At 46.2% G+C, this 72,089-nt stretch overlaps 1 pseudogene; it reads right to left on the bottom strand.

The window, feature by feature from the left end:
* Window positions 1-44,833: 44,833 nt before the first annotated feature.
* On the bottom strand, window positions 44,834-57,238 carry LOC138853422 (S-adenosylmethionine synthase-like; annotated as a pseudogene).
* Between the last annotated feature and the right edge of the window lie 14,851 nt (window positions 57,239-72,089).

The following is a 72,089-nucleotide window of genomic DNA, read 5'->3' as shown; positions in this document are numbered from 1 at the left end:
CTATCCACCCTGTCATATGAGTTTTCCAAATCTATAAATCCATGTATATATATATATATATATATAATATATATATATATATATATATATATATATATATATATATATATATATATATATATATATATATATATATATATATATATATATATATATACATACATGGATTTATGGATTTGGAAAAGGCATATGACTGGGTGGATAGGGGGGGCAATGTGGCAAATGCTGCAGGTGTATGGTATAAGAGGAAGGTTACTGAAAGCAGTGAAGAGTTTTTACAAGGATAGTGAGGCTCAGGTTAGAGTATGTAGGAGAGAAGGAGATTAGTTCCCAGTAAAAGTAAACCTTAGACAAGGATGTGCGATGTCACCGTGGTTGTTCAATATATTTATAGATGGGGTTGTAAGAGAAGTGAATGCGAGGGTTTTGACAAGAGGTGTGGAGATAAAAGATAAAGAATCAAACACAAAGTGGGAGTTGTCACAGTTGCTCTTTGCTGATGACACCGTGCTCTTGGGAGATTCAGAAGAGAATGTGTAGAGGTGGATGAATTTGGTAGTGCATGTAAAAGAAGAAAATTAAAAGTGAATATAGAAAAGAGTAAGGTGATGAGGATAACAAAAAGATAAGGTGACGATGTGATGTAGTTAAACTGGGCTTGTGAGGTCTCTGGGAAGACCTAATTTAACCAATTATATGGTCACCTTGCCTTGGCAAATAGCTGTCAGAGCCATGCCTTTTCGGTTTAAGTCTCGGCTCCTTTGTTCGTCACTGGCGTCAGATCGGTGTCATGTAACACGTGGTGCACACCCCATTGTGGAGGGTGCTTGGACCACCATATGAGCCCAAGGAACAGCATGATCGAGAGACTTCGAGCGGAGCTGCTGCTGTGTGCAGAGCTCTGAGCAGGAGATTCGAAAGAAGCTGCTGCTGTGGTGCAGGGCTCTGGAGAAGGTGCTGAAATCTCTGGAGGAGACTGTTGGAGACATTGGGCAAAGTACTGGCTTGGAGAAGTACTCGTGCTGTGTAGGTCTTGGGACCTGTGGCTTAGTTCCTGTGGTGAACTGTTCTCTGTAAGTTACATTCATTTTTGTCAAGATGATTGTGTTCCCTGTCTCACTGTTTATATGTACCACCCAATTTATCTAAACCCCAATAATGTACTCCTGTTTCCAAATATATTATTGTACAAGGACTTAATAATAAACTGTGTTTGAGTAGAATAGTAATATTCACTGTCCCCGTTATTGTATTTCTATTTCTTATATTTTCTTATGTTTATATGTGAGTGAAGAGTGGGCGAGTCATATGGTAGTGAGCAGTGTAGAGTTAATGAGAGTATCGTGGTGGTCACCACTGACCTGTCATACCTACCTACCTGAGTGTCGTGGTGGTCACCACTGACCTGTCATACCTACCTACCTGCCTCCTTCCTGCTCACTTCCGTCTCCCTCCTACCTACTCCCTCCAGATTACTCCCCTTTACTCACATTTTATCCTTTACGTTCCAAAAACCCCCAACATGACAACGAAAGGCTGGGTATCAGATTGAAGGGAGAGACTGTGGAGGAGGTGAATGTATTAAAATATTTAGGAGTGGACGTGTCAGCGGATGGGTCTATGAAGGATGAGGTGAATCATAGAACTGATGAGGGGAAAAGGGTAAGTGGTGTACTTAGGAGTCTGTGGAGACAAAGAACTTTGTCCATGGAAGCAAAGAGTGGAATTTATGAGAGTATAGTTGTACCAACACTCTTGTATGGGTGTGAAGCATGGGTGATGAATGTTGCAACTAGGAGAAGGCTGGAGGCAGTGGAGATGTCATGTCTGAGAACAATGTGTGGTGTAAATATAATGCAGAGAATTCGTAGTTTGGAAATTAGGAGAAGGTGTGGGATTACTAGAACTATTATCCAGAGGGCTGAGGAGGGGTCGTTGGGGTGGTTCGGACATGTGGAGAGAATGGAACAAAAGAGAATGACTTCGAGAGTTTATAAATCTGTAGTGGAGGAAAGGCGGGGTAGGGGTCGGCCTAGCAAAGCGTTGGAAGGAGGTAAAGGAGGTTTTGTGTGCGAGGGGCTTGGACTTCCAGCAAGCGTGCGTGAGCGTATGTGATAGGAGTGAATGGAGACAAATGGTTTTTAATACTTGACGTGCTGTTGGAGTGTGAGCAAAGTAACATTCATGAAGGGAAACTGGCAGGACAGACTTGAGTCTTGGAGATGGGTAGTACAGTGTCTGCACTGTGAAGGAAGAGTGTTATTGTTGCAGTTCTATAACTGTAGTGTAAGCATGCCTCTGGCAAGACAGTGATGGAGTGAATGATGATAAAGTTTTTCTTTTTCGGGCCACCCTGCCTTGGTGGGAGACGGCCGATGTGTTAAATATAATAATAATAATAATAATAATAATAATAATAATAATAATAGTAATAATAATAATAATAATAATAATAATAATAATAATAATAATAATAATAATAATAATAACAATAATAATAATAATAATAATAATAATAATAATAATAATAATAATAATAATAATAATAATAATAATAATAATAATAATAATAATAATAAATAAATAAATAAATATATGTATGTATATATATATATATATATATATATATATATATATATATATATATATATATATATATATATATGTATATATATATATATATATATATATATATATATATATATATATATATATATATATATATATATATATATATATATATATATATATATATGCGCGCTCCAGCGTGTGTGTGTGTGTGTGTTTATTGGTAGTCATGTATATGTATTGTATATATGCGTACATAAATGTCTACGTGTATGTACATGTGTTCGTATGTGTGTGTGAAAAAATGTACACACGTGTTAAGTTGTTACAGTCATTGTCTCTCACCACTTCTTTGTTAATATTAACAATGTGACTCTTATGTCCCCTACATATGCCTGATATATATACATTAACAACCTGCTCCCGTATACCACTCCACATGTGCAGGCAACACTGAGTACAGTGTGGGTATGTAACACTCACATACAACTGGGCAGCAACCCTCTGATGCCCAGTTGTATGTGAGTGCCCATTTTATACACAGAATAATCACGACACAAGATGCAAAAGAACCACAGGAGGAGTTGAATGATAGCATTAACAGGAGCTTGCAATGTTGCAGAAATGAGCAGGATGTCCAAGCATATTCGTTTTTGCTCATTCGAGCGAAAACGTTTCCCTGAACGAGTATGTAGTATTGTAAAACCCTGATGATGTGTTGATTTCAACACGAAAGTTCTAGAGCTCATTCACCACATTCAGTATAACAATCTAGTCACAAACCTAGAGCCATTCTTGGGCATTTAATGACTGCATTCTTATTAACTAATGCATATACACAGTTACGTATACTATTTCAATCAAGTTTCTATCTCACCCTCTATATCATAATCTACACCTGGAAAATCGTAGAAGGAATGGTCCCGAATCTGCACACAGAAATCACTCCCAACGAAAGTAAAAGACTGGGCAGGCGGTGCAAAATACCTTTAATGAAAGTAGGAGCGCCATTGGCACACTAAGAGAGAACACCATAAGTATCCGGGGCGTCTAAGACTGTTCAAGAGCCTCCCATCAAGCATAAATAGAATTGCCAATAGGCCGCCCCTGACTGTCTTCAAGAGGGAGCTGGACAGATATTTCAAGTTGGTGCCGGATCAGCCGGGCTGTGGTTCGTAGGTTGGATTACGTGCGGCCAGCAGTAACAGCCTGGATGATCAGGCCCTGATCCACCGGAAGGCCTGGTCGTGGACCGGGCCGCGGGGGCGATGTCCCCCGAAATACCCTCCAGGTAGACTCCAGGTAGATCCTCTCTCTGTTTATCTGTAGTTACATATATATTAACTCCAACATTTCTCTATCCCTCTCTTACCTATGTCTCATATAATTTCTCACGTCCCAGCTCTGGGATGATGGAGATATCTTCATAAAAGTTCCAATTCTCCTGTGTATGGGATTGATTATTCTGAGAAATGATAATTTCAAAGTGGCAGTAACTCCAGCTGTGCTGCAACGACACCTTCAAAGCTGCCGTAGCTGATGCAACTGTAATGAAACACTCGACGCCATCCTCATTAAGTTTCCCTGCTCGACAGGCTGACAGAATTCAACACTATGTATAACAGAGAAACATGGCAAGCCTTTGTTTCCACTGTGTAACTATAGTAACAGCACACTGTTGATGTATCCATTTTTTTACTAAATTAAATCAAATAAGCCGCCTCAAAACACACCACCCTACCTCTCGGCTTCCCACCACGATGTGTAGTCGCTAAATATTGAATCACAAATCACTGATCCCGTGTTAGCACACTTATTCTCCCTCTAATGTTATTAACTGCGGGTTTAGTCATTAATTATCCTGCGACCCAATTACATGGTCTCATTCTCGCAGGTGAACCGCAGTAACACCACCAAGAACAATGTAGTGTAGGTAGCAACGAGGAGATCACCGCAGTAACACCACCAAGAACAATGTAGTGTAGGTAGCAACGAGGAGATCACCGCAGTAACACCACCAAGAACAATGTAGTGTAGGTAGCAACAAGGAGATCACCGCAGTAACACCACCAAGAACAATGTAGTGTAGGTAGCAACAAGGAGATCACCGCAGTAACACCACCAAGAACAATGTAGTGTAGGTAGCAACGAGGAGATCACCGCAGTAACACAACCAAGAACAATGTAGTGTAGGTAGCAACAAGGAGATCACCGCAGTAACACCACCAAGAACAATGTGATGTAGGTAGCAACAAGGAGATCACCGCAGTAACACCACCAAGAACAATGTAGTGTAGGTAGCAACAAGGAGATCACCGCAGTAACACCACCAAGAACAATGTAGTGTAGGTAGCAACGAGGAGATCACCGCAGTAACACCACCAAGAACAATGTAGTGTAGGTAGCAACGAGGAGATCACCGCAGTAACACCACCAAGAACAATGTAGTGTAGGTAGCAACAAGGAGATCACCGCAGTAACACCACCAAGAACAATGTAGTGTAGGTAGCAACGAGGAGATCACCGCAGTAACACCACCAAGAACAATGTAGTGTAGGTAGCAACAAGATCACCGCAGTAACACCACCAAGAACAATGTAGTGTAGGTAGCAACGAGGAGATCACCGCAGTAACACCACCAAGAACAATGTAATGTAGGTAGCAACAAGGAGATCACCGCAGTAACACCACCAAGAACAATGTAGTGTAGGTAGCAACGAGGAGATCACCGCAGTAGCACCACCAAGAACAATGTAGTGTAGGTAGCAACGAGGAGATCACCGCAGTAACACCACCAAGAACAATGTAGTGTAGGTAGCAACAAGGAGATCACCGCAGTAACACCACCAAGAACAATGTAGTGTAGGTAGCAACGAGGAGATCACCGCAGTAACACCACCAAGAACAATGTAGTGTAGGTAGCAACGAGGAGATCACCGCAGTAACACAACCAAGAACAATGTAGTGTAGGTAGCAACAAGGAGATCACCGCAGTAACACCACCAAGAACAATGTGATGTAGGTAGCAACAAGGAGATCACCGCAGTAACACCACCAAGAACAATGTAGTGTAGGTAGCAACAAGGAGATCACCGCAGTAACACCACCAAGAACAATGTAGTGTAGGTAGCAACGAGGAGATCACCGCAGTAACACCACCAAGAACAATGTAGTGTAGGTAGCAACGAGGAGATCACCGCAGTAACACCACCAAGAACAATGTAGTGTAGGTAGCAACAAGGAGATCACCGCAGTAACACCACCAAGAACAATGTAGTGTAGGTAGCAACGAGGAGATCACCGCAGTAACACCACCAAGAACAATGTAGTGTAGGTAGCAACAAGATCACCGCAGTAACACCACCAAGAACAATGTAGTGTAGGTAGCAACGATTAGATCACCGCAGTAACACCACCAAGAACAATGTAGTGTAGGTAGCAACAAGGAGATCACCGCAGTAACACCACCAAGAACAATGTAGTGTAGGTAGCAACAAGGAGATCACCGCAGTAACACCACCAAGAACAATGTAGTGTAGGTAGCAACAAGGAGATCACCGCAGTAACACCACCAAGAACAATGTAGTGTAGGTAGCAACAAGGAGATCACCGCAGTAACACCACCAAGAACAATGTAGTGTAGGTAGCAACAAGGAGATCACCGCAGTAACACCACCAAGAACAATGTAGTGTAGGTAGCAACGAGATCACCGCAGTAACACCACCAAGAACAATGTAGTGTAGGTAGCAACAAGATCACCGCAGTAACACCACCAAGAACAATGTAGTGTAGGTAGCAACGAGGAGATCACCGCAGTAACACCACCAAGAACAATGTAGTGTAGGTAGCAACAAGGAGATCACCGCAGTAACACCACCAAGAACAATGTAGCGTAGGTAGCAACAAGGAGATCACCGCAGTAACACCACCAAGAACAATGTAGTGTAGGTAGCAACAAGGAGATCACCGCAGTAACACCACCAAGAACAATGTAGTGTAGGTAGCAACAAGGAGATCACCGCAGTAACACCACCAAGAACAATGTAGTGTAGGTAGCAACAAGGAGATCACCGCAGTAACACCACCAAGAACAATGTAGTGTAGGTAGCAACAAGGAGATCACCGCAGTAACACCACCAAGAACAATGTAGTGTAGGTAGCAACAAGGAGATCACCGCAGTAACACCACCAAGAACAATGTAGTGTAGGTAGCAACGAGGAGATCACCGCAGTAACACCACCAAGAACAATGTAGTGTAGGTAGCAACGAGGAGATCACCGCAGTAACACCACCAAGAACAATGTAGTGTAGGTAGCAACAAGGAGATCACCGCAGTAACACCACCAAGAACAATGTAGTGTAGGTAGCATCGAGGAGATCACCGCAGTAACACCACCAAGAACAATGTAGCGTAGGTAGCAACGAGGAGATCACCGCAGTAACACCACCAAGAACAATGTAGTGTAGGTAGCAACAAGGAGATCACCGCAGTAACACCACCAAGAACAATGTAGTGTAGGTAGCAACAAGGAGATCACCGCAGTAACACCACCAAGAACAATGTAGTGTAGGTAGCAACGAGGAGATCACCGCAGTAACACCACCAAGAACAATGTAGTGTAGGTAGCAACAAGGAGATCACCGCAGTAACACCACCAAGAACAATGTAGTGTAGGTAGCAACAAGGAGATCACCGCAGTAACACCACCAAGAACAATGTAGTGTAGGTAGCAACAAGGAGATCACCGCAGTAACACCACCAAGAACAATGTAGTGTAGGTAGCAACAAGGAGATCACCGCAGTAACACCACCAAGAACAATGTAGCGTAGGTAGCAACAAGGAGATCACCGCAGTAACACCACCAAGAACAATGTAGCGTAGGTAGCAACAAGGAGATCACCGCAGTAACACCACCAAGAACAATGTAGTGTAGGTAGCAACAAGGAGATCACCGCAGTAACACCACCAAGAACAATGTAGTGTAGGTAGCAACAAGGAGATCACCGCAGTAACACCACCAAGAACAATGTAGCGTAGGTAGCAACAAGGAGATCACCGCAGTAACACCACCAAGAACAATGTAGTGTAGGTAGCAACAAGGAGATCACCGCAGTAACACCACCAAGAACAATGTAGTGTAGGTAGCAACAAGGACATCACAGCAGTGGCGGAGAATTTATGTTAATGATGGAAAAAACCTCATGACCTGGACGTGTGATGTCAGTTGCTTTAGTCAGAGGGAGGAAGGGAGGGGGGAAAGAGGGATAGAGATAAAGAGAGAGAGAGAGAGAGAGAGAGAGAGAGAGAGAGAGATGGCGGGATGGTGTACTTACTAATACTATGAGTAGTCAGTGGAATAATCAGAGTATCGCTTACTATGAAAAAAATGATGGTGGAAAAAGGAAGGTTGGAAGAGGGATATGCGGTGATAAAACCGGAACCGAGGGAGAGAGATTACCAGTGTCAGCGATTTACTGTCTCTCTCTCTCTCTCTCTCTCTCTCTCTCTCTCTCTCTCTCTCTCTCTCTCTCTCTCCCTTTTACTTCTTCAGGGTGTTAGTCCGCCAGTCAGTAAGCCAGGTTCTCTGAAATGATTGGTTGTGAGGAAAGTAAACTAAAGGTACTGGAACTAGTGGAGACGGTGACGATTGGTCGAATTCAGACTCTCTTCATCTCCATCAATCAGCTAATGACTTCCGAAATGTAACTTTGCAAGACTTCTTAGGAACGTACATGACGCGAAAGTGTATCTAGGTACACAAGCACACACAAACACACACTCATGATACATGGTACACACATACACTTAGTTCACATACGTACTGTTGATACACACAAAGATTGGGGAAAGTCAAAGAAGACCACAGACGGAGTACAGGTTAGGGGGTCAGAGGCTGCAAACCTCACTCAAGAAAGAGGATCCTGGAGTGAGTATAATACCGAGCACATATGAGAAGCACATCAGACAAATACCTGCTGCAACATATGGGCGCCTGGCAAACATTTTGACACCTAAGTTAGGCACATATTAGAGTACGCAGCACCAGTATGGAACGTCAAGAAATTAGAGAAAGTGCAAAGGTTTGTCCTACCAGGAGACGTCAAAGGGAATCAACCTGACTACACTGGAGGACAGGAGGGATAGGGAAACATAATAACGACATATAAAATACTGCTAGGAATTGACAAGATGCACAGAGACAGGATGTTCCAATGATGAAACACAGCAACAAGGGGTCACAACTGAAAGTTCAAAAACTCACATGAGTCACGGGGATGTTAGGAAGTACTTCTTCTGGAGAGTGATGTAGCGGAGGCAGGATCCATATATAGCTTCAAAAATGTTACTATAAAACTTTTGGAATAAGAAGAGAGTGGACCTAATAGCGACCAGCAAAGAGGTGGAGCCAGGAGCTGTGACTCGAACCCTGCAACCACACACACACACACACACACACACACACACACACACACACACACACACACACACACACACACACACACACACCAAACTGCTTGAAACTGCTGTAGTTTATAATACAAACTTCCTCTATAAATACATTTCATATACATAAAAATACATCATTTCGGTAATATCAAATATATTTTAATACATTGTCATAAAATGAAAAATCGTAAATATTTCGACATTTGCGAATACTACGTCAACGAATTTTTACTTTGATTTCTTCACTTCATTTTTTATCAACGTGACTGGAATGTGAAGGGAAGGAGGGAGGAGAAGGAAGGAGGGAGAGAGAGAGTGAGAGAAAGTGAGGAAATGTAAAGGGAATGGAGGGTGGAAGAGACGGTAGGAAGCGAGAGAGTGAATGTAAGAGGGAGGAATACTTCTAATATATTTGTGAGCGGTTTTTAGAGTTGCTTTTTTTTTCGTCCTACAGTTCAGCCCTGAGCCAAGATTGTCTGGTGTTTGTCTGGTCAACCAGGGTGTTGCTCTGATAGCTGCCCACTGGTCTACATATACATCACAGCCTGGTAGATCTGGCACTTTAAGACTCCTACACGTGTAGAATTGTAGTAGTAGTAGTGATCAGAATGATCATCATCGGAGCTGTCACCTTTTAGCATGATATTTCCCTCTGACGCCTTACCCCAGGTGTGTCTGAGATCCACCAACAACACGCCACTCTCCTCCCCGCCTTACCCCGGGTGTGTCTGAGATCCACCAACAACACGCCACTCTCCTCCCCGCCTTACCCCGGGTGTGTCTGAGATCCACCAACAACACGCCACTCTCCCCCCCTGGGTTTCAGTGTCTCTCAGCGAGGCTGCGACTCTCACCATCACGTTCAACACACACCCTAATTATTTCTTTAATTTTATATTCCATTTTTATGTGTTTCTTTATTATTTTACTTAAGATTCATTCACTTGTTTTCTTACGATCATATTATAGCCAATTTTCCCATAGACTTGTGGGTGATAATTTTAATTAATGATCTGCATGACTTATTTATCTGTTTTCAGCAAATTTAATCATGTGTTGTATTGCAATTTTTATTGATATTAATGATGCTTTTTTAACCCATATTATTTCACAAACTCATTTTAAAAGTCACTGTTACCATTATCTTGTTTATCTTAGTAGATAGATATTGCTTATACTGTAGGATATTCTTTATATAATAGGATATTCTTTATACAGTGTGATATTCTTTATACAGTGTGATATTCTTTATACAGTGTGATACTCTTTATACAGTGTGATATTCTTTATACAGTGTGATATTCTTTATACAGTGTGATATTCTTTATACAGTAGGATATTTTTTATACAGTGTGATATTCTTTATACAGTGTGATATTCTTTATACAGTGTGATATTCTTTATACAGTGAGATATTCTTTATACAGTAGGATATTCTTTATACAGTAGGATATTCTTTATACAGTGTGATATTCTTTATACAGTGTGATATTCTTTATACAGTGAGATATTCTTTATACAGTAGGATATTCTTTATACAGTGAGATATTCTTTATGCAGTAGGATATTCTCTATACAGTGAGATATTCTTTATACAGTAGGATATTCTTTATACAGTGGGATATTCTTTATACAGTAGGATATTCTTTATACAGTGTGATATTCTTTATACAGTGAGATATTCTTTATACAGTAGGATATTCTTTATACAGTAGGATATTCTTTACAGTGTGATATTCTTTATACAGTAGGATATTCTTTATACAGTAGGATATTCTTTATACAGTGTGATATTCTTTATACAGTGTGATATTCTTTATACAGTGTGATATTCTTTATACAGTAAGATATTCTTTATACAGTAGGATATTCTTTATACAGTAAGATATTCATTACATTGTGTGATACTCTTTATACAGTGTGATATTCTTTATACAGTGATATTCTTTATACAGTGTGATATTCTTTATACAGTGTGATATTCTTTATATAGTGTGATATTCTTTATACAGTTTGATATTCTTTATATAGTGTGATATTCTTTATATAGTGTGATATTCTTTATACAGTGTGATATTCCCAATACCGTGTGATATTCTTTATATAGTGGGATATTCATCATACAGTAGGATATTCTTTATACAGTGTGATATTCTTTATACAGTGTGATATTCTTTATACAGTGAGATATTCTTTATACAGTGGGATAATCTATATACAGTGGGCTATGCTAAAATAATCTGTTTATATAACGAATATTTATATAACGATCAGTTTCCCCTATAAAACTGAAAATATTAAAAAGTAAAAAAGATCCTTCCTAGTCACCACAGAGAACTAGGAAGCGTAACTACACTCCCTCCAGCTCTTCTATCCTTCCATCCTTCCTAGTCACCACACAGACAACTAGGAAGGATGGCTCCACTCCTTCCAGCTCTTCTCAGTATTTCTATCCTCTGAGAGCTGCAGAACCAACAACACTACGCTAGGTGCATCTTCAACAACACTACGCTAGGTGCAACTTCAACAACACTATGCTAGGTGCATCATCAACAACACTACGATAGGAGCATCTTCAACAACACTACGCTATGTGCATCTTCAACAACACTACGCAAGGTGGATCTTCAAAAACACTACGCTAAGTGCAGCCTCAACAACACTGCAATAGGTGCATCTTCAACAACACTACGCTAGGTGCAGCCTCAATAACACTACGCTAGGTGTATCCTCAACAACACTACGCTAGGTTCAGCATCAACAACACTACGCTAGGTTCAGCATCAACAACACTACGCTAGGTGCAGCATCAACAACACTACGCTAAGTGCAGCGTCAACAACACTACGCTAGGTGCATCTTCAGCAACACTACGCTAGGTGAAGCCTCAACAACACTACACTACGTGCAGCCTCAACAACACTACGCTAGGTGCAGCATCAACAACACTACGCTAGGTGAATCCTCAACAACACTACGCTAGGTGCATCCTCAACAACACTACGCTAGGTGCATCCTCAACAACACTACGCTAGGTGAATCCTCAACAACACTACGCTAGGTGAATCCTCAACAACACTACGCTAGGTGCAGCCTCAACAACACTACGCTAGGTGCAGCATCAACAACACTACGCTAGGTGCAGCATCAACAACACTACGCTAGATGCAGCATCAACAACACTACGCTAGGTGCAGCATCAACAACACTACGCTAGGTGCAGCATCAACAACACTACGCTAGGTGCATCCTCAACAACACTACGCTAGGTGCATCCTCAACAACACTACCCTAGGTGCAGCATCAACAACACTACGCTAGGTGAATCCTCAACAACACTACGCTAGGTGCATCCTCAACAACACTACGCTAGGTGCATCCTCAACAACACTACGCTAGGTGAATCCTCAACAACACTACGCTAGGTGCAGCCTCAACAACACTACGCTAGGTGCAGCATCAAATACACTACGCTAGGTGCAGCATCAACAACTCTACGCTAGATGCAGCATCAACAACACTACGCTAGGTGCAGCATCAACAACACTACGCTAGGTGCAGCATCAACAACACTATGCTAGGTGCATCCTCAACAACACTACGCTAGGTGCATCCTCAACAACACTACGCTAGGTGCAGCATCAACAACACTACGCTAGGTGCATCCTCAACAACACTACGCTAGGTGCAGCATCAACAACACTACGCTAGACGCAGCATCAACAACACTACGCTAGGTGCATCCTCAACAACACAACGCTAGGTGCATCCTCAACAACACTACGCTAGGTGCAGCCTCAACAACACTATGCTAGGTGCATCCTCAACAAAACTACGCTAGGTGCAGCATCAACAACACTACGCTAGATGCAGCATCAACAACACTACGCTAGGTGCAGCATCAACAACACTACGCTAGGTGCAGCATCAACAACTCTACGCTAGGTGCAGCATCAACAACACTATGCTAGGTGCAGCATCAACAACACTACGCTAGATGCAGCAACAACAACACTACGCTAGGTGCAGCATCAACAACACTACGCTAGGTGCAGCATCAACAACACTACGCTAGGTGCAGCATCAACAACACTACGCTAGGTGCAGCAACAACAACACTACGCTAGGTGCAGCATCAACAACACTACGCTAGGTGCAGCATCAACAACACTACGCTAGGCGCATCCTCAACAACACTACGCTAGGTGCATCCTCAACAACACTACGCTAGGTGCATCCTCAACAACACTACGCTAGGTGAATCCTCAACAACACTATGCTAGGTGCAGCCTCAACAACACTACGTTAGGTGCATCCTCAACAACACTACGCTAGGTGAATCCTCAACAACACTATGCTAGGTGCAGCCTCAACAACACTACGCTAGGTGCACCCTCAACAACACTACGCTAGGTGAATCCTCAACAACACTATGCTAGGTGCAGCCTCAACAACACTACGCTAGGTGCATCCTCAACAACACTACGGTAGATACATCCTCAACAACACTACGCCAGGTGCATCCTCAACAACACTACGCTAGGTGCAGAATCAACAACACTACGCTAGGTGCATCCTCAACAACACTACGCTAGGTGCATCCTCAACAACACTACGCTAGGTGAATCCTCAACAACACTATGCTAGGTGCATCCTCAACAACACTACGTTAGGGTAGCCTCAACAACACTACACTAGGTGCATCCTCAACAACACTACGCTAGATACATCCTCAACAACACTACGCTAGATACATCCTCAACAACACTACGCAAGGTGCATCCTCAACAACACTACGCTAGGTGCATCCTCAACAACACTACGCTAGATACATCCTTAACGACACTACGCTATGTGCATCCTCAACAACACTACGCTAGATACATCTTCAACAACATTACGCTAGGTGCAGCATCAACAACACAACGCTAGGTGCAGCATCAACAACACTACCCTAGGTGCAGCATCAACAACACTACCCTAGGTGCAGCATCAACAACACTACCCTAGGTGCAGCATAAACAACACAACGCTAGGTGCAGCCTCAACAACACTACGCTAGGTGCAGCATCAACAACACTACGCTAGGTGAATCCTCAACAACACTATGCTAGGTGCAGCCTCAACAACACTACGTTAGGGTAGCCTCAACAACACTACGCTAGGTGCATCCTCAACAACACTACGCTAGATACATCCTCTACAACACTACGCTAGATACATCCTCAACAACACTACGCTAGATACATCCTCAACAACACTACGCTAGGTGCATCCTCAACAACACTACGCTAGATACATCCTCAACAACACTACGCTAGATACATCCTCAACAACACTACGCTAGATACATCCTCAACAACACTACGCTAGGTGCATCCTCAACAACACTACGCTAGGTGCAGAATCAACAACACTACGCTAGGTGCATCCTCAAAAACACTACGCTAGGTGCAACCTCAACAACGCTACGCTAGGTGAATCCTCAACAACACTACGCTAGGTGCATCCGCAACAACACTACGCTAGGTGCATCTTCAACAACACTACGCTAGGCGCATCTTCAACTACACTACGCAAAGTGCATCTTCAACAACACTATGCTAGGTGCAGCCTCAACAACACTACGCTAGGTGCATCTTCAAAAACACTACGCTAGGAGCATCTTCAACAACACTACGCTAGGCGCATCTTCAACTACACTACGCAAAGTGCATCTTCAACAACACTATGCTAGGTGCAGCCTCAACAACACTACGCTAGGTGCATCTTCAAAAACACTATGCTAGATACATCTTCAACAACACTACGCTAGGTGCATCTTCAACGACACTATGCTAGATACATCTTCAACAACACTACGCTAGGTGCATCTTCAACGACACTATGCTAGATACATCTTCAACAACACTACGCTAGGTGCAGCATCAACAACACAACGCTAGGTGCAGCATCATCAACACTATCCTAGGTGCAGCATCAACAACACAACGCTAGGTGCAGCCTCAACAACACTATGCTTGGTGTAGCATCAACAACACTACCCTAGGTGCAGCGTCAACAACACTACGCTAGGTGCACCCTCAACAACACTATGCTAGGTGCAGCCTCAACAACACTACGCTAGGTGCATCCTCAACAACACTATGCTAGGTGCATCCTCAACAACACTACGTTAGGTGCATCCTCAACAACACTACGCTAGGTGCATCCTCAGCAACACTGCGCTAGGTGCATCTTCAACAACACTACACTAGGTGCAGCATCAACAACACTACGCCATGTGCTGCATCAACAACAATACGCTAGGTGCAGCATCAACAACACTACGCTAGGTGCAGCCTCAACAACACTACGCTAGGTGCAGCATCAACAACACTACGCTAGATGCAGCATCAACAACACTACGCTAGGTGAAGCATCAACAACTCTACGCTAGATACAGCATCAACAACACTACGCTAGATACAGCATCAACAACACTACGCTAGGTGAATCATCAACAACACTACGCTGGGTGCAGCATCAACAACACTATTCTGGGTGCATCCTCAACAACACTACGCTAGATGCAGCATAATAACACTACGCTAGGTGAAGCATCAACCACACTACACTAGGAGCAGCATCAACAACACTACGCTAGATGCAGCATCAACAACACTACGCGAGGTGAATCATCAACAACACTACGCTAGGTGCAGCATCAACCACACTACGCTAGATGCAGCATCAACAATATTACGCTAGGTGAATCATCAACAGCACTACGCTAAGTGCAGCATCAACAACACTAAGCTAGGTGCAACATCAACAACACTACGCTAGATGCAGCATCAACAACACTACGGTAGGTGCGGCATCAACAACACTACGCTAGATGCAGCATCAACAACACTACGCTAGGTGCAGCATCAACAACACTACGCTAGATGCAGCATCAACAATACTACGGTAGGTGCAGCATCAAAAACACTTCGCTAGGTGCAGCATCAACAACACTACGCTAGGTGCAGCATCAACAATATTACGCTAGGTGCAGCATCAACAACACTACGCTAGGTGCAGCATCAACAACACTACGCTAGGTGCAGCATCAACAACACTACGCTAGATGCTGCATCAACAACACTACACTAGGTGCAGCATCAACAACACTACGCTAGATGCAGCATCAACAACACTACGCTAGGTGCAGGATCAACAACACTACGCTAGGTGCAGGATCAACAACACTACGCTAGGTGCAGCATCAACAACACTACGCTAGGTGCAGCATCAACAACACTACGCTAGGTGAAGCATCAACAACACTACGCTAGGTGAAGCATCAACAACACTACGCTAGGTGAATCTAGGTGAAGCATCAACAACACTACGCTAGGTGAAGCATCAACAACACTACGCTAGGTGCTAAGCATCAACAACACTACGCTAGGTGCAAGCATCAACAACACTACGCTAGATGAAGCATAAACAACACTACGCTAGGTGAAGCATCAACAACACTACGCTAGGTGAAGCATCAACAACACTACGCTAGGTGAAGCATCAACAACACTACGCTAGGTGAAGCATCAACAACACTACGCTAGGTGAAGCATCAACAACACTACGCTAGGTGAAGCATCAACAACACTACGCTAGGTGAAGCATCAACAACACTACGCTAGGTGAAGCATCAACAACACTACGCTAGGTGAAACATCAACAACACTACGCTAGATGCAGCATCACCAACACTACGCTAGATGCAGCATCAACAACACTACGCTAGGTGAAGCATCAACAACACTACGCTAGGTGCAGCATCAACAACACTACGCTAGGTGAAGCATCAACAACACTACGCTAGGTGTAGCATCAACAACACTACGCTAGGTGAAGCATCAACAACACTACGCTAGGTGCAGCATCAACAACACTACGCTAGGTGAAGCATCAACAACACTACACTAGGTGAAGCATCAACAACACTACGCTAGGTGAAGCATCAACAACACTACGCTAGGTGAAGCATCAACAACACTACGCTAGGTGCAGCATCAACAACACTACGCTAGGTGAAGCATCAACAACACTACGCTAGGTGAAGCATCAACAACACTACGCTAGGTGCAGCATCAACAACACTACGCTAGGTGCAGCATCAACAACACTACGCTAGGTGAAGCATCAACAACACTACGCTAGGTGAAGCATCAACAACACTACGCTAGGTGAAGCATCAACAACACTACGCTAGGTGAAGCATCAACAACACTACGCTAGGTGAAGCATCAACAACACTACGCTAGGTGAAGCATCAACAACACTATGCTAGGTGAAGCATCAACAACACTATGCTAGATGCAGCATCAACAACACTACGCTAGGTGAAGCATCAACAACACTATGCTAGATGCTGCATCAACAAGGCTACGCTAGGTGAAGCATCAACAACACTACGCTAGGTGAATCATCAACAACACTACGCTAGGTGAAGCATCAACAACACTACGCTCGGTGCATCCTCAACAACACTACGATAGATGCAGCATCAAATACACTACACTAGGTGCAGCATCAACAACACTACGCTAGATGCTGCATCAACAACACTACACTAGGTGCAGCATCAACAACACTACGCTAGATGCAGCATCAAATACACTACGCTAGATGCAGCATCAACAACACTATGCTATATGCAGCATCAACAATACTACGCTAGATGCAGCATCAACAACACTACGCTAGTTGCAGCATAAACAACACTACGCTAGGTGCAGCATCAACAACACTACGCTAGATGCAGCATCAACAACACTACGCTAGTTGCAGCATAAACAACACTACGCTAGATGCAGCATCAACAACACTACGCTAGGTGCAGCATCAACAACACTACGCTAGATGCAGCATCAACAATACTACGGTAGGTGCAGCATCAAAAACACTTCGCTTGGTGCAGCATCAACAACACTACGCTAGGTGCAGCATCAACAATATTACGCTAGGTGCAGCATCAACAACACTACGCTAGGTGCAGCATCAACAACACTACGCTAGGTGCAGCATCAACAACACTATGCTAGATGCTGCATCAACAACACTACACTAGGTGCAGCATCAACAACACTACGCTAGATGCAGCATCAACAACACTACGCTAGGTGCAGGATCAACAACACTACGCTAGGTGCAGGATCAACAACACTACGCTAGGTGCAGCATCAACAACACTACGCTAGATGCAGCATCAACAACACTACCCTAGGCGCAGCATCAACAAGGCTACGCTAGGTGAATCATCAACAACACTACGCTAGGTGAAGCATCAACAACACTACGCTAGGTGAAGCATCAACAACACTACGCTAGGTGCAGCATCACCAACACTACGCTCGGTGCATCCTCAACAACACTACGCTAGATGCAGCATCAAATACACTACGCTAGATGCAGCATCAACAACACTATGCTATATGCAGCATCAACAATACTACGCTAGATGCAGCATCAACAACACTACGCTAGTTGCAGCATAAACAACACTATGCTAGGTGCAGCATCAACAACACGACGCTAGGTGCAGCATCAACAACACTACGCTAGGTGCAGCATCAACATCACTACGCTAGGTGCAGCATCAACAACACTACGCTAGGTGAATCATCAATAACACTACGCTAGGTGAATCATCAACAACACTACGCTAGGTGCAGCATCAACAACACTACGCTAGGTGAATCATCAACAACACTACGCTAGGTGAATCATCAACAGCACTACGCTAGGTGCAGCATCAACAACACTACGCTAGGTGAATCATCAACAACACTACGCTAGGTGCAGCATCAACAACACTACGCTAGGTGAATCATCAACAACACTACGCTAGGTGAATCATCAACAGCACTATGCTAGGTGCAGCATCAACAACACTACGCTAGGTGAATCATCAACAGCACTACGCTAGTTACAGCATCAACAACACTACGCTAGATGCAGCATCAACAACACTACGCTAGGTGCAGCATCAACAACACTACGCTAGTTGAATCATCAACAACACTACGCTAGGTGAATCATCAACAACACTACGCTAGGTGCAGCATCAACAACACTACGCTAGGTGAATCATCAACAACACTACGCTAGGTGCAGCATCAACAACACTACGCTAGGTGTAACATCAACAACACTACGCTAGGTGCAACATCAACAACACTACGCTAGATGCAGCATCAACAACACTACGGTTGGTGCAGCATCAACAACACTACGGTAGGTGCAGCATCAACATCACTACACTAGATGCAGCAGAGAAATAGCAAGCATCGAACTTAAGCTAAAAGAATCCTTTAGGAGTCAGGAATCGCGGGAAGAACTAAAAGCCATAAATGAAATCGAAAGAAACCCAAAGTATTTCTTCTCCTATGCCAAATCAAAATCGAGAACAACGTCCAGTATTGGGCCTCTACTTAAACAAGATAGGTCCTACACAGATGACAGCAAGGAAATGAGTGAGCTACTCAAGTCCAAATATGACTCAGTTTTTAGCAAGCCGCTAACCAGACTGAGAGTCGAAGATCAAAATTAATTTTTTATGAGAGAGCCACAAAATTTGATTAACACAAGCCAATCCGATGTTATCCTGACGCCAAATGACTTCGAACAGGCGATAAATGACATGCCCATGCACTCTGCCCCAGGGCCAGACTCATGGAACTCTGTGTTCATCAAGAACTGCAAGAAGCCCCTATCACGAGCCTTTTCCATCCTATGGAGAGGGAGCATGGACACGGGGGTCGTCCCACAGTTACTAAAAACAACAGACATAGCCCCACTCCACAAATGGGGCAGTAAAGCAACAGCAAAGAACTACAGACCAATAGCACTAACATCCCATATCATAAAAATCTTTGAAAGGGTCCTAAGAAGCAAGATCACCACCCATCTAGAAACCCATCAGTTACACAACCCAGGGCAACATGGGTTTAGAACAGGTCGCTCCTGTCTGTCTCAACTATTGGATCACTACGACAAGGTCCTAAATGCACTAGAAGACAAAAAGAATGCAGATGTAATATATACAGACTTTGCAAAAGCCTTCGACAAGTGTGACCATGGCGTAATAGCGCACAAAATGCGTGCTAAAGGAATAACAGGAAAAGTCGGTCGATGGATCTATAATTTCCTCACGAACAGAACACAGAGAGTAGTCGTCAACAGAGTAAAGTCCGAGGCAGCTACGGTGAAAAGCTCTGTTCCACAAGGCACAGTACTCGCTCCCATCTTGTTCCTCATCCTCATATCCGACATAGACAAGGATGTCAGCCACAGCACCGTGTCTTCCTTTGCAGATGACACCCGAATCTGCATGACAGTGTCTTCCATTGCAGACACTGCAAGGCTCCAGGCGGACATCAACCAAATCTTTCAGAGGCTGCAGAAAACAATATGAAGTTCAACGATGAGAAATTTCAATTACTCAGATATGGTAAATATGAGGAAATTAAATCTTCATCAGAGTACAAAACAAATTCTGGCCACAAAATAGAGCGAAACACCAACGTCAAAGACCTGGGAGTGATTATGTCGGAGGATCTCACCTTCAAGGACCATAACATTGTATCAATCGCATCTGCTAGAAAAATGACAGGATGGATAATGAGAACCTTCAAAACTAGGGAGGCCAAGCACATGATGACACTCTTCAGGTCACTTGTTCTATCTAGGCTGGAATATTGCTGCACACTAACAGCACCTTTCAAGGCAGGTGAAATTGCCGACCTAGAAAATGTATAGAGAACTTTCACGGCGCGCATAACGGAGATAAAACACCTCAATTACTGGGAGCGCTTGAGGTTCCTAAACCTGTATTCCCTGGAACGCAGGAGGGAGAGATACATGATTATATACACCTGGAAAATCCTAGAGGGACTAGTAACGAACTTGCACACGAAAATCACTCACTGCGAAAGCAAAAGACTTGGCAGACGATGCACCATACCCCCAATGAAAAGCAGGGGTGTCACTAGCACGTTAAGAGACCATACAATAAGTGTCAGGGGCCCGAGACTGTTCAACTGCCTCCCAGCACACATAAGGGGGATTACCAACAGACCCCTGGCAGTCTTTAAGCTGGCACTGGACAAGCACCTAAAGTCAGTTTCTGATCAGCCGGGCTGTGGCTCGTACGTTGGTTTGCGTGCAGCCAGCAGCAACAGCCTGGTTGATCAGACTCTGATCCACCAGGAGGCCTGGTCACAGACCGGGCCGCGTGGGCGTTGACCCCCGGAACTCTCTCCAGGTAAACTCCAGGTAAACAACACTACGCTAGGTGCAGCATCAACAACACTACGCTAGGTGCAGCATCAACAACACTACGCTAGGTGCAGCATCAACAACACTTCTCTAGGTGAATCCTCAACAACACTACGCTAGATGCATCCTCAACAACACTACGCTAGGCGAACCCTCAACAACACTACGCTAGCTGCAGCCTCAACAACACTACGTTAGGGTAGCCTCAACAACAGTACGCTAGATACATCCTCAACAACACTACGCCAGGAGCATCCTCAACAACACTACGCTAGGTGCAGCATCAACAACACTACGCTAGGTGCAACCACAAAAACACTAAACTAGGTGAATCCTCAACAACACTACGCTAGGCGCATCCGCAACAACACTACGCTATGCGCATCTTCAACTACACTACGCAAAGTCCATCTTCAACAACACAACGCTGGGTGCATCTTTCACAACACTACGCTAGGTGCAGCGTCAACAACACTACGCTAGGTGCATCTTCAACAACACTACGCTAGGTGCTGCCTCAACAACACTACGCTAGGTGCATCCTCAACAACACTATGCTAGGTACATCCTCAACAACACTATGCTACACGCAGCCTCAACAACACTACGCTAGGTGCATCTTCAACAACACTACGCTAGGTGCTGCCTCAACAACACTACGCTAGGTGCAGCCTCAACAACACTACGCTAGATGCAGCATCAACAACACTATGCTAGGTGCATCCTCAACAACACTACGCTAGGTGAAGCATCAACAACACTACTCTAGGTGCATCCTCAACAACACTACGCTAGGTGCATCCTCAACAACACTACTCTAGGTGCATCCTCAACAACACTACGATAGGTGCATCCTCAACAACACTGCGCTAGGTGCATCCTCAACAACACTACACTAGGTGCAGCATCAACAACACTACGCTATGTGCTGCATCAACAACAATACGCTAGGTGCAGCATCAACAACACTACGCTAGGTGCAGCATCAACAACACTACGCTATGTGTAGCATCAACAACACTACACTAGGTGCAGCATCAACAACACTACGCATTGTGCTGCATCAACAACAATACGCTAGGTGCAGCATCAACAACACTACACTAGGTGCAACATCAACAACACTACGCTATGTGCTGCATCAACAACACTACGCTAGATGCAGCATCAACAACACTACGCTAGATGCAGCATCAACAACACTACGCTATGTGTAGCATCAACAGCACTACGCTATGTGCAGCATCAACAACACTACGCTAGGTGCAGCATCAGCAACACTACGCTGGGTGCAGCATCAACAACACTACGCTAGATGCAGCATCAACAACACTACGCTAGGTGCAGCATCAACAACACTACGCTAGGTGACGCATCAACAACACTACGCTAGATGCAGCATCATCAACACTACGCTAGGTGCAGCATCAACAACACTACGCTATATGCAGCATCAACAACACTACGCTAGATGCAGCATCAACAACACTACGCTAGATGCAGGATCAACAACACTACGCTAGATGCAGCATCAACAACACTACGCTAGGTGCAGCATCAACAACACTTCGCTAGGTGCAGCATCAACAATACTACGCTAGATGCAGCATCAACAACACTACGCTAGGTGCAGCATCAACAACACTACGCTAGATGCAGCATCAACAACACTACGCTAGGTGCAGCATCAACAACACTACGCTAGATGCAGCATCAACAACACTACGCTAGGTGCAGCATCAACAACACTTCGCTAGGTGACGCTTCAACAACACTACGCTAGATGCAGCATCAACAACACTACGCTAGATGCAGCATCAACAACACTACGCTAGATGCAGCATCAACAGCACTTCGCTAGGTGCAGCATCAACAATACTACGCTAGATGCAGCATCAACAACACTACGCTAGATGCAGCATCAACAACACTACGCTAGGTGCAGCATCAACAACACTACGCTAGGTGCAGCATCAACAACACTTCGCTAGGTGCAGCATCAACAATACTACGCTAGATGCAGCATCAACAACACTACGCTAGATGCAGCATCAACAACACTACGCTAGGTGCAGCTTCAACAACACTGCGCTAGATGGAGCATCAACAACACTACGCTAGATGCAGCATCAATAACACTACGCTAGATGCAGCATCAACAACACTACGCTAGGTGAAACATCAACAACACTACGCTAGGTGCAGCATCAACAACACTACGCTAGATGCAGCATCAACAACACTACGCTAGGTGCAGCATCAACAACACTACGCTAGGTGCAGCATCAACAACTCTACGCTAGGTGAAGCATCAACAACACTACGCTAGGTGCAGCATCAACAACACTACGCTAGATGCAGCATCAACAACACTACGCTAGGTGCAGCATCAACAACACTACGCTAGGTGCAGCATCAACAACACTACGCTAGGTGCAGCATCAACAACACTACGCTAGGTGCAGCATCAACAACACTACGCTAGATGCAGCATCAACAACACTACGCTAGGTGCAGCATCAACAACACTACGCTAGATGCAGCATCACCAACACTACGCTAGATTCAGCATCAACAACACTACGCTAGATGCAGCATCAACAACACTACGCTAGGTGAAGCATCAACAACACTACGCTAGGTGAAGCATCAACAACACTACGCTAGGTGAAGCATCAACAACACTACGCTAGGTGAAGCATCAACAACACTACGCTAGATGCAGCATCAACAACACTATGCTAGATGCAGCATCAACAACACTACGCTAGGTGAAGCATCAACAACACTACGCTAGGTGAAGCATCAACAACACTACGCTAGATGCAGCATCAACAACACTACGCTAGGTGAAGCATCAACAACACTATGCTAGATGCAGCATCAACAACACTACGCTAGGTGAAGCATCAACAACACTACGCTAGGTGAAGCATCAACAACACTACGCTAGGTGAAGCATCAACAACACTACGCTAGATGCAGCATCAACAACACTACGCTAGGTGAAGCATCAACAACACTACGCTAGATGCAGCATCAACAACACTATGCTAGATGCAGCATCAACAACACTACGCTAGGTGAAGCATCAACAACACTACGCTAGATGCAGCATCAACAACACTACGCTAGGTGAAGCATCAACAACACTATGCTAGATGCAGCATCAACAACACTACGCTAGGTGAAGCATCAACAACACTACGCTAGGTGAAGCATCAACAACACTACGCTAGATGCAGCATCAACAACACTACGCTAGGTGAAGCATCAACAACACTACGCTAGGTGAAGCATCAACAACACTACGCTAGGTGAAGCATCAACAACACTACGCTAGGTGAAGCATCAACAACACTACGCTAGATGCAGCATCAACAACACTACGCTAGGTGAAGCATCAACAACACTACGCTAGGTGAAGCATCAACAACACTACGCTAGGTGAAGCATCAACAACACTACGCTAGGTGAAGCATCAACAACACTACGCTAGGTGAAGCATCAACAACACTACGCTAGGTGCAGCATCAACAACACTACGCTAGGTGAAGCATCAACAACACTACGCTAGGTGAAGCATCAACAACACTACGCTAGGTGAAGCATCAACAACACTACGCTAGGTGAAGCATCAACAACACTACGCTAGGTGAAGCATCAACAACACTACGCTAGGTGAAGCATCAACAACACTACGCTAGGTGAAGCATCAACAACACTACGCTAGATGCAGCATCAACAACACTACGCTAGATGCAGCATCAACAACACTACGCTAGATGCAGCATCAACAACACTACGCTAGGTGAAGCATCAACAACACTACGCTAGGTGAAGCATCAACAACACTACGCTAGATGCAGCATCAACAACACTACGCTAGGTGCAGCATCAACAACACTATGCTAGATGCAGCATCAACAACACTACGCTAGGTGAAGCATCAACAACACTACGCTAGGTGAAGCATCAACAACACTACGCTAGATGCAGCATCAACAACACTACGCTAGGTGAAGCATCAACAACACTACGCTAGGTGAAGCATCAACAACACTACGCTAGGTGAAGCATCAACAACACTACGCTAGATGCAGCATCAACAACACTACGCTAGGTGCAGCATCAACAACACTACGCTAGGTGAAGCATCAACAACACTACGCTAGGTGAAGCATCAACAACACTATGCTAGATGCAGCATCAACAACACTACGCTAGGTGAAGCATCAACAACACTACGCTAGGTGAAGCATCAACAACACTATGCTAGGTGAAGCATCAACAACACTATGCTAGATGCAGCATCAACAACACTACGCTAGGTGAAGCATCAACAACACTATGCTAGATGCAGCATCAACAACACTACGCTAGGTGAAGCATCAACAACACTACGCTAGGTGAAGCATCAACAACACTACGCTAGGTGAAGCATCAACAACACTATGCTAGGTGAAGCATCAACAACACTATGCTAGACGCAGCATCAACAACACTACGCTAGGTGAAGCATCAACAACACTATGCTAGATGCAGCATCAACAACACTACGCTAGGTGAAGCATCAACAACACTACGCTCGGTGCATCCTCAACAACACTACGCTAGATGCAGCATCAAATACACTACACTAGGTCCAGCATCAACAACACTACGCTAGATGCTGCATCAACAACACTACCCTAGGCGCAGCATCAACAAGGCTACGCAAGGTGAATCATCAACAACACTACGCTAGGTGCAGCATCAACAATATTACGCTAGGTGAAGCATCAACAACACTACGCTAGATGCAGCATCAACAACACTACGCTAGGTGCAGCATCAACAACACTACGCTAGGTGAAGCATCAACAACACTACGCTAGGTGAAGCATCAACAACACTATGCTAGATGCAGCATCAACAACACTACGCTAGGTGAAGCATCAACAACACTACGCTAGGTGAAGCATCAACAACACTATGCTAGGTGAAGCATCAACAACACTATGCTAGATGCAGCATCAACAACACTACGCTAGGTGAAGCATCAACAACACTATGCTAGATGCAGCATCAACAACACTACGCTAGGTGAAGCATCAACAACACTATGCTAGATGCTGCATCAACAAGGCTACGCTAGGTGAAGCATCAACAACACTACGCTAGGTGAAGCATCAACAACACTACGCTCGGTGCATCCTCAACAACACTACGCTAGATGCAGCATCAAATACACTACACTAGGTGCAGCATCAACAACACTACGCTAGATGCTGCATCAACAACACTACACTAGGTGCAGCATCAACAACACTACGCTAGATGCAGCATCAAATACACTACGCTAGATGCAGCATCAACAACACTATGCTATATGCAGCATCAACAATACTACGCTAGATGCAGCATCAACAACACTACGCTAGTTGCAGCATAAACAACACTACGCTAGGTGCAGCATCAACAACACTACGCTAGATGCAGCATCAACAACACTACGCTAGTTGCAGCATAAACAACACTACGCTAGATGCAGCATCAACAACACTACGCTAGGTGCAGCATCAACAACACTACGCTAGATGCAGCATCAACAATACTACGGTAGGTGCAGCATCAAAAACACTTCGCTAGGTGCAGCATCAACAACACTACGCTAGGTGCAGCATCAACAATATTACGCTAGGTGCAGCGTCAACAACACTACGCTAGGTGCAGCATCAACAACACTACGCTAGGTGCAGCATCAACAACACTATGCTAGATGCTGCATCAACAACACTACACTAGGTGCAGCATCAACAACACTACGCTAGATGCAGCATCAACAACACTACGCTAGGTGCAGGATCAACAACACTACGCTAGGTGCAGGATCAACAACACTACGCTAGGTGCAGCATCAACAACACTACGCTAGATGCAGCATCAACAACACTACCCTAGGCGCAGCATCAACAAGGCTACGCTAGGTGAATCATCAACAACACTACGCTAGGTGAAGCATCAACAACACTACGCTAGGTGAAGCATCAACAACACTACGCTAGGTGCAGCATCACCAACACTACGCTCGGTGCATCCTCAACAACACTACGCTAGATGCAGCATCAAATACACTACGCTAGATGCAGCATCAACAACACTATGCTATATGCAGCATCAACAATACTACGCTAGATGCAGCATCAACAACACTACGCTAGTTGCAGCATAAACAACACTATGCTAGGTGCAGCATCAACAACACGACGCTAGGTGCAGCATCAACAACACTACGCTAGGTGCAGCATCAACATCACTACGCTAGGTGCAGCATCAACAACACTACGCTAGGTGAATCATCAATAACACTACGCTAGGTGAATCATCAACAACACTACGCTAGGTGCAGCATCAACAACACTACGCTAGGTGAATCATCAACAACACTACGCTAGGTGAATCATCAACAGCACTACGCTAGGTGCAGCATCAACAACACTACGCTAGGTGAATCATCAACAACACTACGCTAGGTGCAGCATCAACAACACTACGCTAGGTGAATCATCAACAACACTACGCTAGGTGAATCATCAACAGCACTATGGTAGGTGCAGCATCAACAACACTACGCTAGGTGAATCATCAACAGCACTACGCTAGTTACAGCATCAACAACACTACGCTAGATGCAGCATCAACAACACTACGCTAGGTGCAGCATCAACAACACTACGCTAGTTGAATCATCAACAACACTACGCTAGGTGAATCATCAACAACACTACGCTAGGTGCAGCATCAACAACACTACGCTAGGTGAATCATCAACAACACTACGCTAGGTGCAGCATCAACAACACTACGCTAGGTGTAACATCAACAACACTACGCTAGGTGCAACATCAACAACACTACGCTAGATGCAGCATCAACAACACTACGGTTGGTGCAGCATCAACAACACTACGGTAGGTGCAGCATCAACATCACTACACTAGATGCAGCAGAGAAATAGCAAGCATCGAACTTAAGCTAAAAGAATCCTTTAGGAGTCAGGAATCGCGGGAAGAACTAAAAGCCATAAATGAAATCGAAAGCAACCCAAAGTATTTCTTCTCCTATGCCAAATCAAAATCGAGAACAACGTCCAGTATTGGGCCTCTACTTAAACAAGATAGGTCCTACACAGATGACAGCAAGGAAATGAGTGAGCTACTCAAGTCCCAATATGACTCAGTTTTTAGCAAGCCGCTAACCAGACTGAGAGTCGAAGATCAAAATTAATTTTTTATGAGAGAGCCACAAAATTTGATTAACACAAGCCAATCCGATGTTATCCTGACGCCAAATGACTTCGAACAGGCGATAAATGACATGCCCATGCACTCTGCCCCAGGGCCAGACTCATGGAACTCTGTGTTCATCAAGAACTGCAAGAAGCCCCTATCACGAGCCTTTTCCATCCTATGGAGAGGGAGCATGGACACGGGGGTCGTCCCACAGTTACTAAAAACAACAGACATAGCCCCACTCCACAAATGGGGCAGTAAAGCAACAGCAAAGAACTACAGACCAATAGCACTAACATCCCATATCATAAAAATCTTTGAAAGGGTCCTAAGAAGCAAGATCACCACCCATCTAGAAACCCATCAGTTACACAACCCAGGGCAACATGGGTTTAGAACAGGTCGCTCCTGTCTGTCTCAACTATTGGATCACTACGACAAGGTCCTAAATGCACTAGAAGACAAAAAGAATGCAGATGTAATATATACAGACTTTGCAAAAGCCTTCGACAAGTGTGACCATGGCGTAATAGCGCACAAAATGCGTGCTAAAGGAATAACAGGAAAAGTCGGTCGATGGATCTATAATTTCCTCACGAACAGAACACAGAGAGTAGTCGTCAACAGAGTAAAGTCCGAGGCAGCTACGGTGAAAAGCTCTGTTCCACAAGGCACAGTACTCGCTCCCATCTTGTTCCTCATCCTCATATCCGACATAGACAAGGATGTCAGCCACAGCACCGTGTCTTCCTTTGCAGATGACACCCGAATCTGCATGACAGTGTCTTCCATTGCAGACACTGCAAGGCTCCAGGCGGACATCAACCAAATCTTTCAGAGGCTGCAGAAAACAATATGAAGTTCAACGATGAGAAATTTCAATTACTCAGATATGGTAAATATGAGGAAATTAAATCTTCATCAGAGTACAAAACAAATTCTGGCCACAAAATAGAGCGAAACACCAACGTCAAAGACCTGGGAGTGATTATGTCGGAGGATCTCACCTTCAAGGACCATAACATTGTATCAATCGCATCTGCTAGAAAAATGACAGGATGGATAATGAGAACCTTCAAAACTAGGGAGGCCAAGCACATGATGACACTCTTCAGGTCACTTGTTCTATCTAGGCTGGAATATTGCTGCACACTAACAGCACCTTTCAAGGCAGGTGAAATTGCCGACCTAGAAAATGTATAGAGAACTTTCACGGCGCGCATAACGGAGATAAAACACCTCAATTACTGGGAGCGCTTGAGGTTCCTAAACCTGTATTCCCTGGAACGCAGGAGGGAGAGATACATGATTATATACACCTGGAAAATCCTAGAGGGACTAGTAACGAACTTGCACACGAAAATCACTCACTGCGAAAGCAAAAGACTTGGCAGACGATGCACCATACCCCCAATGAAAAGCAGGGGTGTCACTAGCACGTTAAGAGACCATACAATAAGTGTCAGGGGCCCGAGACTGTTCAACTGCCTCCCAGCACACATAAGGGGGATTACCAACAGACCCCTGGCAGTCTTTAAGCTGGCACTGGACAAGCACCTAAAGTCAGTTTCTGATCAGCCGGGCTGTGGCTCGTACGTTGGTTTGCGTGCAGCCAGCAGCAACAGCCTGGTTGATCAGACTCTGATCCACCAGGAGGCCTGGTCACAGACCGGGCCGCGTGGGCGTTGACCCCCGGAACTCTCTCCAGGTAAACTCCAGGTAAACAACACTACGCTAGGTGCAGCATCAACAACACTACGCTAGGTGCAGCATCAACAACACTACGCTAGGTGCAGCATCAACAACACTTCTCTAGGTGAATCCTCAACAACACTACGCTAGAGGCATCCTCAACAACACTACGCTAGGCGAACCCTCAACAACACTACGCTAGCTGCAGCCTCAACAACACTACGTTAGGGTAGCCTCAACAACAGTACGCTAGATACATCCTCAACAACACTACGCCAGGAGCATCCTCAACAACACTACGCTAGGTGCAGCATCAACAACACTACGCTAGGTGCAACCACAAAAACACTAAACTAGGTGAATCCTCAACAACACTACGCTAGGCGCATCCGCAACAACACTACGCTATGCGCATCTTCAACTACACTACGCAAAGTCCATCTTCAACAACACAACGCTGGGTGCATCTTTCACAACACTACGCTAGGTGCAGCGTCAACAACACTACGCTAGGTGCATCTTCAACAACACTACGCTAGGTGCTGCCTCAACAACACTACGCTAGGTGCATCCTCAACAACACTATGCTAGGTACATCCTCAACAACACTATGCTACACGCAGCCTCAACAACACTACGCTAGGTGCATCTTCAACAACACTACGCTAGGTGCTGCCTCAACAACACTACGCTAGGTGCAGCCTCAACAACACTACGCTAGATGCAGCATCAACAACACTATGCTAGGTGCATCCTCAACAACACTACGCTAGGTGCATCCTCAACAACACTACTCTAGGTGCATCCTCAACAACACTACGCTAGGTGCATCCTCAACAACACTACTCTAGGTGCATCCTCAACAACACTGCGCTAGGTGCATCCTCAACAACACTACACTAGGTGCAGCATCAACAACACTACGCTATGTGCTGCATCAACAACAATACGCTAGGTGCAGCATCAACAACACTACGCTATGTGTAGCATCAACAACACTACACTAGGTGCAGCATCAACAACACTACACTAGGTGCAGCATCAACAACACTACGCTAGGTGCAGCATCAACAACACTACGCTAGGTGCAGCATCAACAACACTACGCTAGGTGCAGCATCAACAACACTACGCTATGTGTAGCATCAACAACACTACACTAGGTGCAGCATCAACAACACTACGCATTGTGCTGCATCAACAACAATACGCTAGGTGCAGCATCAACAACACTACACTAGGTGCAACATCAACAACACTACGCTATGTGCTGCATCAACAACACTACGCAAGATGCAGCATCAACAACACTACGCTAGATGCAGCATCAACAACACTACGCTATGTGTAGCATCAACAGCACTACGCTATGTGCAGCATCAACAACACTACGCTAGGTGCAGCATCAGCAACACTACGCTGGGTGCAGCATCAACAACACTACGCTAGATGCAGCATCAACAACACTACGCTAGGTGCAGCATCAACAACACTACGCTAGGTGACGCATCAACAACACTACGCTAGATGCAGCATCATCAACACTACGCTAGGTGCAGCATCAACAACACTACGCTATATGCAGCATCAACAACACTACGCTAGATGCAGCATCAACAACACTACGCTAGATGCAGGATCAACAACACTACGCTAGATGCAGCATCAACAACACTACGCTAGACGCAGCATCAACAACACTTCGCTAGGTGCAGCATCAACAATACTACGCTAGATGCAGCATCAACAACACTACGCTAGGTGCAGCATCAACAACACTACGCTAGGTGCAGCATCAACAACACTACGCTAGGTGCAGCATCAACAACACTACGCTAGATGCAGCATCAACAACACTACGCTAGATGCAGCATCAACAACACTACGCTAGGTGCAGCATCAACAACACTTCGCTAGGTGACGCTTCAACAACACTACGCTAGATGCAGCATCAACAACACTACGCTAGATGCAGCATCAACAACACTACGCTAGATGCAGCATCAACAGCACTTCGCCAGGTGCAGCATCAACAATACTACGCTAGATGCAGCATCAACAACACTACGCTAGATGCAGCATCAACAACACTACGCTAGGTGCAGCATCAACAACACTACGCTAGGTGCAGCATCAACAACACTTCGCTAGGTGCAGCATCAACAATACTACGCTAGATGCAGCATCAACAACACTACGCTAGATGCAGCATCAACAACACTACGCTAGGTGCAGCTTCAACAACACTGCGCTAGATGGAGCATCAACAACACTACGCTAGATGCAGCATCAATAACACTACGCTAGATGCAGCATCAACAACACTACGCTAGGTGAAACATCAACAACACTACGCTAGGTGCAGCATCAACAACACTACGCTAGATGCAGCATCAACAACACTACGCTAGGTGCAGCATCAACAACACTACGCTAGGTGCAGCATCAACAACTCTACGCTAGGTGAAGCATCAACAACACTACGCTAGGTGCAGCATCAACAACACTACGCTAGATGCAGCATCAACAACACTACGCTAGGTGCAGCATCAACAACACTACGCTAGGTGCAGCATCAACAACACTACGCTAGGTGCAGCATCAACAACACTACGCTAGGTGCAGCATCAACAACACTACGCTAGATGCAGCATCAACAACACTACGCTAGGTGCAGCATCAACAACACTACGCTAGATGCAGCATCACCAACACTACGCTAGATTCAGCATCAACAACACTACGCTAGATGCAGCATCAACAACACTACGCTAGGTGAAGCATCAACAACACTACGCTAGGTGAAGCATCAACAACACTACGCTAGGTGAAGCATCAACAACACTACGCTAGGTGAAGCATCAACAACACTACGCTAGGTGAAGCATCAACAACACTATGCTAGATGCAGCATCAACAACACTACGCTAGGTGAAGCATCAACAACACTACGCTAGGTGAAGCATCAACAACACTACGCTAGGTGAAGCATCAACAACACTACGCTAGGTGCAGCATCAACAACACTACGCTAGGTGAAGCATCAACAACACTACGCTAGGTGAAGCATCAACAACACTACGCTAGGTGAAGCATCAACAACACTACGCTAGGTGAAGCATCAACAACACTACGCTAGGTGAAGCATCAACAACACTACGCTAGGTGAAGCATCAACAACACTACGCTAGGTGCAGCATCAACAACACTACGCTAGGTGAAGCATCAACAACACTACGCTAGGTGAAGCATCAACAACACTACGCTAGGTGAAGCATCAACAACACTACGCTAGATGCAGCATCAACAACACTACGCTAGGTGCAGCATCAACAACACTATGCTAGGTGAAGCATCAACAACACTACACTAGATGCAGCATCAACAACACTACGCTATGTGAAGCATCAACAACACTACGCTAGGTGAAGCATCAACAACACTACGCTAGATGCAGCATCAACAACACTACGCTAGATGCAGCATCAACAACACTACGCTAGATGCAGCATCAACAACACTACGCTAGGTGCAGCATCAACAACACTACGCTAGGTGAAGCATCAACAACACTACGCTAGGTGAAGCATCAACAACACTACGCTAGGTGCAGCATCAACAACACTACGCTAGGTGCAGCATCAACAACACTACGCTAGGTGAAGCATCAACAACACTACGCTAGGTGAAGCATCAACAACACTACGCTAGATGCAGCATCAACAACACTACGCTAGATGCAGCATCAACAACACTACGCTAGGTGCAGCATCAACAACACTACGCTAGGTGAAGCATCAACAACACTACGCTAGATGCAGCATCAACAACACTACGCTAGGTGCAGCATCAACAACACTACGCTAGGTGAAGCATCAACAACACTACGCTAGGTGAAGCATCAACAACACTACGCTAGATGCAGCATCAACAACACTACGCTAGATGCAGCATCAACAACACTACGCTAGGTGCAGCATCAACAACACTACGCTAGGTGAAGCATCAACAACACTACGCTAGATGCAGCATCAACAACACTACGCTAGGTGCAGCATCAACAACACTACGCTAGGTGAAGCATCAACAACACTACGCTATTTGAAGCATCAACAACACTACGCTAGGTGAAGCATCAACAACACTACGCTAGGTGCAGCATCAACAACACTACGCTAGGTGAAGCATCAACAACACTACGCTAGGTGCAGCATCAACAACACTACGCTAGGTGAAGCATCAACAACACTATGCTAGGTGAAGCATCAACAACACTACGCTAGGTGAAGCATCAACAACACTACGCTAGGTGCAGCATCAACAACACTACGCTAGATGCAGCATCAACAACACTACGCTAGATGCAGCATCAACAACACTACGCTAGGTGCAGCATCAACAACACTATGCTAGATGCAGCATCAACAACACTACGCTAGGTGAAGCATCAACAACACTACGCTAGGTGAAGCATCAACAACACTACGCTAGATGCAGCATCAACAACACTACGCTAGGTGAAGCATCAACAACACTACGCTAGGTGCAGCATCAACAACACTACGCTAGATGCAGCATCAACAACACTACGCTAGGTGCAGCATCAACAACACTACGCTAGGTGCAGCAACAACAACACTACGCTAGGTGCAGCATCAACAACACTACGCTAGGTGCAGCATCAACAACACTACGCTAGGTGAAGCATCAACAACACTACGCTAGGTGAAGCATCAACAACACTACGCTAGGTGAAGCATCAACAACACTACGCTAGGTGCAGCATCAACAACACTACGCTAGATGCAGCATCAACAACACTACGCTAGGTGCAGCATCAACAACACTACGCTAGGTGCAGCATCAACAACACTACGCTAGATGCAGCATCAACAACACTACGCTAGGTGCAGCATCAACAACACTACGCTAGGTGCAACATCAACAACACTACGCTAGGTGCAGCATCAACAACACTACGCTAGATGCAGCATCAACAACACTACGCTAGGTGCAGCATCAACAACACTACGCTAGGTGCAGCATCAACAACACTACGCTAGGTGCAGCATCAACAACACTACGCTAGATGCAGCATCAACAACACTACGCTAGATGCAGCATCAACAACACTACGCTAGGTGCAGCATCAACAACACTACGCTAGATGCAGCATCAACAACACTACGCTAGGTGCAGCATCAACAACACTACGCTAGGTGCAACATCAACAACACTACGCTAGATGCAGCATCAACAACACTACGCTAGGTGCAGCATCAACAACACTACGCTAGGTGCAACATCAACAACACTACGCTAGATGCAGCATCAACAACACTACGCTAGGTGAAGCATCAACAACTCTACGCTAGGTGCAACATCAACAACACTACGCTAGGTGCAGCATCAACAACACTACGCTAGATGCAGCATCAACAACACTACGCTAGGTGAAGCATCAACAACACTACGCTAGGTGCAGCATCAACAACACTACGCTAGGTGAAGCATCAACAACTCTACGCTAGGTGCAGCATCAACAACACTACGCTAGGTGAAGCATCAACAACACTACGCTAGGTGAAGCATCAACAACACTACGCTAGGTGAAGCATCAACAACACTACGCTAGGTGCAGCATCAACAACACTACGCTAGGTGCAGCATCAACAACACTATGCTAGGTGAAGCATCAACAACACTACGGTATGTGAAGCATCAACAACACTACGCTAGATGCAGCATCAACAACACTACGCTAGGTGCAGCATCAACAACACTACGCTAGATGCAGCATCAACAACACTACGCTAGGTGCAGCATCAACAACACTACGCTAGGTGCAGCATCAACAACACTACGCTAGATGCAGCATCAACAACACTACGCTAGGTGCAGCATCAACAACACTACGCTAGGTGCTGCATCAACAACACTACGCTAGGTGAAGCATCAACAACACTACGCTAGGTGCAACATCAACAACACTACGCTAGGTGTAGCATCAACAACACTACGCTAGGTGCAACATCAACAACACTACGCTAGGTGCAGCATCAACAACACTACGCTAGGTGCAGCATCAACAACACTACGCTAGGTGCAGCATCAACAACACTACGCTAGGTGCAACATCAACAACACTACGCTAGGTGTAGCATCAACAACACTACGCTAGGTGCAGCATCAACAACACTACGCTAGGTGCAGCATCAACAACACTACGCTAGGTGTAGCATCAACAACACTACGCTAGGTGAAGCATCAACAACACTACGCTAGGTGCAGCATCAACAACACTACGCTAGGTGCAGCATCAACAACACTACGCTAGGTGCAGCATCAACAACACTACGCTAGGTGAAGCATCAACAACACTACGCTAGGTGCAGCATCAACAACACTACGCTAGGTGCAGCATCAACAACACTACGCTAGGTGAAGCATCAACAACACTACGCTAGGTGCAGCATCAACAACACTACGCTAGGTGCAGCATCAACAACACTACGCTAGGTGCAGCGTCAACAACACTACGCTAGGTGCAGCATCAACAACACTACGCTAGGTGAAGCATCAACAACACTACGCTAGGTGAAGCATCAACAACACTACGCTAGGTGCAGCATCAACAACACTACGCTAGGTGAAGCATCAACAACACTACGCTAGGTGCAGCATCAACAACACTACGCTAGGTGCAGCATCAACAACACTACGCTAGGTGCAGCATCAACAACACTACGCTAGGTGCAGCATCAACAACACTACGCTAGGTGCAGCATCAACAACACTACGCTAGGTGCAGCATCAACAACACTACGCTAGGTGAAGCATCAACAACACTACGCTAGGTGAAGCATGAACAACACTACGCTAGGTGAAGCACCAACAACACTACGCTAGGTGAAGCATCAACAACACTACGCTAGGTGAAGCATCAACAACACTACGCTAGGTGAAGCATCAACAACACTATGCTAGATGCAGCATCAACAACACTGCGCTAGGTGAAGCATCAACAACACTACGCTAGGTGAAGCATCAACAACACTACGCTAGGTGAAGCATCAACAACACTACGCTAGGTGCAGCATCAACAACACTACGCTAGGTGAAGCATCAACAACACTACGCTAGGTGCAGCATCAACAACACTACGCTAGGTGTAGCATCAACAACACTACGCTAGGTGAAGCATCAACAACACTACGCTAGGTGAAGCATCAACAACACTACGCTAGGTGCAGCATCAACAACACTACGCTAGGTGCAGCATCAACAACACTACGCTAGGTGCAGCATCAACAACACTACGCTAGATGCAGCATCAACAACACTACGCTAGGTGAAGCATCAACAACACTATGCTAGATGCTGCATCAACAAGGCTACGCTAGGTGAAGCATCAACAACACTACGCTAGGTGAAGCATCAACAACACTACGCTAGGTGAAGCATCAACAACACTACGCTAGGTGCAGCATCAACAACACTACGCTAGGTGAAGCATCAACAACACTACGCTAGATGCAGCATCAACAACACTACGCTAGGTGCAGCATCAACAACACTACGCTAGGTGAAGCATCAACAACACTACGCTAGGTGAAGCATCAACAACACTACGCTAGGTGAAGCATCAACAACACTACGCTAGGTGCAGCATCAACAACACTACGCTAGGTGAAGCATCAACAACACTACGCTAGGTGCAGCATCAACAACACTACGCTAGGTGAAGCATCAACAACACTATGCTAGGTGAAGCATCAACAACACTATGCTAGGTGAAGCATCAACAACACTACGCTAGGTGCAGCATCAACAACACTACGCTAGATGCAGCATCAACAACACTACGCTAGATGCAGCATCAACAACACTACGCTAGGTGCAGCATCAACAACACTATGCTAGATGCAGCATCAACAACACTATGCTAGGTGAAGCATCAACAACACTAAGCTAGGTGAAGCATCAACAACACTACGCTAGGTGCAGCATCAACAACACTACGCTAGATGCAGCATCAACAACACTACGCTAGGTGCAGCATCAACAACACTACGCTAGGTGCAGCAACAACAACACTACGCTAGGTGCAGCATCAACAACACTACGCTAGGTGCAGCATCAACAACACTACGCTAGGTGAAGCATCAACAACACTACGCTAGGTGAAGCATCAACAACACTACGCTAGGTGAAGCATCAACAACACTACGCTAGGTGCAGCATCAACAACACTACGCTAGATGCAGCATCAACAACACTACGCTAGGTGCAGCATCAACAACACTACGCTAGGTGCAGCATCAACAACACTACGCTAGATGCAGCATCAACAACACTACGCTAGGTGCAGCATCAACAACACTACGCTAGGTGCAACATCAACAACACTACGCTAGGTGCAGCATCAACAACACTACGCTAGATGCAGCATCAACAACACTACGCTAGGTGCAGCATCAACAACACTACGCTAGGTGCAGCATCAACAACACTACGCTAGGTGCAGCATCAACAACACTACGCTAGATGCAGCATCAACAACACTACGCTAGATGCAGCATCAACAACACTACGCTAGGTGCAGCATCAACAACACTACGCTAGATGCAGCATCAACAACACTACGCTAGGTGCAGCATCAACAACACTACGCTAGGTGCAACATCAACAACACTACGCTAGATGCAGCATCAACAACACTACGCTAGGTGCAGCATCAACAACACTACGCTAGGTGCAACATCAACAACACTACGCTAGATGCAGCATCAACAACACTACGCTAGGTGAAGCATCAACAACACTACGCTAGGTGCAACATCAACAACACTACGCTAGGTGCAGCATCAACAACACTACGCTAGATGCAGCATCAACAACACTACGCTAGGTGAAGCATCAACAACACTACGCTAGGTGCAGCATCAACAACACTACGCTAGGTGAAGCATCAACAACACTACGCTAGGTGCAGCATCAACAACACTACGCTAGGTGAAGCATCAACAACACTACGCTAGGTGAAGCATCAACAACACTACGCTAGGTGAAGCATCAACAACACTACGCTAGGTGCAGCATCAACAACACTACGCTAGGTGCAGCATCAACAACACTATGCTAGGTGAAGCATCAACAACACTACGGTAGGTGAAGCATCAACAACACTACGCTAGATGCAGCATCAACAACACTACGCTAGGTGCAGCATCAACAACACTACGCTAGATGCAGCATCAACAACACTACGCTAGGTGCAGCATCAACAACACTACGCTAGGTGCAGCATCAACAACACTACGCTAGATGCAGCATCAACAACACTACGCTAGGTGCAGCATCAACAACACTACGCTAGGTGCAGCATCAACAACACTACGCTAGGTGAAGCATCAACAACACTACGCTAGGTGCAACATCAACAACACTACGCTAGGTGTAGCATCAACAACACTACGCTAGGTGCAACATCAACAACACTACGCTAGGTGCAGCATCAACAACACTACGCTAGGTGCAGCATCAACAACACTACGCTAGGTGCAGCATCAACAACACTACGCTAGGTGTAACATCAACAACACTACGCTAGGTGTAGCATCAACAACACTACGCTAGGTGCAGCATCAACAACACTACGCTAGGTGCAGCATCAACAACACTACGCTAGGTGCAGCATCAACAACACTACGCTAGGTGTAGCATCAACAACACTACGCTAGGTGCAGCATCAACAACACTACGCTAGGTGAAGCATCAACAACACTACGCTAGGTGCAGCATCAACAACACTACGCTAGGTGCAGCATCAACAACACTACGCTAGGTGCAGCATCAACAACACTACGCTAGGTGAAGCATCAACAACACTACGCTAGGTGCAGCATCAACAACACTACGCTAGGTGCAGCATCAACAACACTACGCTAGGTGAAGCATCAACAACACTACGCTAGGTGCAGCATCAACAACACTACGCTAGGTGAAGCATCAACAACACTACGCTAGGTGCAGCATCAACAACACTACGCTAGGTGCAGCATCAACAACACTACGCTAGGTGCAGCATCAACAACACTATGCTAGGTGCAGCATCAACAACACTACGCTAGGTGAAGCATCAACAACACTACGCTAGGTGAAGCATCAACAACACTACGCTAGGTGCAGCATCAACAACACTACGCTAGGTGAAGCATCAACAACACTACGCTAGGTGCAGCATCAACAACACTACGCTAGGTGCAGCATCAACAACACTACGCTAGGTGCAGCATCAACAACACTACGCTAGGTGCAGCATCAACAACACTACGCTAGGTGCAGCATCAACAACACTACGCTAGGTGCAGCATCAACAACACTACGCTAGGTGAAGCATCAACAACACTACGCTAGGTGAAGCATCAACAACACTACGCTAGGTGAAGCATCAACAACACTACGCTAGGTGAAGCATCAACAACACTACGCTAGGTGAAGCATCAACAACACTACGCTAGGTGAAGCATCAACAACACTATGCTAGATGCAGCATCAACAACACTACGCTAGGTGAAGCATCAACAACACTACGCTAGGTGAAGCATCAACAACACTACGCTAGGTGAAGCATCAACAACACTACGCTATGTGCAGCATCAACAACACTACGCTAGGTGAAGCATCAACAACACTACGCTAGGTGAAGCATCAACAACACTACGCTAGGTGCAGCATCAACAACACTACGCTAGGTGCAGCATCAACAACACTACGCTAGGTGAAGCATCAACAACACTACGCTAGGTGCAGCATCAACAACACTACGCTAGGTGCAGCATCAACAACACTACGCTAGGTGCAGCATCAACAACACTACGCTAGATGCAGCATCAACAACACTACGCTAGGTGAAGCATCAACAACACTATGCTAGATGCTGCATCAACAAGGCTACGCTAGGTGAAGCATCAACAACACTACGCTAGGTGAAGCATCAACAACACTACGCTAGGTGAAGCATCAACAACACTACGCTAGGTGCAGCATCAACAACACTACGCAAGGATTGAGTGCAATTTTTTTTATTATTTTATTGGCCTAATTTGTTATTTTTTATTACAGGTATTAATTTTTTTCTTTATTTCAGGAGTTTAAATGCATATTTATGCACTTTTTTTTTTTTTACAATTTTATGTCATTATTCTCACTGTTAAGTTGTTGTATTTCGGAGCCTGGAACCGATTACGTCTGTAACAACGAACGCTATAACAAACGAACGCTATAACAAACGAACGCTATAACAAACGAACGCTATAACAAACGAACGCTATAACAACCGAACGCTATAACAAACGAACGCTATAACAAACGAACGCTATAACAAACGAACGCTATAACAAACGAACGCTATAACAAACGATCGCTATAACAAACGAACGCTATAACAAACGAACGCTAAAACAAACGAACGCTATAACAAACGATTGCTATAACAACCGAACGCTATAACAAACGAATGCTATAACAAACGATCGCTATAACAACCGAACGCTCTCCTACTAACTCCTCACTAACAGAACACAGAGAGTAGTCGTCAACAGAGTAAAGTCCGAGGCAGCTACGGTGAAAAGCTCTGTTCCACAAGGCACAGTACTCGCTCCCATCTTGTTCCTCATCCTCATATCCGACATAGACAAGGATGTCAGCCACAGCACCGTGTCTTCCTTTGCAGATGACACCCGAATCTGCATGACAGTGTCTTCCATTGCAGACACTGCAAGGCTTCAGGCGGACATCAACCGAATCTTTCAGTGGGCTGCAGAAAACAATATGAAGTTCAACGATGAGAAATTTCAATTACTCAGATATGGTAAACACGAGGAAATTAAGTCTTCATCAGAGTCCAAAACAAATTCTGGCCACAAAATAGAGCGAAACTCCAACGTCAAAGACCTGGGAGTGATCATGTCGGAGGATCTCACCTTCAAGGACCATAACATTGTATCAATCGCATCTGCTAGATAAATGACAGGATGGATAATGAGAACCTTCAAAACTAGGGAGGCCAAGCCCATGATGACACTCTTCAGGTCACTTGTTCTATCTAGGCTGGAATATTGCTGCACACTAACAGCACCTTTCAAGGCAGGTGAAATTGCTGACCTAGAAAATGTACAGAGAACCTTCACGGCGCGCATAACGGAGATAAAACACCTCAATTACTGGGAGCGTTTGAGTTTCCTAAAACTGTATTCCCTGGAATGCAGGCGGGAGATATACATGATTATATACACCTGGAAAATCTTAGAGGGACTAGTACCGAACTTGCACACGAAAATCACTCACTACGAAATCAAAAGACTTGGCAGACGATGCAACATCCCCCCAATGAAAAGCAGGGGTGTCACTAGCACGTTAAGAGACCATACAATAAGTGTCAGGGGCCCGAGACTGTTCAACTGCCTCCCAGCATACATAAGGGGGATTACCAACAGACCCCTGGCAGTCTTCAAGCTGGCACTGGACAAGCACCTAAAGTCGGTTCCTGACCAGCCGGGCTGTGGCTCGTACGTTGGTTTGCGTGCAGCCAGCAGCAACAGCCTGGTTGATCAGGCTCTGATCCACCAGGAGGCCTGGTCACAGACCGGGCCGCGGTGGCGTTGACCCCCGGAACTCTCTCCAGGTAAACTCCAGGCATAACAAACGAACGCTATAACAAACGAACGCTATAACAAACGATCGCTATAACAAACGAACGCTATAGCAAACGATTGCTATAACAACCGAACGCTATTACAAACGAACGCTATAACAAACGATGGCTATAACAACAGAACGCTATAACAAACGAGCGCTATAGCAATCGAACTGCATAATAAACGAACGCTATAACGAACGATGGCTATAACAACCGAACGCTATAGCAAACGATTGCTATAACAACCGAACGCTATTACAAACGAACGCTATAACGAACGATGGCTATAACAAACGAACGCTATAGCAAACGATTGCTATAACAACCGAACGCTATTACAAACGAACGCTATAACGAACGATGGCTATAACAACCGAACGCTATAACAAACGAACGCTATAACAAACGAACGTTATAACGAACGAATGCTATAACAAACGAACGCTATAACAAACGAACGCTATAGCGGACGATGGCTATAACAACCGAACGCTATAACAAACGAACGTTATAACGAACGAACGCTATAACAAACGAAGGCTGTAACAAACGAACGCTATAACAAACGAATGCTATAGCGAACGATGGCTATAACAACCGAACGTCATAACAAACGAATGTTTTAACGAACGAACGCTATAACAAACGATCGCTGTAACAAACGAACGCAGTAACAAATGAACGCTATAACAAACGAACGCAGTAACAAACGAACGCTATAACAAACGAATGCTATAACAAACGAACGCTGTAACAAACGAACGCTATAACAAACAAATGCTATAACAAACGAACGCCGTAACAAACGAACGCTATAAAAAACGAACGCTATAACAAACGAACGCTATAACAATCGAGCGGTATAAGAAACGAACGCTATAACAAACGATCGCTATAACAAACGAACGCTATAGCAAACGAACGCTGTAACAAACGAACGCTATAACAAACGAACGCTATAACAAACGAACGATATAGCAAACGAACGCTATAACAAACGAACGCTATAACAAACGAACGCAGTAACAAACGAACGTTGTAACAAACGAACCCTATAGCAAACGAACGCAGTAACAAACGAACGCTGTAACAAACGAACGCTATAAAAGTTGAACGGTATAACAAACGAATGCTATAACAAACGAACGCTATAAAAATCGATCGGTATAACAAACGAATGCTATTACAAACTAACGCTATAATAAACTAGCGCTATAACAAACGAAAGCCATAACAAACGAACGCTATGACAATCTAGCGGTATAACAAACGAACGCTGTAACAAACGAACGCTATAACAAACGAACGCAGTAACAAACGAACGTTGTAACAAACGAACCCTATAGCAAACGAACGCAGTAACAAACGAACGCTGTAACAAACGAACGCTATAAAAGTTGAACGGTATAACAAACGAATGCTATAACAAACGAACGCTATAAAAATCGATCGGTATAACAAACGAATGCTATTACAAACTAACGCTATAATAAACTAGCGCTATAACAAACGAAAGCCATAACAAACGAACGCTATGACAATCTAGCGGTATAACAAACGAACGCTGTAACAAACGAACGCTATAACAAACGAACGCTATAACAAACGAACGCTATAACAAACGAACGCTATAACAATCGAGCGGTATAACAAACGAACGCTATAACAAACGATCGCTATAACAAACGAACGCTATAGCAAACGAGCGCTGTAACAAACGAACGCTATAACAAACGAACGCTATAACAAACGAACGATATAGCAAACGAACGCTTAACAAACGAACGCTATAACAAACGAACGCAGTAACAAACGAACGTTGTAACCAACGAACCCTATAACAAACGAACGCAGTAACAAACGAACGCTGTAACAAACGAACGCTATAAAAATTGAACGGTATAACAAACGAATGCTATAACAAACGAACGCTATAAAAATCGATCGGTTTAACAAACGAATGCTATTACAAACTAACGCTATAATAAACTATCGCTATAACAAACGTACGCTATAACAAACGAACGCTATAACAAACAAACACTATAACAAACGAACGCTATGACGAGCGAACGCTATGACGATCGAACACTATAACAAACGAAAGCTATGACGAACGAACGCTACCTGGAGCATAAGCGGCAGAGCGATCCACTTTTGTATAGTCTTTGCCAGATAATGCTCCACCTCCATGAACTCCCCAACCACCATATGTATTTACAACTATTTTTCTACCAGTAAGCCCAGCATCACCTTGGCGTCAACCCATAATGAATTCTTCACATGGGTTAATGCGATACTTGGTTTCAGTATCAAGATATTTTTCAGGAATAACTGCCTTTATGGCCTTCTCCATTATTTCCTCACGCAAAACCTCTACAAAAATCTTTTTTGAATGTTGCACAGAAGCAACAATTGCGTGCACTCTTTGTGGAATGGCAGCTCCTTGATCAAATGTGTACTCGCAAGTGACTTGGTTCTTACTGTCAGTCGTGCCCACCAGAGAGTTCCATCTCTTCGTAATTCTGCAATTTTTTGATTCAGACGGTGTGTCAGTACAACAGTTAATGGCATACATACATCAGTTTCGTCAGTGGCATAGCCAAACATCAAACCCTGATTGCCTGCCCCTATGTCGTCGTCGCTGCGCCCAACGTGTACCCCATTAGCAATTTCCACACACTGTTGGTCCAGGGTCAGGAGAACATTGCATGTCTTGTAGTCAAAGCCCTTGCCAGAATCATCATACCCAAGTTTCTCTACTGTTTCACGAACAATTTATTGATAATCCACCTGTGCCTTAGAAGTAATCTCTCCATAAATTAAGATCATGCTAGTTTTAGTGCAGGTTTCACAAGTAACTTTGTCATCAGGGTCTTGGCTAAGGTGGGCATGAAGCACTGCATCGCTGACCTGATGGCAGATTTTATTTGGATGTCCCACGCCCACACTCTCACTGGTAAAGAGGAATGCTATTACAAACTAACGCTATAATAAACTAACGCTATAACAAACGAAAGCCATAACAAACGAACGCTATGACAATCTAGCGGTATAACAAACGAACGCTATAACAAACGAACGCTATAACAAACGAACGCTATAACAAACGTACGCTATAACAAACGAACGCTATAACAAACGAACGCTATAACAAACGAACGCTGTAACAAACGAACGCTGTAACAAACGAACACTATAACAAACGAACGCTATAACAAACGAACGCTATAACAAACGAACGCTATAACAAACGAACGCTATAACAAACGAGCGCTGTAACAAACGAACGCTATAACAAACGAACGCTATAACAAACGAACGCTATAACAAACGAACGCTATAACACATGAACGTTATGACGAACGAGGTTCTAGAATCAATTAAATTCGTTCTACAATACCACAAAATACATAAAAAAAAAACATACCACGGGCGGGGATAGAACCCGCGATCAGAGAGTCAGAACTCCAGACCCGGTCCGTGGCGGGTTGTTTACAGTCGTGTCATTACGATTTCGTGAGTCACAAAATACATATTTTTCTTCACGTATTTATTCTCATTATTTCCAAAAGTGATAATATATCTTTGGTCTTTTTAGATCTTGACGTCGTTGTTTTGAATATGTAGCTCTAGCTCCTGGGCCCTACTTTACTCTTTTAAAATCATGACGTCGTTGTTTTGAATATGTAGCTCTAGCTCCTGGGCCCTACTTTACTCTTTTAAAATCATGACGTCGTTCTTATGAATATATAGCTCTAGCTCCTGGGCTCTACTTTACTCTTTTAAAATCATGACGTCGTTGTTTTGAATATGTAGCTCTAGCTCCTGGGCCCTACTTTACTCTTTTAAAATCATGACGTCGTTGTTTTGAATATGTAGCTCTAGCTCCTGGGCCCTACTTTACTCTTTTAAAATCATGACGTCGTTGTTTTGAATATGTAGCTCTAGCTCCTGGGCCCTACTTTACTCTTTTAAAATCATGACGTCGTTCTTAGGAATATATAGCTCTAGCTCCTGGGCCCTACTTTACTCTTTTAAAATCATGACGTCGTTGTTTTGAATATGTAGCTCTAGCTCCTGGGCCCTACTTTACTCTTTTAAAATCATGACGTCGTTGTTTTGAATATGTAGCTCTAGCTCCTGGGCCCTACTTTACTCTTTTAAAATCATGACGTCGTTGTTTTGAATATGTAGCTCTAGCTCCTGGGCCCTACTTTACTCTTTTAAAATCATGACGTCGTTCTTATGAATATATAGCTCTAGCTCCTGGGCTCTACTTTACTCTTTTAAAATCATGACGTCGTTGTTTTGAATATGTAGCTCTAGCTCCTGGGCCCTACTTTACTCTTTTAAAATCATGACGTCGTTGTTTTGAATATGTAGCTCTAGCTCCTGGGCCCTACTTTACTCTTTTAAAATCATGACGTCGTTGTTTTGAATATGTAGCTCTAGCTCCTGGGCCCTACTTTACTCTTTTAAAATCATGACGTCGTTCTTAGGAATATATAGCTCTAGCTCCTGGGCCCTACTTTACTCTTTTAAAATCATGACGTCGTTGTTTTGAATATGTAGCTCTAGCTCCTGGGCCCTACTTTACTCTTTTAAAATCATGACGTCGTTGTTTTGAATATGTAGCTCTAGCTCCTGGGCCCTACTTTACTCTTTTATAATCATGACGTCGTTCTTATGAATATATAGCTCTAGCTCCTGGGCCCTACTTTACTCTTTTAAAATCATGACGTCGTTCTTATGAATATATAGCTCTAGCTCCTGGGCCCTACTTTACTCTTTTAAAATCATGACGTCGTTGTTTTGAATATGTAGCTCTAGCTCCTGGGCCCTACTTTACTCTTTTATAATCATGACGTCGTTCTTATGAATATATAGCTCTAGCTCCTGGGCCCTACTTTACTCTTTTAAAATCATGACGTCGTTGTTTTGAATATGTAGCTCTAGCTCCTGGGCCCTACTTTACTCTTTTAAAATCATGACGTCGTTGTTTTGAATATGTAGCTCTAGCTCCTGGGCCCTACTTTACTCTTTTAAAATCATGTCGTCGTTGTTTTGAATATGTAGCTCTAGCTCCTGGGCCCTACTTTACTCTTTTAAAATCATGACGTCGTTGTTTTGAATATGTTGCTCTAGCTCCTGGGCCCTACTTTACTCTTTTAAAATCATGACGTCGTTGTTTTGAATATGTAGCTCTAGCTCCTGGGCCCTACTTTACTCTTTTAAAATCATGACGTCGTTGTTTTGAATATGTAGCTCTAGCTCCTGGGCCCTACTTTACTCTTTTAAAATCATGACGTCGTTGTTTTGAATATGTAGCTCTAGCTCCTGGGCCCTACTTTACTCTTTTAAAATCATGACGTCGTTGTTTTGAATATGTAGCTCTAGCTCCTGGGCCCTACTTTACTCTTTTAAAATCATGACGTCGTTGTTTTGAATATGTAGCTCAAGCTCCTGGGCCCTACTTTACTCTTTTAAAATCATGACGTCGTTGTTTTGAATATGTAGCTCTAGCTCCTGGGCCCTACTTTACTCTTTTAAAATCATGACGTCGTTGTTTTGAATATGTAGCTCAAGCTCCTGGGCCCTACTTTACTCTTTTAAAATCATGACGTCGTTGTTTTGAATATGTAGCTCTAGCTCCTGGGCCCTACTTTACTCTTTTAAAATCATGACGTCGTTGTTTTGAATATGTAGCTCAAGCTCCTGGGCCCTACTTTACTCTTTTAAAATCATGACGTCGTTGTTTTGAATATGTAGCTCTAGCTCCTGGGCCCTACTTTACTCTTTTAAAATCATGACGTCGTTGTTTTGAATATGTAGCTCTAGCTCCTGGGCCCTACTTTACTCTTTTAAAATCATGACGTCGTTGTTTTGAATATGTAGCTCTAGCTCCTGGGCCCTACTTTACTCTTTTAAAATCATGACGTCGTTGTTTTGAATATGTAGCTCAAGCTCCTGGGCCCTACTTTACTCTTTTAAAATCATGACGTCGTTGTTTTGAATATGTAGCTCTAGCTCCTGGGCCCTACTTTACTCTTTTAAAATCATGACGTCGTTGTTTTGAATATGTAGCTCAAGCTCCTGGGCCCTACTTTACTCTTTTAAAATCATGACGTCGTTGTTTTGACTATGTAGCTCTAGCTCCTGGGCCCTACTTTACTCTTTTAAAATCATGACGTCGTTGTTTTGAATATGTAGCTCAAGCTCCTGGGCCCTACTTTACTCTTTTAAAATCATGACGTCGTTGTTTTGAATATGTAGCTCTAGCTCCTGGGCACTACCTTCCTCACATCCACTTTTTTATTTTATCTCCATATTTTATCTCTCTATTTCACGGTTATTGTCTGTATTGTTAATTATGACATTATGATTTCTTATTTGTGGCTCTAGCTCCCAATCCCCTCTCAGGGTAAGTCCGTCTGTCTCCATTTCCTTGGAACCAAAGACGCTCCTCTTTCCTAGGCTCTATTATATCATTTTATTTCTCGGTAAATATGTAAAGATAATAACGTGTGTTTATCCAGTTATCTTTATTATATAGTTATTATCTTTATTATACAGTTATTATCTTTATTATATAGTTATTATCTTTATTATATAGTTATTATCTTTATTATATAGTTATTATCTTTATTATATAGTTATTATCTTTATTATATAGTTATTATCTTTATTATACAGTTATTATCTTTATTATATAGTTATTATCTTTATTATATAGTTATTATCTTTATTATATAGTTATTATCTTTATTATATAGTTATTATCTTTATTATATAGTTATTATATTTATTATATAGTTATTATCTTTATTATATAGTTATTATCTTTATTATATAGTTATTATCTTTATTATACAGTTATTATCTTTATTATATAGTTATTATCTTTATTATATAGTTATTATCTTTATTATATAGTTATTATCTTTATTATATAGTTATTACCTTTATTATAGAGTTATTATCTTTATTATATAGTTATTATCTTTATTATACAGTTATTATCTTTATTATATAGTTATTATCTTTATTATATAGTTATTACCTTTATTATATAGTTATTATCTTTATTATATAGTTATTACCTTTATTATATAGTTATTACCTTTATTATATAGATTAATGAGCAAAAGATGTGTATTCGGTGACTAGAAGATATTGTGGGTCCCCCTTCTGGTGTTGTGGGTCCCCCTTCTGGTGTTGTGGGTCCCCCTTCTGGTGTTGTGGGTCCCCCTTCTGGTGTTGTGGGTCCCCCTTCTGGTGTTGTGGGTCCCCCTTCTGGTGTTGTGGATCCCCCTTCTGGTGTTGTGGGTCCCCCTTCTGGTGTTGTGGGTCCCCCTTCTGGTGTTGTGGGTCCCCCTTCTGGTGTTGTGGGTCCCCCTTCTGGTGTTGTGGGTCCCCCTTCTGGTGTTGTGGATCCCCCTTCTGGTGTTGTGGATCCCCCTTCTGGTGTTGTGGGTCCCCCTTCTGGTGTTGTGGATCCCCCTTCTGGTGTTGTGGTCCCCCTTCTGGTGTTGTGGGTCCCCCTTCTGGTGTTGTGGGTCCCCCTTCTGGTGTTGTGGGTCCCCCTTCTGGTGTTGTGGGTCCCCCTTCTGGTGTTGTGGGTCCCCCTTCTGGTGTTGTGGGTCCCCCTTCTGGTGTTGTGGGTCCCCCTTCTGGTGTTGTGGGTCCCCCTTCTGGTGTTGTGGGTCCCCCTTCTGGTCCCCCTTCTGGTGTGGGTCCCCCTTCTGGTGTTGTGGGTCCCCCTTCTGGTGTTGTGGGTCCCCCTTCTGGTGTTGTGGGTCCCCCTTCTGGTGTTGTGGGTCCCCCTTCTGGTGTTGTGGGTCCCCCTTCTGGTGTTGTGGGTCCCCCTTCTGGTGTTGTGGGTCCCCCTTCTGGTGTTGTGGGTCCCCCTTCTGGTGTTGTGGGTCCCCCTTCTGGTGTTGTGGGTCCCCCTTCTGGTGTTGTGGGTCCCCCTTCTGGTGTTGTGGGTCCCCCTTCTGGTGTTGTGGGTCCCCCTTCTGGTGTTGTGGGTCCCCCTTCTGGTGTTGTGGGTCCCCCTTCTGGTGTTGTGGGTCCCCCTTCTGGTGTTGTGGGTCCCCCTTCTGGTGTTGTGGGTCCCCCTTCTGGTGTTGTGGGTCCCCCTTCTGGTGTTGTGGATGCCCCTTCTGGTGTTGTGGGTCCCCCTTCTGGTGTTGTGGTCCCCCTTCTGGTGTTGTGGGTCCCCCTTCTGGTGTTGTGGGTCCCCCTTCTGGTGTTGTGGGTCCCCCTTCTGGTGTTGTGGGTCCCCCTTCTGGTGTTGTGGGTCCCCCTTCTGGTGTTGTGGGTCCCCCTTCTGGTGTTGTGGGTCCCCCTTCTGGTGTTGTGGGTCCCCCTTCTGGTGTTGTGGGTCCCCCTTCTGGTGTTGTGGGTCCCCCTTCTGGTGTTGTGGGTCCCCCTTCTGGTGTTGTGGGTCCCCCTTCTGGTGTTGTGGGTCCCCCTTCTGGTGTTGTGGGTCCCCCTTCTGGTGTTGTGGGTCCCCCTTCTGGTGTTGTGGGTCCCCCTTCTGGTGTTGTGGGTCCCCCTTCTGGTGTTGTGGGTCCCCCTTCTGGTGTTGTGGGTCCCCCTTCTGGTGTTGTGGGTCCCCCTTCTGGTGATGTGGGTCCCCCTTCTGGTGCTGTGGGTCCCCCTTCTGGTGTTGTGGGTCCCCCTTCTGGTGTTGTGGGTCCCCCTTCTGGTGTTGTGGGTCCCCCTTCTGGTGCTGTGGGTCCCCCTTCTGGTGTTGTGGGTCCCCCTTCTGGTGTTGTGGGTCCCCCTTCTGGTGTTGTGGGTCCCCCTTCTGGTGTTGTGGGTCCCCCTTCTGGTGTTGTGGGTCCCCCTTCTGGTGTTGTGGGTCCCCCTTCTGGTGTTGTGGGTCCCCCTTCTGGTGTTGTGGGTCCCCCTTCTGGTGTTGTGGGTCCCCCTTCTGGTGTTGTGGGGTGTTGTGGGTCCCCCTTCTGGTGTTGTGGGTCCCCCTTCTGGTGTTGTGGGTCCCCCTTCTGGTGTTGTGGGTCCCCCTTCTGGTGTTGTGGGTCCCCCCTTCTGGTGTTGTGGGTCCCCCTTCTGGTGTTGTGGGTGTTGTGGGTCCCCCTGGTGTTGTGGGTCTTCTGGTGTTGTGGGTGTTGTGGGTCCCCCTTCTGGTGTTGTGGGTCCCCCTTCTAGTGTTGTGGGTCCTCCTTCTAGTGTTGTGGGTCCACCTTCTAGTGTTGTGGGTCCCCCTTCTAGTGTTGTGGGTCCCCCTTCTAGTGTTGTGGGTCCCCTTCTAGTGTTGTGGGTCCCCCTTCTGGTGTTGTGGGTCCCCCTTCTAGTGTTGTGGGTCCCCCTTCTGGTGTTGTGGGTCCCCCTTCTGGTGTTGTGGGTCCCCCTTCTGGTGTTGTGGGTCCCTCTTCTAGTGTTGTGGGTCCCCCTTCTGGTGTTGTGGGTCCCCCTTCTGGTGTTGTGGGTCCCCCTTCTGGTGTTGTGGGTCCCCCTTCTGGTGTTGTGGGTCCCTCTTCTGGAGTTGTGGGTCCCCCTTCTGGTGTTGTGGGTCCCCCTTCTGGTGTTGTGGTCCCCCTTCTGGTGTTGTGGGTCCCCCTTCTAGTGTTGTGGGTCCACCTTCTAGTGTTGTGGGTCCCCCTTCTGGTGTTGTGGGTCCCCCTTCTAGTGTTGTGGGTCCCCCTTCTGGTGTTGTGGGTCCCCCTTCTGGTGATGTGGGTCCCCCTTCTAGTGTTGTGGGTCCCCCTTCTGGTGTTGTGGGTCCCCCTTCTGGTGCTGTGGGTCCCCCTTCTGGTGTTGTGGGTCCCTCTTCTGGAGTTGTGGGTCCCCCTTCTGGTGTTGTGGGTCCCCCTTCTGGTGTTGTGGTCCCCCTTCTGGTGTTGTGGGTCCCCCTTCTAGTGTTGTGGGTCCACCTTCTAGTGTTGTGGGTCCCCCTTCTGGTGTTGTGGGTCCCCCTTCTAGTGTTGTGGGTCCCCCTTCTGGTGTTGTGGGTCCCCCTTCTAGTTTTGTGGGTCCCCCTTCTGGTGTTGTGGGTCCCCCTTCTGGTGTTGTGGGTCCCCCTTCTTGTGTTGTGGGCCCCCATTCTGGTGTTGTGAGTCCCCCTTCTGGTGTTGTGGGTCCCCCTTCTGGTGTTGTGGGTCCCCATTCTGGTGTTGTGGGTCCCCTTTCTGATGTTGTTGGTCCCCCTTCTGGTGTTGTGAGTCTCCCTTCTGGTGTTGTGGGTCCCCCTTCTCTTGTTGTGGGTCCCCATTCTGGTGTTGTAGGTTCCCTTTCTGGCGTTGTGAGTCCCCCTTCTGGTGTTGTGGGTCCCCTTCTGGTGTTGTGGGTACCATTCTGGTGCTGTGGGTCCCCCTTCTGGTGTTGTGGGTCCCCCTTCTTGTGTTGTGGGTCCCCCTTCTAGCGTTGTGGGTCCCCCTTCTGGCTTTGTGGGTCCCTATTTTGGTGTTGTGGGTGTTATGTGTCCCCCTTCTGGTGCTTTGGGTCCCCTTTCTGATGTGGGTCCCCCTTCGATGTTGTGGGTCCCCCTTCTGGTGTTGTGGGTCCCCCTTCTGGTGTTGTGGGCCCCCCTTCTGCTGTTGTGGGTCCCCCTCTGGCGTTGTGGGTCCCCCTTCTTGTGTTGTGGGTCCCCTTCCTGATGTTGTGGGTCCCCCTTGTCATGTAGGGGGGTAAAGGGAAGTAAATCATAATTGGGGAATATGGGAGTAAGAGAGTCAGTAGACAGGGGACAGGCAGGCGAGGTGGTAGGAGAGATGATTAGCGGAGGTAGGTAATGTGAGGTCACTGGTGACTACACCTTCACCTCTCATTACTCTACCACCACACTACTCACCCTCTCACTACTTGAAATAAAATAATGAATAAAAGAGCAAATAACAGGGACAGTGAATATTACTATTCTACTCAAACACAGTTTATTATTAAGTCCTTGAACAATAATATATTTGGCAACAGGAGAACATTATTGTGGTTTAGATAAATGGGGTGGTACACATAAGCAGTGAGACAGGGAATACAATCAACTTGGCGAAAATGAATGTAGCTTACAATATAGTTCAGAGGACAGTTTACCACAGGAACTAAGCCACAGATCCCAAGACCTACACAGCACGAGTACTGCTCCAAGCCTGTACTCTGCCCAATGTCTCCAACAGTCTCCTCCAGAGACTTCAGCAGTATTCTCCCGAGCCCTGCACCCCAGCAGCAGCTCCTCTCGAATCTCCTGCTCAGAGCTCTGCACACAGCAGCAGCTCCGCTCAAAGTCCCTCTGCTCAGAGCTCTGCACACAGCAGCAGCTCCGCTCAAAGTCCCTCTGCTCAGAGCTCTGCACACAGCAGCAGCTCCGCTCGAAGTCCCTCGATCATGCTGTTCCTTGGGCTTATATGGTGGTCCAAGCACCCTCCACAATAGGGTGTGCACCACGTGTTACGACCTAACGCCGAGATCTGACGCCAGTGACAAAGGAGCTGAGAATTAAGCCGAGAAGGCGTGGCTCTGACAGACGTTTGCGGAGGCCAGGTGTAACCATATAATTAGGTCTCCCTAGAGACCTCACAAGCCCAGCTGAACTACATCTGGTGTTGTGGGTCCCCCTTCTGGTGTTGTGGGTTCCTCTTCTAGTGTTGTGGGTCCCCTTTCTGATGTTGTGGGTCCCCCTTCTGGTATTGTGGGTCCCCCTTCTGACGTTGTGGGTCCCCCTTCTGACGTTATGGGTCCCCCTTCTGGCGTTGTGGGTCCCCCTTCTGGTGTTGTGGGTTCCTCTTCTGACGTTGTGGGTCCCCCTTCCGGTGTTGTGGGTCCCCCTTCTGGTGCTGTGGATCCCCCTTCTGGTGTTGTGGGTCCCCTTCTGGTGTTGTGGGTCCCCTTCTGGTGTTGTGGGTCCCCTTCTGGTGTTGTGGGTCCCCTTCTGGTGTTGTGGGTGGGTCTCCTTCTGGTGTTGTGGGTCCCCTTCTGGTGTTGTGGGTGGGTCTCCTTCTGGTGTTGTGGGTCCCCTTCTGGTGTTGTGGGTGGGTCTCCTTCTGGTGTTGTGGGTCCCCTTCTGGTGTTGTGGGTGGGTCTCCTTCTGGTGTTGTGGGTCCCCTTCTGGTGTTGTGGGTCTCCTTCTGGTGTTGTGGGTCCCCTTCTGGTGTTGTGGGTGTGTCCCCCTTCTGGTGTTGTGGGTGTGTCCCCCTTCTGGTGTTGTGGGTGGGTCTCCTTCTGGTGTTGTGAGTCCCCTTCTGGTGTTGTGGGTCCCCTTCTGGTGTTGTGGGTGGGTCTCCTTCTGGTGTTGTGGGTCCCCTTCTGGTGTTGTGGGTCTCCTTCTGGTGTTTTGGGTCCCCTTCTGGTGTTGTGGGTCTCCTTCTGGTGTTGTGGGTCCCCTTCTGGTGTTGTGGGTCCCCTTCTGGCGTTGTGGGTCCCCTTCTGGTGTTGTGGGTCCCCTTCTGGTGTTGAGGGTCCCCTTCTGGTGTTGTGGGTCCCCTTCTGGTGTTGTTGGTCCCCTTCTAGTGTTGTGGGTTCCCTTCTGGTGTTGTGGGTCCCCCTTCTAGTGTTGTGGGTCCCTCTTCTGGTGTTGTGGGTCCTCTTCTGGTGTTGTGGGTGGGTCTCCTTCTGGTGTTGTGGGTGGGTCTCCTTCTGGTGTTGTGGGTGGGTCTCCTTCTGGTGTTGTGGGTCCCCTTCTGGTGTTGAGGGTCCCCCTTCTGGTGTCGTGGGTCCCCTCCTGGTGTTGTGGGTCCCCTTCTGGTGTTGTGGGTCCCCTTCTGGTGTTGTGGGTGGGTCTCCTTCTGGTGTTGTGGGTCCCCTTCTGGTGTTGAGGGTCCCCCTTCTGGTGTCGTGGGTCCCCTCCTGGTGTTGTGGGTCCCCTTCTGGTGTTGTGGGTGGGTCTCCTTCTGGTGTTGTGGGTCCCCTTCTGGTGTTGTGGGTCTCCTTCTGGTGTTGTGGGTCCCCTTCTGGTGTTGTGGGTGTGTCCCCCTTCTGGTGTTGTGGGTGTGTCCCCCTTCTGGTGTTGTGGGTGGGTCTCCTTCTGGTGTTGTGAGTCCCCTTCTGGTGTTGTGGGTCCCCTTCTGGTGTTGTGGGTGGGTCTCCTTCTGGTGTTGTGGGTCCCCTTCTGGTGTTGTGGGTCTCCTTCTGGTGTTTTGGGTCCCCTTCTGGTGTTGTGGGTCTCCTTCTGGTGTTGTGGGTCCCCTTCTGGTGTTGTGGGTCCCCTTCTGGCGTTGTGGGTCCCCTTCTGGTGTTGTGGGTCCCCTTCTGGTGTTGAGGGTCCCCTTCTGGTGTTGTGGGTCCCCTTCTGGTGTTGTTGGTCCCCTTCTAGTGTTGTGGGTTCCCTTCTGGTGTTGTGGGTCCCCCTTCTAGTGTTGTGGGTCCCTCTTCTGGTGTTGTGGGTCCTCTTCTGGTGTTGTGGGTGGGTCTCCTTCTGGTGTTGTGGGTGGGTCTCCTTCTGGTGTTGTGGGTGGGTCTCCTTCTGGTGTTGTGGGTCCCCTTCTGGTGTTGAGGGTCCCCCTTCTGGTGTCGTGGGTCCCCTCCTGGTGTTGTGGGTCCCCTTCTGGTGTTGTGGGTCCCCTTCTGGTGTTGTGGATCCCCTTCTGGTGTTGTGGGTCCCCTTCTAGTGTTGTGGGTTCCCTTCTGGTGTCGTGGGTCCACTTCTGGTGCTGTGGGTGGGTCTCCTTCTGGTGTTGTGGGTCCCCTTCTGGTGTTGTGGGTCCCCTTCTGGTGTTGTGGGTGGGTCTCCTTCTGGTGTTGTGGGTCCCCTTCTGGTGTTGTGGGTGGGTCTCCTTCTGGTGTTGTGGGTCCCCTTCTGGTGTCGTGGGTCCCCTTCTGGTGTTGTGGGTCCCCTTCTGGTGTTGTGGGTCCCCTTCTGGTGTTGTGAGACCCCCTTCTGGTGTCGTGAGTCCCCTTCTGGTGTTGTGGGTCCCCTTCTGGTGTCGTGGGTCCCCTTCTGGTGTTGTGGGTCCCCTTCTGGTGTTGTGGGTCCCCTTCTGGTGTTGTGGGTCCCCTTCTGGTGTTGTGGGTCCCCTTCTGGTGTTGTGGGTCCTCTTCTAGTGTTGTGGGTCCCCTTCTGGTGTTGTGGGTCCCCCTTCTGGGACAAGAGATCAGAGGACCTTACAAGAAGTTAAAATTACACTGGTTGATTTTCTCGAGTTAGTCTGGGTTATTATCCCTCAGAATTAATATTCTGAGTAAAACATTCTTTTCGGGATTTTAAATTTATATCAAGTCTTTATGTTATTCTATACGTTTTTTTACCAGAACCCATTATACTCTAATAACTTGAGCCATGTTTCTCCTTATCTAAGACTTCCACAGACATTTTTCGTTGCTGAGGATTCAAGTTAAGACCCTCACTAAAAATACAAAAGCTCCTTGATGTGCATAGCAACAAAAAATTCTTACCTACTTAGTAAGGTTACTAAGAAAGACTTCACCACCACCACCATCAGTCAGTTTGCAGCTTCTTTGTCGGTCACAACCACTGCTAGTTCTCTCAAGGTAGTTGTCGATATTTCAAGGTGCATGTTTCAAGGCAGTGCAGAGTATGTTCCAAGATATTTTATGTTTTCAAGGTAATTTATGCAATTTTTAGGGGTATTTTTCTCAAAAAAACCCTTCTCCTGTATATATTACTAAATTTAAAAAGAGAGACTTTCGCTTTTCGTTTTGGGCCACCCTGCCTCGGTGGGATACGGCTGGTTTGTTGAAAGAAGAGATTTTCTCAAAAAGTAATACATTTTAAGGCGTGTAAATTTTCATGGTAATATGTTTTAAAAAGTATCACGTAACCTCCAGGTGAAAGTTCGCCAAAGAGGTGATAGCTCTGAAGGGAATCACTCTGAATTAATCAACACTACCAATATTGGACGCATGGATGCTGATGTAATGATACAATGTTTTCATGGTGCCCCTGCCTTTCACAGAGATTATTTTATACTTCCATATGTCTCACTCCGGTACAGTGTTATGGTAGGGTGTAAGTTTGGGGTTAGGCCCTCAAGTATGTTCCACAAATATTTCATCATGTATATCCTTCTCTCCAGAGGAAAGACATTCAGGACTTTGAGGCACTCTCAAACTTAATTTGCTTAGTTGGATTTTTGTGGGTCATAAACGATCTCTATTTATTTTAGCTTTGATATCTCTCCTGCCTTGACAGAAGCTTGCAACATTGAACTGTACTCAGAGTGGAAAAGCACAGTAAAATGAATAGTGTCACGGTATGCATTACTAATCTGGTTGTGACAAACCATACCCCCGGCCGGGATTGAACCCGCGGTCATTGAACCCCGGCCGGGGGTATGGTTTATTTGCAATCGTGTCATTACGATTTCTTGAGTCTGGTTGTGACAACTATAATCATACAGCCCAACATTGTCCTACGTTTTGCAAAACTTGCCTTACTGTGCTCTTTTATTCATTCTCTTTCTAAACACTTGGAATTTGTCACCAGCTAGCATCATGTTAGTCTCTACTGCCCACTGGAAAACTGTTTGTGCGGTTGACTGCCATGTTTATGACCGCGCCAAGACTATGTCTTGAGCCACTACGCTTTTAATTCTGTTACTCTAGATTATACCTACATGTTTTTCATTACTACAGAAAATTTAATATTCATTCATGTATTGCTCTAGCTCTACCTATAGACCTCATGTTATGAGTTGTTTCTTCATTATCACAATTGTCAAATGATATCGTGAAATGAGTTTAATACTATACATGGAATTATGCTTAAGTGTTGACTATATTTTGTATTTTGCTGTAATTTTTTCATACTGATTTAGTAGTTGTGATAAGCACGATTTGTGTAGGCTAAACTATTCCAAAAAAGTTTGTGGTTTGCCATGTCATAACTTTTATGATGTGATGCGAGGGCGACGAGTCTGCCTCTATCATCGCTTATTATAGGAATCTTTGTAAGGGAGGGGGGAGAGAGAGGCAGGGAGGAGGGAAGAGAAGAGGGACAAAGGGTGGGAGAGAGAGAGAGAACAGAGAGAGAGAGAGAGAGAGAGAGAGAGAGAGAGAGAGAGAGAGAGAGGAGGGGGCAGGATACTCTTGTTGTGGTCTACGACAGTTTTAGTGTTTGCGAGTCTAAGTTAGTGTGAGGAAGTGGGGTGTGAGAGGACTGATCAGCGGAACGATTGCCTCTCTCACTCTCGCTGTGCTCATGTATTTTTCTCTGTTCATGTATCTTTTTCTGTTCATGTATGTTTCTGTTGCATGTATATTTCTATGTTGCATGCATCTTTCTTTGCACATGCATCTTTCTCTGTACATGTATATTTCTCTGTTTCTATCTCTGTTTTCACTGTGTGTGCATACATACACCGAGGTCTGTTGAAGAAATAAGAAAGAGCTGTTTAGAATGTTCTTGCTATTGACTTCCTGATCATCCAGGGTATTGGTGGAATGTTTCTATCTGTCTCCTGATCCAGGAAGCTGGCCTTCAAACCATCAACTCTTGAATAATGTAGCCTCGCCTAGTTACTCTCGCGTTACCAAGCAATGTGATATGAATAGTGTCTCTTTCTCTCTCTCTCTCTCTCTCTCTCTCTCTCTCTCTCTCTCTCTCTCTCTCTCTCTCTCTCTCTCTCTCTCTCTCTCTCTCTCTCTCTCTCTCTCTCTCTCTCTCTCTCTCTCTCTCTCTGTCTCTCTCTCTCTCTCTCTCTCTCTCTCTCTCTCTCTCTCTCTCTCTCTCTCTCTCTCTCTCTCTCTCTCTCTCTCTCTCTCTCTCTCTCTCTCTCTCTCTCTCTCTCTCTCTCTCTCTCTCTCTCTCTCTCTCATTTACACTAGGTGTTGCAAGGTTAGGTTAAGGTTCAAAACTTAATTTGCAAGCTAAGAACTATTACCTAAAACAGTTCATTTTAAAGCCTTTTTATTGTTATGAGACAGGGAATAGGATGATACTGGAGGCAGCTGTGGACCACCGATTTTATTTGATTAACTGAGATGTCATTAAACTGGACGAACATGTTCTAGACTGGAGTCATTCTGGAAATGAATGATCTAAGTTGGAGTGATGTTCTTGAGAAGGGTACCAGAGTATAGTTGCTGTTTGCTGCCCGTCTTGTTGTATAGAAACTTACCTCTCACTGTCTGTGAAGTGGAGTCAGTGTGGTAACTTAACAACATTGGCCTTGTATATAATAACAATAAGGCTACCCACATCCCTCCGGTGTTGAAGGCTCTGCTGAAATGACTGATCTGTCCAGACCGGGTCCAGATGAAAGATGAGTTTCATTGCTCTGTTTTTTATTCTGCCAGGAAGTCGTAGGTAAGTTAGGAAACAGGCAAAGCAAGAAAGTTGAGCATACTCAAGATGTGAGTGCGCTTGTCTTCTGTAACACCCCTTGCTTGGTGGTGCACGTGACTTCTGTATCACCCCCCTGCTTGGTGGTGCACTTGTCTTCTGTAACACCCCTATGCTTGGTGGTGCACTTGTCTTCTGTAACACCTCTATGCTTGGTGGTGCACTTGTCTTCTGTAACACCCCTATGCTTGGTGGTGCACGTGTCTTCTGTAACACCTCTATGCTTGGTGGTGCACGTGTCTTCCGTATCTCCTCATCACTTGATTTTAAATGATCTCCTTTGATCAGCTAATTTCAAGATCTCTCACTCGACCAGCTGACAGCGTTGTTGTGTACACTCAATCAGCGGATTAGGCTACTAATTTTTTTATATTTTTCGTCAGTTTTTGCCTTTGACTGGATTTGTCTTCATCTGCTGATTCACTTATCTTCAATGTACTCACTTGATCAGCTGTTTGTGTTTTGGTTTACGTTTGGTCAGCTGTTTGTGTTTTGGTTTACGTTTGGTCAGCTGTTTGTGTTTTGGTTTACGTTTGGTCAGCTGTTTGTGTTTTGGTTTACTTTTTTATCAGTTGTTTGTGTTATGGTTTACACTTTATAAATTGTTTTTGTTATGGTTTACACTTGACCAGCTCTTTGTGTTTCGATTCAGATCAGCTGTTTTTAGTAAACATGCCAGTTTTCAGGTATTATTTCTCTCATATTTTCACAATCCGCAAAAAAAGTAAAATAAAATAAATACTACTAATAAATTTCAACCTCATTATCTTTTTTTTACACGGTCTCATTGGAGACAGTTTTTTTTCCCGCGGGAATTCGTGATATTTTTAGAATTTAATTCTCGCTGGAATTTACACACACAAAATGTGAATTAGCATTTCTGCAGCGCAGACTTTTAAAACACTTTTTATATCCCTTCTCCCTCTCCTCGTAAGCCAGAGGGAAATTGGCCGAAATTGGTCTAATTTAGATTAAAATGGAGCTAATCCCTACTGCAACAATTTCGAGACAAGTGACAATTAGCGTAACGTAATTGGATCCTATTTAGAGTTGAACCTGATGGTTATTGCAGGTTGGGATCGTCTGTGATGGAGTTGATCCCTCTTGATGAAGAGTTCCCTGCAGGGAAGAGTCAGGATCCTCTGTGAGGGAGTTGATCCGTTGTTAGGTAAGACACATATGCAACAGTTAGGTATCTTTATTGTGAAACGTTTCGCCTACACAGTAGGCTTCTTCAGTCAAGTACAGAAAAGTTGATAGAAGCAGAAGATACTTGAAGACGATGTAATCAGTCCATCACCCTTAAAGTTGATCCGTGTTGATGGAGAGTTCCCTGCAGGGAAGAATCAGGATCCTCTGTGAGGGAGTTGATCCCTCTTGATGAAGAGTTCCCTGCAGGGAAGAGTCAGGATACTCTGTGAGGGAGTTGATCCCTTTTGATGAAGAGTTCCCTGCAGGGAAGAGTTAGGATCGGAGTATCAAGATTTAAGACCGCTGATATGACGGTTCCAGGAAACTGGAAAAATATTGTCTGACGCAAGGAGGTGGATAACATTGTGTGTGTGTGTGTGTGTGTACTTACCTAATTGTACTCACTTAATTGCGGTTGCAGGGTTCGAGACTCAGCTCCTGTCCCCGCCTCTTCACTGAACGCTACTAGGTCCTCTCTCTCCCTGTTCCATGAGCTTCATCATACCTCGTCTTAAAGCTGTGTATGGTTCCTGCCTCCACTGCATCACTCGCCAGACTGTTCCACTTCCTGACTGCTCTATGACTGAAGAAATACTTCCTAACATCCCTGTGACTCATCTGAGTCTTCAACTTCCAAGAGTGACCTCTTGTTTCTGTGTCCCCTCTCTGGAACATCCAGTCTCTGTACACCTTGTCTATTCCACGCAGTATTTTGTATGTCATTATTATGTCTTCCCTAACCCTCCTGTCCTCCAGTGTCGTCAGTCCGATTTCCCTTAACCTTTCTTCATAGGACATTCCCCTTAGCTCTGGAACTAACCTTGTCGCGAACGTTTGCACTTTCTCTAATTTCTATCGTGCTTCAGCCGGTGTGGGTTCCAAACTGGAGCTGCATACTCCAGTATGGGCCTGACGTACACGGTGTACAGTGTCTCGAAACATTCCTTACTTGGGTATCGGAACGTTAATCTCTGGTTTGCCAGGCGCCCATATGCTGCAGCAGTTATCTGGTTGATGTGTGCTTCCGGAGACGTGTTCAGTGTTATACTCACCCCAAGATCGTTCTCCTCGCAGGTTTGCAGTCTTTGGCCACATAGTCTATACTCTGTTTGCGGTCTTCTTTGCCCTTCTCCGATCTTCATGACTTTGCATTTGGCAGGGTTAAATTCGAGAAACCATTTGCTGGACCAGGTGTCCATCCTGTCTAAGTCTCTCTGAAGTCCTGCCTGATCCTCGTCTGATTTCATTCTCTTCATTAACTTCACATCATCTGCGAACAGGGACACTTCTGAGTCTATCCCTTCCACAACGTCATTCACATATACCAAAAATAGCACCAGTCCTAGGACTGACCCCTGTGAGACCCCGCTCGTCACAGGTGCCCAATGTTATACCTCATCACATACCATGACTCGTTGTTGCCTTCCTGTCAGGTATTCTGTGATCCATTGTAGAGCCCTTCCCGTTATACGCGCCTGATCCTCTAGTTTCTGCACTAATCACTTGTAAGGAACTGTGTCGAAGGTCTTCATGCAGTCCAAGAAAATGTAATCAACCCACACCTCTCTCTCATGTCTTACTTCTGTTACTTTATCATAAAGCAACAGAGATTTATGACACAGGATTTCCCTTTCATGAATCCGTGCTGTTGTGTGTGTGTCTGTGTGTGTACTCACCTAGTTGAGGTAGCAGAGGTAGAGTTCAAGTGTGTGTGTGTGTACTCACCTAGTGTGTGTGTGTGTGTGTGTTACCTTAGGGTGACCCACTACTCTTGCTTTATAAGGCTCTTCAACCTTCGTGACACTGATGGTAGCTTCGTTTGTAGTAGCTTTCAAAACTCTGTACGAAGCATTCTTCTACAGTGTCCTGTACGGAGGTACGGAGCAGGCTTCTACAGTGCCCTGAACGGAGCTACGGAGCAGGCTTCTACAGTGTCCTGTACGGAGCTACGGAGCAGGCTTCTACAGTGTCCTGTACGGAGCTACGGAGCAGGCTTCTACAGTGTCCTGTACGGAGCTACGGAGCAGGCTTCTACAGTGTCCTGTACGGAGGTACGGAGCAGGCTTCTACAGTGTCCTGTACGGAGGTACGGAGCAGGCTTCTACAGTGTCCTGTACGGAGGTACGGAGCAGGCTTCTACAGTGTCCTGTACGGAGCTACGGAGCAGGCTTCTACAGTGTCCTGTACGGAGCTACGGAGCAGGCTTCTACAGTGTCCTGTACGGAGCTACGGAGCAGGCTTCTACAGTGTCCTGTACGGAGGTACGGAGCAGGCTTCTACAGTGTCCTGTACGGAGCTACGGAGCAGGCTTCTACAGTGTCCTGTACGGAGGTACGGAGCAGGCTTCTACAGTGTCCTGTACGGAGCTACGGAGCAGGCTTCTACAGTGTCCTGTACGGAGCTACGGAGCAGGCTTCTACAGCGTCCTGTACGGAGGTACGGAGCAGGCTTCCACAGCGTCCTGTACGGAGGTACGGAGCAGGCTTCTACAGTGTCCTGTACGGAGGTACGGAGCAGGCTTCTACAGTGTCCTGCACGGAGCTACGGAGCAGGCTTCTACAGTGTCCTGTATGGAGCTACGGAGCAGGCTTCTACAGCGTCCTGTACGGAGGTACGGAGCAGGCTTCTACAGCGTCCTGTACGGAGGTACGGAGCAGGCTTCTACAGCGTCCTGTACGGAGGTACGGAGCAGGCTTCTACAGTGTCCTGTACGGAGCTACGGAGCAGGCTTCGACAGTATCCTGGACGGAGCTACGGAGCAGGCTTCTACAGTGTCCTGTACGGAGCTACGGAGCAGGCTTCTACAGTGTCCTGTACGGAGCTAGGAGCAGGCTTCTACAGTGTCCTGTACGGAGCTACGGAGCAGGCTTCTACAGTATCCTGTACGGAGCTACGGAGCAGGCTTCTACAGTGTCCTGTACGGAGCTATGGAGCAGGCTTTTACAGTGTCCTGTACGGAGCTACGGAGCAGGCTTCTACAGTGTCCTGTACGGAGCTACGGAGCAGGCTTCTACAGCGTCCTGTACGGAGCTACGGAGCAGGCGTCTACAGTATCCTGTACGGAGCTACGGAGCAGGCTTCAACAGTGTCCTGTACGGAGCTACGGAGCAGGCTTCTACAGTGTCCTGTATGGAGCTACGGAGGAGGCTTCTACAGTATCCTGTACGGAGCTACGGAGCAGGCTTCTACAGTATCCTGTACGGAGCTACGGAGCAGGCCTCTACAGTATCCTGTACGGAGCTACGGAGCAGGTTTCTACAGTGTCCTGTACGGAGCTACGGAGCAGGCTTCTACAGTGCCCTGTACGGAGCTACGGAGCAGGTTTCTACAGCGTCCTGTACGGAGCTACGGAGCAGGCTTCTACAGTGTCCTGTACGGAGCTCCGGAGCAGGCTTCTACAGTGTCCTGTACGGACCTACGGAGCAGGTTTCTACAGTGTCCTGTACGGAGCTACGGAGCAGGCTTCTACAGTGCCCTGTACGGAGCTACGGAGCAGGCTTCTACAGCGTCCTGTACGGAGCTACGGAGCAGGCTTCTACAGTGTCCTGTACGGAGCTACGGAGCAGGCTTCTACAGTGTCCTGTACGGAGCTAGGAGCAGGTTTCTACAGTGTCCTGTACGGAGCTACGGAGCAGGCTTCTACAGTATCCTGTACGGAGCTACGGAGCAGGCTTCTACAGTGTCCTGTACGGAGCTATGGAGCAGGCTTTTACAGTGTCCTGTACGGAGCTACGGAGCAGGCTTCTACAGTGTCCTGTACGGAGCTACGGAGCAGGCTTCTACAGTATCCTGTACGGAGCTACGGAGCAGGCTTCTACAGCGTCCTGTACGGAGCTACGGAGCAGGCTTCTACAGCGTCCTGTACGGAGCTACGGAGCAGGCGTCTACAGTATCCTGTACGGAGCTACGGAGCAGGCTTCAACAGTGTCCTGTACGGAGCTACGGAGCAGGCTTCTACAGTGTCCTGTATGGAGCTACGGAGCAGGCTTCTACAGTATCCTGTACGGAGCTACGGAGCAGGCTTCTACAGTATCCTGTACGGAGCTACGGAGCAGGCCTCTACAGTATCCTGTACGGATCTACGGAGCAGGTTTCTACAGTGTCCTGTACGGAGCTACGGAGCAGGCTTCTACAGTGCCCTGTACGGAGCTACGGAGCAGGTTTCTACAGCGTCCTGTACGGAGCTACGGAGCAGGCTTCTACAGTGTCCTGTACGGAGCTCCGGAGCAGGCTTCTACAGTGTCCTGTACGGACCTACGGAGCAGGTTTCTACAGTGTCCTGTACGGAGCTACGGAGCAGGCTTCTACAGTGCCCTGTACGGAGCTACGGAGCAGGCTTCTACAGCGTCCTGTACGGAGCTACGGAGCAGGCGTCTACAGTATCCTGTACGGAGCTACGGAGCAGACATCTACAGTATCCTGTACGGAGCTACGGAGCAGGCTTCTACAGCGTCCTGTACGGAGCTACGGAGCAGGCTTCTACAGCGTCCTGTACGGAGCTACGGAGCAGGCGTCTACAGTATCCTGTACGGAGCTACGGAGCAGGCTTCGACAGTATCCTGTACGGAGCTACGGAGCAGGCTTCTACAGTGTCCTGTATGGAGCTACGGAGCAGGCTTCTACAGTATCCTGTACGGAGCTACGGAGCAGGCTTCTACAGTATCCTGTACGGAGCTACGGAGCAGGCCTCTACAGTATCCTGTACGGAGCTACGGAGCAGGCTTCTACAGTGTCCTGTACGGAGCTCCGGAGCAGGCTTCTACAGTGTCCTGTACGGACCTACGGAGCAGGTTTCTACAGTGTCCTGTACGGAGCTACTGAGCAGGCTTCTACAGTGCCCTGTACGGAGCTACGGAGCAGGCTTCTACAGCGTCCTGTACGGAGCTACGGAGCAGGCGTCTACAGTGTCCTGTACGGAGCTACGGAGCAGGCTTCTACAGTATCCTGTACGGAGCTACGGAGCAGGCTTCTACAGTGTCCTGTACGGAGCTACGGAGCAGGCTTCTACAGTATCCTGTACGGAGCTACGGAGCAGGCTTCTACAGTGTCCTGTACGGAGCTACGGAGCAGGCTTCTACAGTATCCTGTACGGAGCTACGGAGCAGGCTTCTACAGTGTCCTTTACGGAGCTATGGAGCAGGCTTCTTCAGTATCCTGTACGGAGCTACGGAGCAGGCTTCTACAGTGTCCTGTACCGAGCTATGGAGCGGGCTTCTACAGTATCCTGTACGGAGCTATAGAGCAGGCTTCTACAGTGTCCTGTACGGAGCTATGGAGCAGACTTCTACAGTGTCCTGTACGGAGCTACTGAGCAGACTTCGACAGTATCCTGTACGGAGCTACGGAGCAGGCTTCTACAGTGTCCTGTACGGAGCTACGGAGCAGGCTTCTACAGTGTCCTGTACGGAGCTACGGAGCAGGCTTCTACAGTGTCCTGTACGGAGCTACGGAGCAGGCTTCTACAGTGTCCTGTACGGAGCTACGGAGCAGGCTTCTACAGTATCCTGTACGGAGCTACGGAGCAGGCTTCTACAGCGTCCTGTACGGAGCTACGGAGCAGGCTTCGACAGTATCCTGTACGGAGCTACGGAGCAGGCTTCTACAGTGTCCTGTATGGAGCTACGGAGCAGGCTTCTACAGTATCCTGTACGGAGCTACGGAGCAGGCTTCTACAGTGTCCTGTACGGAGCAACGGAGCAGGCTTCTACAGTGTCCTGTATGGAGCTACGGAGTAGGCTTCTACAGTATCCTGTACGGAGCTACGGAGCAGGTTTCGACAGTATCCTGTACGGAGCTACGGAGCAGGCTTCGACAGTATCCTGTACGGAGCTACGGAGCAGGCTTCTACAGTGTCTTGTATGGAGCTACGGAGCAGGCTTCTACAGTATCCTGTACGGAGCAACGGAGCAGGCTTCTACAGTATCCTGTACGGAGCAACGGAGCAGGCTTCTACAGTGTCCTGTACGGAGCTACGGAGCAGGCTTCTACAGTATCCTGTACGGAGCAACGGAGCAGGCTTCTACAGTATCCTGTACGGAGCTACGGAGCAGGCTTCTACAGTATCCTGTACGGAGCAACGGAGCAGGCTTCTACAGTATCCTGTACGGAGCAACGGAGCAGGCTTCTACAGTGTCCTGTATGGAGCTACGGAGCAGGCTTCTACAGTATCCTGTACGGAGCAACGGAGCAGGCTTCTACAGTATCCTGTACGGAGCAACGGAGCAGGCTTCTACAGTGTCCTGTATGGAGCAACGGAGCAGGCTTCTACAGTATCCTGTACGGAGCAACGGAGCAGGCTTCTACAGTATCCTGTACGGAGCTACGGAGCAGGCTTCTACAGTATCCTGTACGGAGCTACGGAGCAGGCTTCTACAGTATCCTGTACGGAGCAACGGAGCAGGCTTCTACATCGTCATTTATTTCACTCTTAACGTTGACGTGTTTCCCCCCACAAATATATATATACATACATATATATATATATATATATATATATATATATATATATATATATATATATATATATATATATATATATATATATATATATATATATATATATATATATATATATATATATATATATATATATATATATATATATATATATATATATATATATATATATATATATATATATATATATATATCCCTCTTTATTCAATGTTCTTCTCCAGTGAAGAACCTCATCTCGTTCACCATCTATCGCACGAGAAGCACTTTGTATGACGTGATCATATCCTCTCTGGTTCTTAGATATTTTTTCAGGTCATCGTACTCAACTCCGAGCACCATCCTGGAAGCAATTTTTCTATTTTTGTATAATATAAAATTGTGTTTGACGTGCTCAAGAATAGGTCACGCTGGTGTTACGTGCTCAAGAATAGGTCACACTGGTGTTACGTGCTCAAGAATAGGTCACACTGGTGTTACGTGCTCAAGAATAGGTCACACTGGTGCTACGTGCTCAAGAATAGGTCACATTGATGTTACGTGCTCAGGAATAGGTCACAGTAGTGTTACATGCTCAAGAATAGGTCACACTGGTGTTACGTGCTCAAGAATAGGTCACACTGGTGTTACGTGCTCAAGGATAGGTCACACTGGTGTTACGTGCTCAAGAATAATCACACTGGTGTTCCGTGCTCAAGGATAGGTCACACTGGTGTTACGTGCTCAAGAATAAGTAACAATGGTGTTACGTGCTCAAGAATAAGTCACACTGGTGTTACGTGCTCAAGAATAAGTCACACTAGTATTACGTGCTCAAGAACAGGTAGCACTTGTGTTACGTTCTCAAGAATGTAACAACAGTGTTACGTTCTCAAGAAAAGGTAACACCGTTATTATGTGTGTGTACTCAGAGACTAGCTGTGTGTCGGGTAGGAGCCGAGACTTAGCAACTAGCGGATCTTAGTGTACCTATTTGGAAACAATAAAGAGTTTCCTGCACCAGACCTTCATCTTCCTCATCTCTTCTCTGCCACTCTGGCACTAAATAAATATTTCACATAATCTCAACTGCTTATCTTTAGTTTGTGTCTGTGCTGCTTCCTTGCCCGTGGTCCTCTCCAGATCTCTGTGTCTGTTTACCTTGTCGATCGCAATTATGTCTCTCCTCTCTTAGTCCTGTTCCTGTCCCTTTCGTATACCTATGTACAGGCTTCCTCACTCTTGTATTAGTGTGACTTCGTAAATGGTCGAAGCCGGATGCAAACGTCGTCATAAGTTTTTCCCACTCCTATTTTCTGGTTATTTGTGTATTGTTCCAGTCACGGTATTGTGCTTTTTTATTCTTTATGTCTCACTTATTTCTCCTCTCCAGGACTACCAAGTTAGTATCTTTGTTATCCGTAGCTACTGCCTTGGTAGTGTGTGTGTGTGTGTGTGTGTGTGTGTGTGTGTGTGTGTGTGTGTACTCACCTATTTGTACTCACCTATTTGTGGTTGCAGGGGTCGAGTCCTAGCTCCTGGCCCCTCCTCTTCACCGGTTGCTACTAGACCCTCTCTCTCCCCGCTCCATGAGCTTTATCAAACCTCGTCTTAAAACTGTGTATGGTTCCTGCCTCCACTACGTCATTTTCTAGGCTATTCCACTGCCTTACAACTCTATGACTGAAGAAATACTTCCTACTATCTCTCTGACTCATTTGTGTCTTCAACTTCCAATTGTGGCCTCTTGTTTCTGTGTCCCCTCCCTGGAACATCCTGTCCTTGTCCACCTTGTCTATTCCACGCAGTATTTTATATGTCGTTATCATGTCTCCCCTGACCCTCCTGTCCTCCAGTGTCGTCAGGCCGATTTCCCTTAATCTTTCTTCATAGGACATTCCCCTTAGCTCTGGAACTAACCTTGTTGCAAACCTTTGTACTTTCTCTAGTTTCTTGACGTGCTTTATCAAGTGCGGGTTCCAAACAGGTGCTGCATACTCCAGTATGGGCCTGACATACACGGTGTACAGTGTCTTGAATGATTCCTTACTAAGGTGTCGGAATGCTGTTCTCAGGTTTGCCAGGCGCCCATATGCTGCAGCAGTTATCTGATTGATGTGTGCTTCCGGAGACATGCTCGGTGTTATACTCACCCCAAGATCTTTCTCCTTGAGTGAGGTTTGCAGTCTTTGGCCACCTAGCCTATACTCTGTCTGTGGTCTTCTGTGCCCTTCCCCTATCTTCATGACTTTGCATTTGGCAGGATTAAATTCGAGAAGCCATTTGCTGGACCAGGTGTCCAGTCTGTCCAGGTCTCTTTGAAGTCCTGCCTGGTCCTCATCAGATTTAATTCTCCTCATTAACTTCACATAGTCTGCAAACAGGGACACTTCTGAGTCTAACCCTTCCGTCATGTCGTTCACATATACCAAAAATAGCACTGGTCCTAGGACCGACCCCTGTGGGACCCCGCTCGTCACAGGTGCCCACTGTGATACATCATTACGTACCATGACTCGTTGTTGCCTCCCTGTCAGGTATTCTCTGATCCATTGCAGTGCCCTTCCTGTTATATGCGCCTGATGCTCTAGCTTCTGCACTAATCTCTTGTGAGGAACTGTGTCAAAGGCCTTCTTGCAGTCCAAGAAGATGCAATCAACCCACCCCTCTCTCTCTTGTCTTACTTCTGTTATTTTATCATAAAACTCCAGAAGGTTTGTGACACAGGATTTGCCTTCCGTGAATCCGTGCTGGTTGGCATTTATACTCCTGTTCCGTGTGTGTGTGTGTGTGTGTGTGTGTGTGTGTGTGTGTGTGTGTGTGTGTGTGTGTGTGTATGTGTGTGTGTATGTGTGTGTATATGTGTGCGTGTGTGTGTGTATGTGTGTGTATGTATTTGTGTGTGTGTATGTGTGTGTATGTGTGTGTATGTGTATGTGTGTGTGTATGTATGTGTATGTATGTGTGTGTCCCAGTCATCGGTGACTTACACCAACAATCACTTTCGAAACACTCTTCTTCGTTTTTTGTTTCTGTTTGGAGGACGAAACAGCAGTTCCATTCAAGTTTAGTGTGATAGCTTTACCATGTACAACATTACCATCCTGTAAGCGGCAGTGAAAAGATTACAGAGGCTGGTAATGGGTCCAGTTACTGGGCCCCAACACTCTGTTAGCATGGCACCTTATACCAGAAATCACATACTAAACAATCGTTTATTCAATAACCGCACTAATATCTTCTTTACACAGAGTTGAAATTTTTCTACGGTCGTTGGGGAGAGTCGTACACTGACCCTGGGGAGGGTACTTGTGTCCTGCGCTGCCTGTGTCCTGCACTGCCTGTGTCCTGAGCTGCCTGTGTCCTGTGCTGCCTGTGTCCTGTGCTGCCTGTGTCCTGCACTGCCTGTGTCCTGCGCTGCCTGTGTCCTGCGCTGCCTGTGTCCTGCGCTGCCTGTGTCCTGAGCAGCCTGTGTCCTGCGCTGCCTGTGTCCTGCACTGCCTGTGTCCTGAGCTGCCTGTGTCCTGCGCTGCCTGTGTCCTGCGCTGCCTGAGTCCTGCTGTGCCTGTGTCCTGCTGTGCTTGTGTCCTGTTGTGCCTGTGTCCTGCTGTGCCTGTGTCCTGCTGTGCTTGTGTCCTGCTGTGCCTGTGTCCTGCTGTGCCTGTGTCATGCTTTGCCAGTGTCCTGCTGTGCCTGTGTCCTGCTGTGCCTGTGTCCTGCTGTGCCTGTGTCCTGCTGTGCCTGTGTCCTGTTGTGCCTGTGTCCTGCTGTGCCTGTGTCCTGCTGTGCCTGTGTCCTGCTGTGCCTGTGTCCTGTTGTGCCTGTGTCCTGCTGTGCCTGTGTCCTGCTGTGCCTGTGTCCTGCTGTGCCTGTGTCCTGCTGTGCCTGTGTCCTGCTGTGCCTGTGTCCTGCTGTGCCTGTGTCCTGCTGTGCCTGTGTCCTGCTGTGCCTGTGTCCTGCTGTGCCTGTGTCCTGCTGTGCCTGTGTCCTGCTGTGCTTGTGTCCTGTTGTGCCTGTGTCCTGCTGTGCCTGTGTCCTGCTGTGCCTGTGTCCTGCTGTGCCTGTGTCCTGCTGTGCCTGTGTCCTGCTTTGCCAGTGTCCTGCTGTGCCTGTGTCCTGCTGTGCCTGTGTCCTGCTGTGCCTGTGTCCTGCTGTGCCTGTGTCCTGTTGTGCCTGTGTCCTGCTGTGCCTGTGTCCTGCCGTGCC

Source organism: Cherax quadricarinatus, chromosome 3 (assembly GCF_038502225.1).
Source record: "Cherax quadricarinatus isolate ZL_2023a chromosome 3, ASM3850222v1, whole genome shotgun sequence".
Lineage (NCBI taxonomy): Eukaryota > Metazoa > Arthropoda > Malacostraca > Decapoda > Parastacidae > Cherax > Cherax quadricarinatus.
The sequence above is the reverse complement of the archived record's forward strand: the minus strand, read 5'-3'. Positions and strand labels throughout refer to the sequence as shown.